This window comes from Rutidosis leptorrhynchoides, chromosome 10, assembly GCF_046630445.1.
Source record: "Rutidosis leptorrhynchoides isolate AG116_Rl617_1_P2 chromosome 10, CSIRO_AGI_Rlap_v1, whole genome shotgun sequence".
Lineage (NCBI taxonomy): Eukaryota > Viridiplantae > Streptophyta > Magnoliopsida > Asterales > Asteraceae > Rutidosis > Rutidosis leptorrhynchoides.
Window position 1 is genome coordinate 209,255,388 of NC_092342.1, and position 72,089 is coordinate 209,327,476.

Genomic DNA, 72,089 nt, shown 5'->3' on the forward strand with positions numbered 1-72,089 from the left:
TCGAAGAATGATGAGGGTGATGTATGTGATAATATGATCATGATTGAAATGATGATGATAATGAGTATAGTTGATGATGTCGTAGATGATGAGTATGATTTAGGAGATGATTAATGATGAAAAACGATGTCGAATATGGTGAGGTGCATAATGTTGAACGAGAAGATGATAACAAGTACATGAAGGATTGACGATGTACATGAAAATGATTCGGTTATGAATGATGGTGGACGTTGTTAAATGATGATGATAATTCGATTATGATTATGATTAGGTTAGGGTTAGTGTATGATAAAAATATTGATAATGATACATAAAATGGTGATGACGGTTTATATGATTATGATTAAGACTAGATTACGTTGATGATTAGGTTGATGATTAAGTGTGATGATGATGATGAGGTGATTAACGGGAATGATAAAAATGATAAAATAACATGGGTTAGATAAATGTTATGTACGAATTAAATCAGAAATGCAACAGACGGATCGTTGGTTAAGGATGATATGGGTTAGCGGGACGTCGCGGGTTCAAACCCGGGCTTGGGCATTTTTTTTAAAGGGCTACGTCTATGAGGTAGTTTACTTATTACGTATTACTTTTTATTATTATTATTATTATTATTATTATTATTATTATTATTATTATTATTATTATTAGTAAAAGTATTATTATTATTATCAATATCATTAACATGATTATTATCACAAATATTATTATTATTACTAATAACATATAATATTTTTAGTTATTTTAGTAGTATAATCATTATTATTAATATTAAAAGTATTTTCATTTTTATTAACAGTATTATTATTATTATTAGAATTATCATGATTTTTATCATAATTAGTATTATTTTATATAACAAATTATTGATTTACAAAATAATGCTATCTATATATATGTATATATGTAATAAAATAACTATATGTATAACTATTAATATAAAATATATATATATATATATATATATATATATATATATATATATATAAACTTTGAAATAATAAATAAATATTATCTATATAAGAGTATATTATTTACAACTACCTCAATACGTCTAATTATATATATTAAGATTATTTACATAAATATTTACATGTAACAAATTGTTGATTTTTGATATATATTAATCATATGTATATATAAAACTATATAAACATTAACTATATTAAATATATACAAATTAAATATATAAGATATATAATTTAGGATATAATATATAAATTTATTCGATTACTATTATATGTATTAATATACATATGAATGATATAGATTTGTGAATCCAAGGCCAACCTTGTACTTGTTCAAACGACGTCATATGTATCTTTACTACAAAATACAGTATAGTGAGTTTCATTTGCCTTTTTACCCTTTATATTTTTGGGCTGAGAATACATGCGTAATTTTTATAAATGTTTTACGAAATAGACACAAGTAATCGAAACTACATTATATGGTTGAATGATCGAAGCCGAATATGCCCCTTTTGCTTGGTAGCCTAAGAATTAGTAAACCGATCTACTAATTGACGCGAATCCTAAAGATAGATCTATTGGGCCTAACGAACCCCATCCATGGTTGCGGATGCTTTAGTACTTCGATGTTGTTTTATCATGTCCGATGGATGTCCCTGAATGATAGGGGATATTCTTATATGCATCTTGTTAATGTCAGTTACCAGGTGTTCAATCCATATGAATGATTTTTGTCTCTATGCATGGGACGTATATTTATGAGAAATGGAAATGAAAATCTTGTGGTCTATTAAAATGATGAAAATGATCGATTATGATAAACTAATAAACTCACCAACCTTTTGGTTGACACTTGAAAGCATGTTTATTCTCAGGTATGAAAGAAATCTTCCGCTGTGCATTTGTTCATTTTAGAGATATTACTTGGAGTCATTCATGACATATTTCAAAAGACGTTGCATTCGAGTCATTGATTTCATCAAGATTATTACTAAGTCAATTATAGTTGGATATATTATGAAATGGTATGCATGCCGTCAACTTTCGATGTAGTGAAAGTTTGTCTTTTAAAAACGAATGCAATGTTTGTAAAATGTATCATATAGAGGTAATGTACCTCGCGATGTAACCAAATGTAATGTATTCATCCAGATTGATTAGGATGGGTCGCTTCACCATTTGGCCGCCGGTTTTGGAGACCACCACCACCACCACCACACTATAAATACCAAGCTCATTTCTCCCATTTCACACTTGATCTCATTCACAGTTTACACACACTTGCTCTCTAATTCTCTCTTTAGTCTTTCTCAAACTAAAAATTGTAAGTTTAAATTTTCTTCTTCTTCTTCTTCTCTTCTTCGACATGACATCATCATTATCATTAAAGGATCAAGCTTTTTAGCTTCTTGATCTTGTTATATCTTGAAGATTCAAACTTTGATTTGAATCTTTCAAGAACATGAAAGATTCAATCTTTCTAGCTTTGAATCTTCATTACTTTGTTGGATCTAAGTTTTCTAGCTTATGATCCCTTTATTTTATTAAAAAGATCAAAACTTGTGTTTATAATCTTCATGAAACTTGAAGATCTAGCCTTTTGCTTTAAGGATCTTCAAGAACATTAAAGATCCAAGCTTTCTAGCTTAGGGTTTCATTACTTTGTTAAAGATCTTAGCTTTTTAGCTTATGGTCTCATTACTTTTACTAGATCTTAGCTTTCTAGCTTATGGTTTCATGAATCTTGTAAAGATCCAAGCTTTCTAGCTTAGGGTTTCTTAATATTTGAAGATCTAAGCTATTATTGCAGATCTCACTTACTTGGAACCTTTTTATGATTTTTATGGTGATAAAAATAAAGTCTTCATCATCTCATATGATGAAGATGCATAAACTTTTGTCAAAAGGACAAAGGTTGAAGCTTTATTGTGTTTATGCAATAAAGAGACAACCTTGATGTTCAAAACTTGTAGAATGTTAGTTTTTACTCTTAGTTGTGTGTTGATAGTTGAAACTTGATCAAAGTGATGCTAAAACATCAAAGAGTTGTACACTTGAAGCTTACACGTATCAAGGATGAGAACCATGATGAGCATCAAGCACCAAGAAACCCACCGGAGCACGTGTTTGCTGTTTTCTTGGTCTGATCAAACTCCTGGGACTTCTGTAAAATTAATTTTCAGATAGGTCAATTCGAGTAGATGACTTTTCGTTCAATACTCGCCTAAATCCGATATACAGTTTAGGATTTATAGCCTTCCGAAAATCACTACGCCTTTGTAACGACGTGCTAAAATTCTGACCTACTCGCGCTTGAACCATCGCCACGATCAAACGACATCGAGTTAGGGTCTGAAAATTGAACAGCGGTTAGAGGACCCACATATGGAGCCTTGGCCATTAACCACGCGTCTTTTCAATTTGTATAGATGTCGTAACATCTATCCAAATTCAACCTTTTGTTTCAATCTCTTTTCTTATTGAAAACTTACTTTAGCTTTTACGAATGATGATGATGATGATGATGATACTTAAGACTTAATTCATTCACTTTTAAACTTTTGGGGACAATATACTGACTTAGTGACCTTTGACTTAGGTTGACAACCTTTCAGACCGACTTACTACTTGCATACTTTTCATATCGACTTTTACTGCTTATTCACTATGAGTTATAGCTTCCCTTTTACTTTAACTATTTTTGGGACTAAGAATACATGCGCTTTTTATGTTTTACCTACTATACACGAGTACTTAAACTTTATATATGTGTGGGTGACATAACGGCATAAATATTCCCCTTAGCTCGGTAACGTTTAGTCATTGGTTTATGAACCGGTGAACGCGAATCTTAGATATAGATCCATAGGGTCTGACATCCCCACTCGGGCTAGTCGCGCTAGCATTCAACGGGTGTTTAATACTTCGTAAACAGATGCACTCGCCAAGTGTACTTTTAGGGGTAATATTACGTTAAGTTAGTTACCAGGTGCCCACGGATAAGCATATACTTTATCATACTAATTTTAAATGTTGATTTGAAGCACTGAAATCTCGTGGTCTACATTACAATACTGATTACAAACAAACTATAGCTCACCAACATTCGTGTTGACTTTTTAAGCATGTATTTCTCAGGTGCTTAGAATTTGTTGCTTCCGCTGTTAGACTTGCTGTATTTGTCTTGGTGCTATAGACTTGCTGTTACAGACTCGCTGTGTTAGACTTCCGCTGCATTGTTTAGAGATGTCTCAATCATGGAACTTTTACTTTGCATTCACAACTTATGTTACATTTGAACAATGGCTTTGTAATGACCTTTGTGTCACGTACTTATGTTAATGCTTTCTATTCGTAGAAGCACGTTATCTTTGTAAAACATTTGACGTTGGTAAAGACGTCACCTTTTCATGAATGCAAAACTTGTTTTAAAACAGCATGTAGTATTGTAGCGTGTAATAGACCTGTTGTTGATGATCCGTACAGGTTGATTTTGTACGAGGCGTCACAATTTAGGTATCTGAAAGGTACTGCTAAACGTGGTCTTTGGTATCCCAAAGACCAGGATTTCGAGCTAATTGGGTATTTAGATGTTGACTTTGCAGGGTGTAAGATAGATAGGAAAAGTACTACTGGTGGTTGCCAGTTACTGGGTGGTAGGCTAGTCAGCTGGACGAGCAAATAGCAACATACTATGTCCACATCCACTGCTGAGGCAGAATATGTTTCTGCTGGTAGTTATACTACTCAAGTGCTATGGATGCAAAGCCAGCTGAAGGACTATGGTGTTTATGATACAAAAACTCCAATCTACTGTGACAACATAAGTGCAATTGATATCACCAACAATCCTGTAATGCATTCTAGAACGAAGCACATTGACGTTCGATATCACTTCATAAGGGATAATGTTCAAAAAGGATATGTGGAGCTTCACTTTATTTCAACAGACCAGCAGTTAGCAGATCTTTTCACAAAGCCCTTAGATGAGAAACGTTTTAACTATCTCATCTCTGAGCTGAATATGCTTGAACTCTAAAATAAAAGACAACTTTGTTGGTGTGCTGGTTCTACAACATGTAGGGCAAACCAGTAAGTCACAAATTATTTCCTTACTGCCTACATGTCAAACAATCAGCACAACAAGGTCTTTTATGTCATGGTTATTCAAATGCTTGAAATAAAATAATAAATAGCTCATAACACTTAAATGATACCTTAAAACTGAAACTCATTTACTCCCAATGATTTAAAATTAAATTCATGACATATTAAATGTAACAAAGAATTTTTTTTTAAATACAAAATTTATTTTATGGTTTTTAACTTCTTTTTGAATTAAAAACTTCTGCATTTAATGCTTAATGGGAGGTATGAGTGTTCAAACTGATTAAACGTCATGTCAAAAGTCTGTGTCCCCTCAAAAACGTGTCAGTCTGTCACATCTGCCCAAGCGTATGCAGATGACAGTTGCCATTTTCTCTCTCCTGCACGTTTTCCACCAATCCGAAAGGTTAAATAAGGCAATCCATTTCACATAATAACCTTCGGTTATTAACTCTTTGATTTACCTTTCCAAAACACACTTTTCTCTCTAAATTCATAAATCTTCAAATCTTTCATACATTCATCTTCAACAATTTCATAAATAGAAGACCAAGAACAACAACATCCACAATCACCACCCATGGAGAACCAACCGGAGGAACAACAACAACAACAACAACAACAACAACAACAACAACAACAACAACAACAACAACAACAACAACAACAACAACAACAACAACAACAGCAGCAGTAACAACAACCAGAACAGCAACCTCCACCAGTCATAGAGGAACAGATTGTGCAAGGTCCACTTTTCAATCTTCACCCCAACCTTGTCAAGGCTGCTAATGCACCAGACCCTGCACTGATTCGCCTTTCTAGAGGAAATGCAGCACACGCTCTCTCTATTCCCAAGTCTAAAGCCAACATTGGCTATGAGGCTTTGATCGACTACAACAGGCTATACCCCTTGGCGAGATCCATCAACGAAGTTCCTTTTCATCTCTATCCAGCCTGTTTAGGGAGATTCTGGTATACTGCCACCATGGCCACCACTCAACAGAATACTCCTTGTATTCGTGGCATGGTGACTGAAACCCTAAACTGCTCGATCACTATTGATGCCATCCGTCGTGCCCTTCAATTACTCGGTGGTCCATTTGTTAATTCACCGACAAGCGATGATTTCAGGAGGGAAGTGCTGGAGACAATCGAATATGCTGGTCCAATTGCTCATACGCCGCTAAGGAAGAACATGCCACTGCTGTGGTATTACTTTTTCGGGCTGCTGACCCAGTATATAAGCCAAAATTCTGGTAGTTTCGATCAATGCTCAGACTTTGAGCTCAAAATTGGTCATAGTTTGCTGTTCAACATGAACATTGACTACGCAGCTGAGATCTACCTCAGGTTAAGGGACATGGTGCTAGCACCCAAACGAACACACTTAATCCCCTTTCCAAGGTTCTTGAGCCTAGTTTTTGAAAATGAGCTGGGTGAAGCTTACCAGCAGATTGCTGATGAATCATTTGACCTGCCTCTAAAGTAAGGGGGATGCCAAAGGATAAACCTACTGCTCCATATGCTGCTTTGACGCCAGCAATGCTTGAGTATCTTGCTGCTCAAGGTGGAGTTGCCCAAACGACTGCCTCTGGTGTTGCACCAGTTGAGGGGGAGGGACCTCAGCGCAAGCCAGCTGTTAAAAGGAAGAAGCCAGCTACCTCAACTAGTACAGCCACTGTCTGACATACTGGTAAAGAAGTAGTTGTATTAGAATCTAGTGCTCTCGGATAATAAAGAACAACCCTAGTCTTATATACTGACTACCCACTTCTAGTATTGGAATCCGTTTCTTATCTATTTCTTGGTAACAGGAAAATCCAAACGAGCTAAAGCTGGCTCCAAGCAAACTATAGGGGAGATTGCCCCAGTCTCAACTGCTGCTTCTAAAAAGAATCCTGCTATGGAACCTAGTGCGTCTCTAGACCAAACAGCAGAAATCTCTAACTTGATTAAAAATATTTTAACTGCTGACTTGAAAAATGAAAGTGGAGATAATGGCACAATCTTGGCTCCCAAGCTGACTGGTTTAAAATTAGTGTTAAGAAGAGTATCATCCCATACTCTTCTATCTAGGCACTTCCACATTTTTCAAAATTATCCTTCAAGAAATATCCTCTTCTGACAGTATAGCCAGCAGAGAACATAACTGACCCCCAAAGCAGACTTAAGCTGGCTCCTCATCGTGCTGAGTCAGCTCAGGCTACTGTACAGCCCAAATGTTACTTGGATCATGATAAGAGTCACACTCCTACATCATTACTAACCAGAACTCTTATACAATCTGGGTCAACATGTGTTTCCAATGAGTCAGCAGAGTCACAGTTGTACTTACAGACACCTTACTCTGTCTCAATCAAAGGGCTGACTAAATCACCAGTTTGTCTCCAGAGACTAATAACAGATGCAATTGTTGAGTCAAATTTATTTGGTTCTACAGTTGTTAACATAAAATGTTCTCTTATTTCAGTTCTTAGTAGGGTAGATGAACAAGCAGAGGGAGAGCAAGAAAAGGATGTTATTGTTTCTACTGATGAGCTCTCTATTTCTACTACTGGTGTTGGTGCTACTGATTTGTCTACTGGTGGTGCTGAAACTAGTGATGTTGCCTCTACTACTGATGGCTCTACTGGAGACATTGTGGCTACTGGGTCCACTGATCTTACTGTTAATGAGGAGCTAGCTACTGCTGATATCTCTGCTACTCCTCCTACTGTCTTCGGTATTGCTACTTTAACCACTGATTCTGAAGTGGTTGATGAAATGATAATGGAACCTGCTCCTTCACTTGAAAAAGTCATTGATAATATTATCAAGGAGGTTCTTGATTTTGATGTTGCTGGCACTACCATTATTACTCCTCCAACTGCTTCTACTGAGGAAATTACTACAGGTGGTGACCAGGGTAACGTGGTGCTTACTGATGAGCTTATCGCAGCAAATGCTGCCTATTCTGCACATGTAACTGGTTCTACTGAACCTACTTTGGAAGCTGGTACCTCTGCCACTTCAACCACTGATTCTACTCAGGCTTCTGTCTCTGCTGAGAAGAAACCTTATGTGTGCCAGGTACTAGATCCTGATGAAGTTGTTCCTAACTTTATCTACAGGGGAGCCACTATCACTCCCAAGATTGCCTTGCTGGTGAATCAGCTGACGATTGATCCTCAAAGTGCTTTGGTATCAGCCAGCAAACTACCTAGAGAGGAACTGGTTGAACTACTGTCTCAGCTTGATCGACCAGTAAGAGAAGAAGTATATGAGAGGCTGGCCACTCTACAACAAGTTAATGAGCAGCCATAATACCACTACTTTGGTATGGCTCCAGCTGCTTCTCCATGGCCTGGTACATGGAGGCCTCTCAAGTTCATCATAGATCATGTAACTAAGAAGTGTGTGATGCAAAATGTCCCTGATTCACCAGTACCTTCTGATTCTTCAGCTTCTTCCTCATCATCTTTTTCATCTGATGGTGATGCTGATAAAGGTGCTGGTAAGGGCGAGCCAGTCACTCATGATAATGTGACTGGTTCCAAAGACACACTAGTGGATCTCACTAATGATGCTAATAATGATGCTGACAAGGATACCAGTGGTTCTAAACCTACGGGTGAAGGTAAAAATGGTGGTGATCATGGTGATGAGTCAGATTCTGACCTTCCACCTCCACCACCCCACGGAGGTAATCCTATTGTTGCTGCTAGTGATCACCCCTCAACCAGTAGTTTTGATCCTACTGAGGTGGCTGTTATTTCCACTCTGGCTGTTTATCGTATAGTAGCCAGAATCACACCGGATCTACAAAGAACCATTCTCACTACTCTTGTCGATCGAATGACTGAAGCCATACGTAGAGCTGGGGATGTTACCACTTCTACTATTAAAGCCCAGATCAAACAAGTATGTGCTTTTGCAGATCTTGCGGTGGATGCCATTGTCCAACACCATGAAGAAGAGGAGGATCTCAAAAGGCGAATCATCTCTCACAATGAATATACTGAGCATATTTCCCATCTTCAAGCTGATCTTGATGCTACTAATAGAAGGATTCTCTTTCTTAATGATGAGAATAGGGTTTTAGAAGAGAGATTGGGTTCGCAGGAATAGAAAATGGCTACAATGGTTCCTGCCTCTGCTTATGTTCAAATGGTGGAGACGATGCAAGGAATGGCTGCCCTACAAGCTGATGTTAGGGCCACTGTTGATCAAATGGCCATGGGTGTTACAAGGAATGAAGTCCGAACTTCAAACCTATGTCTCAGGCGGTAATATGGTGTAGATCCCGGTGCCCATCTATCTCCTGCTGATGCTGACTGGAACAGCTTTGCTTATTCAGTTCCTGAATCAGATAGTGACCTTGATGCACAGGTCTCCCCTTCTCATCCTTCTGCCCTGCTGATGATAAAAAGGGGAAAAAGAAGTCTAAAAAGAGAAAATAATCTGAGGGGGAGCATGAGCATGAAAAGGCTCCAAAACAGCAAAGGAGGGATGGTGATGATGGTGGTGATGGTACTGGTCAAGGTTCTGGCACTAAGCCCAGCAATGCTCATACTGAAGTAGGTGTCCAGGCAGCTGGTGAATCTCAACCCAATGTGTCTGCCACATATGTGGATGATATTGGTTCTGGTAGTAAGCCCAGTGATGTGTCTGAACTGGCTATATATCACACCCCCAGTTAGGGCCTGGGTGAAATGTGACTTAATATCAAATAAACCAACATATTATAATACGAGAATAATACTATATGAATAAAACAAACTTTATTGAGTACGCAGCGGAAAATGAAATATCGTTACAATAATGGAAATTACAATAAAGTAATTGTTTCAAATGCAAGAACAATAAATGCGATATCTCTTGATCCTAAGTTTAAGTAGCATCACATAAGAAGTAAGTAAGTAAACTTGATCAATCAACACCTGAGATAAAACATGCTAAACTGTCAACCAAAAAGGTTGAGTGAAGTTCATAGGTTTAACAAAAATGTTTGACCGTTGTTTTAGATTACAAGATTTAGTTTATAAAGTTGATCTACCAGGAATCAAAAAGTTAAGCGAATTCGTGATATTTAGACTAAACGTTCAAAGTTTGCCCTAATGATAAGTTGTGTCTATACTTGTCGGTTTAATTTCATTATTAAGTAATACAATGACTTGGTCAAATGTATCGGGGACATTACTCCCGATAGGCCTACCCCCAATAATTAAGAATGCATTTAACGAGCAATTAAAAATATCACTGTATGGACTTAGTCGGACATAGCTGGGTATAGCATAGTTTAACAGTTGGTACTTGTGTCTATATTGTAAATAGTAAAAGTAGCATGTGTCTCACCCCAAATAAGTTAAATAAATTTGCAAGCAATAAAGAGTGGGGCTATGAATTCACCTTAGTAAGTCGGAGAGAGAGTTATTCCTCGGAATAGAAAGTTTGGATAAATGAGAAGAAAGTCAACCTAATGACATTTAAGAGTAGTTAAGTGTTTGCCCAAGTTTAAGCTTAAGTATGCAAGTGTAGTTTGCTTTACTAAGTTTTCATTCCTAGTAAGTTTCCACTTTTAGAATGTTTCCATTTTTAGTAGTTTCCACTTTTAGTAAGTTAGTGTCGAACACTAATGAGTTGTCCTTAATAAGTCTACCACCTATTAAGTATGAAGATAACTAGGTGTATGATTACTATAGTCGGTTTTGATATTGTGCATCATACCCAAACATCTATTCCACCGCCGAGTCACCAGAATGACCAACTGTTACCGGTTGGCCAAGGATTTCTTGACCAAAATCTAAGTTTGGAATTCATAATCCACAAGCGTCCCATAGTGGTACCAAGGATCACCCTAGACCTTAAGTAGCGTTGACGTTCGAGTAATCACACGTTATCGTGAATGACTATTGTAATCGTGTATTATACAATAAGTAGTATATTATAAGTATTAGTAATAGTGTAAGTGTTAAGTAGTAGTATAAGTAGTATTAGGGTTTTATTAATTAAGTAGGTTTAATTAATTAAAGTAGTATTTAATGATTAGGGTTTAATTAGTGTTTTAGGGTTTAGGTTTAATTAGGGTTTTAATATTTAATATGTATATATGTATATATGTCGTGTATATGTATATATATAGTACTTTCATTATATATATATATATATATATATATATATATATATATATATATATATATATGTGTGTGTGTGTGTATATATATGTATATATATATATATATATATATATATATATATATATATATATATATATATATATATGTGTATATATATATATATATATATGTATATATATATATATATGTATATATATATATATATATATATATATATATATATATATATATATAGTCGTGTATATATATGTATATATATATATATATTTTTATTAGTAAATATATATATGTGTAATGTGTATTTACTTTCTAAATGTAACTACCCTAAGACAATCTTAGTGAATCCTTAAGGTTTTTAAGATCTAAACAAAACTTTTTTTTTATATATATATGTAGGCCGTATGTATGTATATGTATATGCATATTTTATTTTATTTTTTACATAAACAATATATATGTTAAGATCATGCATGAATGTAATTATGAAAACATGAATTGAAAGTAAGATTTAAAAGTTTTGGATCTAGGGTTTTTACCTTGTTGAAGATTAACAAGAAAAAGATGATGATGACTTGAAGATGAAGATCAAAACCCTTGAATAACGAAGACCACCTTGAAGATCTTTGAAGAACGCGAAGAACCCGATGAACAAACTTGAAGATCACTTGAAGATTGCTTGAAGATGGTGGTGGTGATTTTCGGTTTCTTTGGCCGAAAATAAGAGGGAGAGAGATTTTTGAGAGAGAATTGTAGAATGATTTGGTACATAGAATGCATTAGCTTAGGCCTCTATTTATAGGAGTAATTAGAGAATTCTAGAATTAGGGTTTAGCAAGTAATACTTAGGGAATAAGTTAGGTTTAAATGAGGAGGTGATAGGGTTGCTTAGCCCGAAAATTTGGAGGGCAAAAGGGTAATTTTACCCTTTAAAAATTCGGCTAGGGCATACATGGGATGGTTTGGAACTTTTTCACTTTAGTCCTTGTACTTTATATTAGCTTAAATGGTTCCTTAATTATCTAAGTTTAACTATTTAAGTGTACAAGGTTTAAGGTTATTTATTTTGTTCACAAAAGTTTATTAGCTCATTATTTTTATCTTTTATTAACTTGTCGTTTATTACACAAAGTTAATTATTATATTTTATAATTCTTAACGCTTAACAATTTATTGATTAAAGTTAAATCATTAAGTTTAATTATATTGTTTGGCCATTTAATATTGGAAAAATATAGAATGGAAAAGTGAGGGTCGTTATAGTACGTCCCCGTTATTAGAAACTTCGTCCCAAAGTTTTAGGTAGGTTCCTCGTTTGCATCAGCAGTTGAGAAGAGATGGGGATATTTCCGTATCATGTGGTCTTTGCGTTCCCATGTATATTCGGGGCCTCTACGCGAATTCCAATGGACTTTAACGATAGGTATGTTGCTTTTACGCTTTTGTTTGACCTCTCCTTCCATGATTTCTATAGGTTCTTCAACGAAGTGCATTTGCTCATCAATGCGGATATCATCCAAAGGAATAACAAGTGTGTCATCAGCAAGACACCTTTTAAGATTCGAGACATGAAACACATCATGTACTTGGCTAAGTTCAGTTGGTAGTTCTAATCGGTAAGCCACGGGACTGACTCTTTGAGTGATCGTGAAAGGTCTAACATATCGTGAACTGAGTTTGCTTCGTTTACTGAAACGGACAACGACTTTCTAAGGGGATACTTTCAACATGACTTTATCTCCAACTTGGTATTCTATATCCTTTCGCTTCTTATCGGCATAGCTCTTTTGTCGGCTACGGGCAGTTTCTAGTCGTTGCTTAATCTGAACGATCTTTTCGGTAGTTTCGTGAATAATTTCAGGACCAGTTAAATGTCAGTCCTCGAGTTCATCCCAACACAAAGGGGATCTACATTTCCGGCCATATAAAGCTTCAAAAGGTGCAGCTTTAATGCTAGAGTGATAAATATTGTTGTAAGAAAATTCAACCAAAGGCAAGTGTCTATCCCAACCTTTGCCGAAATCGATTGCACAAGCACGTAGCATATCTTCCATGGTTTGAATAGTTCGTTCACTTTGACCATCAGTTTGCGGATGATAGGCTGTACTCATGTCGAGTTGAGTTCCAAGAGCGGATTATAAAGTTTTCCAGAATCTAGAAACGAATCGACCGTCGCGATCAGAAATAATCAAGATAGGAACTCCATTACGTGAGAAAATTTCTTTAATGTAAAGCTGTGATAATTTCTCCATCTTGTCAGTTTCCTTGATCGGTATAAAAGGTGCAGATTTAGTAAGACGATCAACTTTGACCAAAATAGTATTGAAGTCTTAGGCAACTTAGTAACGAAGTCCATAGTGATATATTCCCACTTCCACTGCGGAATATCGGGTTGTGTCAACAGACCAGAAGGCTTTTGATGTTCAGCCTTTACTTTCAATCAAGTGAGACACTTACTAACATAAGTAGCAATGTCAGCTTTCATGTTAGGCCGCCAGTAGAATTCCTTCACATCGTGATACATCTTATTGGAACCGGGATGAATAGAGTATCTAGTCTTATGTGCTTTATCCATGACTAGTTCACGAAGATTACCGAAGCGAAGGACCCAAATTCTGTTGCCAAAGTACCGTGTACCATTAGCTTTCACTTGGAGTTGGTTCTCGAAACCGATAGGTCCTTCACCTTCGATAAGGGTTGGTTTAATAGCTTCCAATTGAGCTTCACAGATTCGTGATATAAGATTCGATTTGATTTTCAGGTTTAAAGCACGAACACGTTTAACATCGTCTTTTCGACTAAGAGCATCGGCAACTACATTTGCCTTCCCGGGATGATATTTCAGCTCACAATGATAATCGTTCAATAACTCGAGCCATCGGCTTTGCCTCATATTCAGTGTTTCTGATCAAAGATGTGTCGAAGACTTTTATGGTTAGTGTACACCGTAAACTTGGTACCATATAGATAATGTCTCCATATCTTTAATGCAAATACCACGACACCTAACTCAAGGTCATGTGTGGTATAGTTCTCCTCATGTTTCTTCAACTGTCTAGATGCATAGGCAATAACCTTTTCACGTTGAATTAAAACACAACCAAAGCCTTACTTTGAGGCATCGCAGTAAACAACAAAATCGTCAGTACCTTCAGGTAAAGATAGAATCGGGGATGTGGTCAATTTCTCCTTCAGAATCTTGAAATCAGATTCCTGTTCTTCGGACCACTCAAACTTCTTCCCTTGTGAGTTAACTTCGTAAGTGGTTTAGCAAGAAGAGAAAAATCTTTTATGAATCTCCGATAATAACCGGCAAGTCCCAAAAATTGACGAATATGCTTCGCAGTCTTTGGTATCTCCCAGTTTTGAATAGCGGTAATCTTAGCTGGATCAACATGTATTCCGTTACTATCAACAACATGTCCAAGAAATTGTACGGTTTTAAGCCAAAACTCGCACTTTGAAAATTTAGCCTAGTGTTGTTCCTTTCGTAAGAGTTCAAGAATCATGCGCAGATGCTGCTCATGTTCTTTCTCACACTTTGAGTAGATCAAGATGTCATCAATGAACACAATGAAAAATTTGTCGAGATACGGCTTGAAGACACGATTCATAAGATCCATGAACACAGCAGGAGCATTAGTTAAGCCAAAAGGCATAACGCAAAATTCATAGTGCCCATAACGAGTACGAAAAGTAGTCTTAGGAATATCAGATTCCTTGACTTTGAGTTTGTGATAACCGGACCTCAAATCAATCTTTGAATAAACACTTGACGCTTGAAGTTGGTCGAATAGATCATCAATACGTGGCAACGGATAACGGTTCTTGATAGTAAGCTTGTTGAGTTTGCGGTAATCAATGCACATTCTCAACGTACCATCCTTCTTTTTAATGAATAGAATAGGAGCTCCCCATGGGGACGAGCTTGGACGAATGAAACCTTTATCCAATAGTTCTTGGAGTTGGTTTGAAAGTTCCTTCATTTCGGAAGGTGCTAATCAGTATGGTGCTTTAGCAATAGGAGCAGCACCAGGAGACAAATCAATTTGAAATTCGACTTGTCGAGGAGGTGAAAGACCAGGAAGATCTTCGGGAAACACGTCGGGAAAGTCTTTAACCACTTGTACGTCTTCAATACACTTCTCTTTCGATTCAATTATCTTAACGTAGGCTAGAATAGCTGGATAACCTTTCATAAGGTATTTATGGGTTTTAATACAGTAGATAATGTTGAGATTAGAACCACTCTTGTCGCCTTGAATGACTAGAGTCTCTCCATTTCCCAACGGAATGTTAACGGTTTTATCAAAACACAAGATTGTAGCATGTAATGGAAGTAACCAATCCATTCCAACTACGACATCAAAACTTTCGAGCTCGACCGGCAAAAGGTCTATCTTGAATTCTTTATTGGCTAAGATTAGGTTGCAGTTTTTATAGATTTTATCGACTTTCATAATCCTTCCATTAGCTAGTTCTACTAATTGTTTAGTTTCTAAGGTTTGAGGCTTTTCAGTAAATAGGGTACAAAATTCACTAGACACCTAACTTATGTCGGCACCCGTATCGAATAAAATAGTTGCGTAACAATTATTGACAAGATACGTACCCGTGATGACCTCATCCACTTCTCGGGCTTCAGCAGCAGTAATCACAAATGCACTACCCTTTGCAGCAGTAGCATTAGCTCCAGTAGCGGGAGTATCTTTCTTCTTAGGACAATTTGGGCTAATGTGTCCCTTTTCTCCACAAGTATAACAAGTAGGAGGAGCTTTGGCAGGAACAATAGCTTTATCCTTTGGAGGAGTCTTACACGTCTTAGCAACGTGTCACACTTTCTTACACAACGAACAAGTAGCAGTACACCACCCCGGGTGATGCCTTTCACAACGAATACAAAAAGGATAGGTACCCTTATAATTTGTCCTTGTACTATCTGAAGGCTTCTTACTAACATTCTGAGTCGAACCTTGAGATGGTTCAAACTTCCTTTTAACTTCATTACCCTTAGTATCAACCTGCTTATTAGCCGACGCTCTTCTTCTCTTGGCCAACATCAGATTTTGTGCCATGAGAATCACAGCATCAAGAGTAACCTTCTCGGCAGTAATAACATTCCCCTGAACATCCTCGGGGAGACCTTCAATATACCTTTCAATCCTTCTAGCTTCAGTAGGAAATATCTCGGGACACAAAGTAGAAAGCTCAAGAAAACGATTGGTATAGCTTTCTATGTCAGTACCCTTCACCTTGAGTTCCCAGAACTCAGCTTCAAGTTTTTAAACTTGACTCCTAGGACATAATTTATTAACCATCATGCTTTTGAGTTCATCCCATGGAATTGCATTAGCATTATCAATCCCCACGGACTTAGCATGAGCAGTCCACCAAGTCAAAGCATTGCCAGCTAATGAGCTAGTGGCATATTTGACCTGATCGTTATGCCCGCAGTTGCAAACACGGAAGATGGATTCTAGCTTCTCGAACCATCGAACTAGTTCGACAGCCTCTTCATTTCCCTTAAAAGAGGGAGGATGGCAGTTCGTAAAGTCCTTGTAAGAACAAGGTTTCGGTTGGGTGTTAGCATGATTTGCTTGAATGTTGCCTTGGGCAGCAGCAAGCAACTGTTGGAATTGCTCATTGGTCAACACGATGTTATTAACGGTAGGTGCAGCTGGATGAACCATGATGTCACTACATAGAAGTGAACATAAGTTTGATAAGGTGACAAGTTATAATTTTGAGCAATTACAAGTATGAATAAAATAAAGCATTGATATCACATGATATTAATAGAACACTTTATATTATTAGAACGAGGCATTAAATAAGCCTTTTTAATGCACGATTTGGAAATAGAAATAGTTTAAGGCATAGCCTTTACATAGATAAGAAATTAGAAAAATAAACTAGGAAATATTAAGATTGAAGTAATCTTCATATTTCTTCTTCTCATCCTCAACCTTCTTCATAAACTCGTCAACTTTCTCGTTCCTTGCCTTTTGCTTCTCATAGAGATACTTAAGGTTATCATAGAGGTTAGTAACACGGCTGTTGACTGCATTGTTATCGTACCCCTTTACAGCAAGCTGCTTATTGACTCGATTTCTTTCCATATCCATCTAGAAATCAACATCCTCCTTGAGATGAGCAAGTGATTGCTTTCCCCAGCGGGTGTTACGTTCTTCCTCATACTTCACCCACTTTATCTCTTTCTTTAACTCCGCATTTTCCTCTAAAAGTTTCTTGATCACTAGGTCTTTTTCATCCATGCGAGCCTCGATCCTTGCAACATAGCGAAGCAAACCATCTAAGTTCTTCTCGGTAGTTGTTCGTAGATTCATGATTTCACATATGGCGTTATGGTTATCATAAGAAGGAGATCGAGCTCTTTTCTTAGACGGGCCATCTTCGTTAAAATCAGCAAGGCGTTTCCCCTTGTCTTCAATTCTTGGGGTTGGGTAGTAGTCGGGAGACTTAGGTAAAGTATTCGGACTATAGTTTGGTGAGGGAGGACCACCAAGACCATAAGGTGGGATTTGGACTAGTCTCGAAGTTGAAGAGTGTCCAACACCTACTTTGGTGGTAGGGTTGAAGAGAGCCATTTATTCAGAGGGTTTGTAGAGAGTTGCTTTGTTTGATTTATTAACGCTTAAGCTTGACATCCTAACATTAGGAAAGAGACTTTGATTAGAATCTTTGAGTCAAGTTTAGTAAAGTATAAGTGTTAAGATTATAAGGCAATCCTAAGTGCTTTAAGTCTAAGGCAGGAAAGGTTATAGTTTCCTAGATTGCTAAGGCACCCTAGCTAGCAAGTAAGGCACACATAAAGATGCAATCCTGGTTCTCTATAATAGCCTGTTTATGCTCTGATACCAATCTATCACACCCCCAGTTAGGGCCTGGGTGAAATGTGACTTAATATCAAATAAACCAACATATTATAATACGAGAACAATACTATATGAATAAAACAAACTTTATTGAGTACGCAGCGGAAAATGAAATATCGTTACAATAATGGAAATTACAATGAAGTAATTGTTTCAAATGCAAAAATAATAAATGCGATATCTCTTGATCCTAAGTCCAAGTAGCATCACATAAGCAGTAAGTAAGTAAATTTGATCAATCAGCACCTGAGACAAAACATGCTAAAGTGTCAACCAAAAAGGTTGAGTGAAGTTCATAGGGTTAACAAAAATGTTTGACCGTTGTTTTAGATCACAAGATTTAGTTTATAAAGTTGATCTAGCAGGAATCAAAAAGTTAAGCGAATTCGTGATATTTAGACTAAACGTTCAAAGTTTGCCCCAATGACAAGTTATGTCTATACTTGTCGGTTTAATTTCATTATTAAGTAATACAATGACTTGGTCAAATGTATCGGGGACGTTACTCCCGATAGGCCTACCCCCAATAATTAAGAATGCATTTAACGAGCAATTAAAAATATCACTGTAGGGACTTAGTCGGACATAGCCGGGTATAGCATAGTTTAACAGTTCGTACTTGTGTCTAAATTGTAAATAGTAAAAGTAGCATGTGTCTCACCCCAAATAAGTTAAATAAATTTGCAAGCAATAAAGAGTGGGGCTATGAATTCACCTTAGTAAGTCGGAGAGAGAGTTAGTCCTCGGAATAGAAAGTTTGGATAAATGAGAAGAAAGTCAACCTAATGACATTTAAGAGTAGTTAAGTGTTTGCCCAAGTTTAAGCTTAAGTATGCAAGTGTAGTTTGTTTTACTAAGTTTTCATTCCTAGTAAGTTTCCACTTTTAGAATGTTTCCATTTTTAGTAGTTTCCACTTTTAGTAAGTTAGTGTCGAACACTAGTGAGTTGTCCTTAATAAGTCTACCACCTATTAAGTATGAAGATAACTAGGTGTATGATTACTATAGTCGGTTTTGACATGGTGCATCATACCCAAACATCTATTCCACCGCCGAGTCACCAGAATGACCAACTGTTACCGGTTGGCCCAGGATTTCTTGACCAAAATCTAAGTATGGCATTCGTAATCCACAAGCGTCCCATAGTGGTACCAAGGATCACCCTAGGCCTTAAGTAGCATTGACGTTTGAGTAATCACACGTTATCGTGAATGACTATTGTAATCGTGTATTATACTATAAGTAGTATATTATAAGTATTAGTAATAGTGTAAGTGTTAAGTAGTAGTAGTATAAGTAGTATTAGGGTTTTATTAATTAAGTAGGTTTAATCAATTAAAGTAGTATTTAATGATTAGGGTTTAATTAGTGTTTTAGGGTTTAGGTTTAATTAGGTTTTTAATATTTAATATTTAATATGTATATATGTATATATGTCGTGTATATGTATATATAGTACTTTTATTTTATATATATATATAGTCGTGTATATATATGTATATATATATATATATATATATATATATATATATATATTTTTGTTAGTAAATATATATATATATATATATGTAATGTGTATCTACTTTCCAAATATAAATACCCTAACACAATCTTAGTGAATCCTTAAGGTTTTTAAGATCTAAACAAAACTTTTTTTATATATATGTAGGCCGTATGTAAGTATATGTATATGCATATTTTATTTTTATTTTACATAAACAATATAGATGTTAAGATCATGCATGAATGTAATTATGAAAACATGAATTGAAAGTAACATTTAAAAGTTTTGGATCTAGGGTTTTTACCTTGTTGAAGATTAACAAGAAAAAGATGATGATGACTTGAAGTTGAAGATCAAAACCCTTGAATAATGAAGAACACCTTGAAGATCTTTGAAGAACGCGAAGAACACGATGAACAAACTTGAAGATCACTTGAAGATTGCTTGAAGATGGTGGTGGTGATTTTCGGTTTCTTTGGCCGAAAATAAGAGGGAGAGTGATTTTTGAGAGAGAATTGTAGAATGATTTGGTACAAAGAATGCATTAGCTTAGGCCTCTATTTATTGGAGTGATTAGAGAATTCTAGAATTAGGGTTTAGCAAGTAATACTTAGGGAACAAGTTAGGTTTAAATGAGGAGGTGATGGGGTTGCTTGGGCCAAAAATTTGGAGGGCAAAAGGGTAATTTTACCCTTTAAAAATTCGGCTAGGGCATACATGGGATGGTTTGGAACTTTTTCACTTTAGTCCTTGTACTTTAGATTAGCTTAAATGGTTCCTTAATTATCCAAGTTTAATTATTTAAGTGTACAAGGTTTAAGGTTATTTATTTTGTTCATAAAAGTTTATTAGCTCATTATTTTTATCTTTTATTAACTTTTCGTTTATTACACAAAGTTAAGTATTATATTTTTTAATTCTTAACGCTTAACAATTTATTGATTAAAGTTAAATCATTAAGTTTAATTATATTGTTTGGGCATTTAATATTGGAAAAATATAGAATGGAAAAGTGAGGGTCGTTATACTATAGCTGAATCTTTTGCTGTCTCTCAAACTATTGAACGAAAAATGAAAAGAAAACTAGAGAGGCATCAGAAGAGACAGCAGGAACTAGATGATGCTTTCAACGCTAAATTTGAGGCATATGCTGCTCTGAAATGACATAAAATTGAGCATATACGATCCCTCGATCCTGAAAAGCGTGAAATTCATGATGAACTTCTCAGCTTTGATGAACACAAAAGGGCTTCTTTGAAAAGAAATGCTAAGTTCATGGTAAAATATGATAGAAAGAAAGCAAAGTTGTATGCTGAGCAAGCAGACAGAATTAAGAAGATGACACCTGAAGAGATGCAAGATTACTTGGCTTCAACTGAGTCAGGAGGAGTTAGAGCTGATGTATTCATGATTTGGCTTGATGCTATATTAGAAACCAGCCAATCCTCTTGACCTGCATCTACTGCTCAGCCAGCTACACAATCACAGCCAGTAGATATCATCAACCCTGATGATGATGATAAACCAGCAGAAACTGATGTGTCTACTACTGAAGGGGAGCACTTAGCAATTGTTCCCTATCTACATCCACAAGAACCAGTATCAACACAAGAACCATCAGCTGAACCCATGCCTATCGATAAACAAAGGGTAAAATCTACTCCTAGGGACAACCAGCCCCTAAGGAAAGGACCCTTGTTTGAGGCAGCTGATGAAGATACTGTGGCAGTTGTGCCAGCTGATACTAATCAGTCAGCTGGTACTGAAGACACATCAAGGAGTGCTGTGATTGAAGACCCAGCCAGAAGTGTGCGGCTGGGTGTAACAAGTGATGAAGATCCAGCAAAGGTGGATGAGCTGGGTGTTAACAAAGATACTGATTCTGTTGATGCTGCTGATTTCACAGTCTGGGGTAGAGGGAGTTCAAAATTCATTCAATCACCTATTCCTTCCCTGACTCTTGCTTAATTTGACAGGACACTGGATGAACGTATTAACTTTTATTCAGTGGGTTCTTTTGGCATAGCAGAATCACATATGTATCCTCCATCTTCCCCAAAACATCATGATAAACACACTACTTGGGAAGATGATCCAGCTGCACAGGGTGAGCCAGACATAAGAAAGATGAATCCAGACGAAAGAGAGGCTTACAGACTAGAGATCGTTGTTCCAGAACTGCTTGAACAACGAGCAGCAGCTATACCTGAAAGGATACGCCACATCAGATTATTGCACCATCCACTTGATCAGCAATTCTACATCAATGCTTTGGAATTAGGCATTGAAGTTGGTGTTTATCTGTACAACAGTGGTCAAAGGCTACATATTGATGCTGAAAAAGCTCTCTTTTATGAGGCTCTGCAGCTGGAGATGGATCTAAAGCAATACTGTGATGCCATGACTACTGATGAAGGCAGACAGATGATTGCTACAGCAAAATCCCTCAACATCACTGTCAATGATTATCTATTAAGTGTTCAACTTGACAGGCAAAGAGGGAGTATGCTGATGATGAATATGCTGAGAGGCTGAGGCTTCAGGAAGAAGAAGCTAAGTTGTCTACTGACAGAAAATAAGAGGTTGAGTCCCTCAAATTAGCTAAAGCCATTGTTAAAGAATAGGACAATGCATTCAATGAACTAGAAGCTACTAAGAAAGCACCTGCTACTATCCCTATAGAAACTAAACGAACAATAGAATTATCTGATCATTACTATAGGAGAAAATATGGTGATGTACTAACCAGGAGATCAAATCCAAGCAAGATCATCAAGGTGCACAAAGGCACAAAAAGGGATTTCTCTGTCAGCAGGGAAGGTAATGTTCAGGAAAGAATAGACTACACTGATCTGAGAACCTTAGGGTTCACTGCAGTACTTTATTGGCAAAGGTAAAAGTGGTATCAAAGATACACTGAAACCTGAACTTCAAGAGCTGTTCAACAAAGCAGTAAAGTATGGGAATGCACCAGTAGTGAATGTAGATGAAGTTCTTTCTCAAAAGCGTAAAGGTAAGAAATCTACTGATGAAACCCTACACAGAAGAGATCTCATCATTCTACCTCCTCATATTCCAGTATTCGACCCTGCTGAAGTGCCTTACTTGTTTCCTGAAGCCTGGGCAGCCCTCAAAGTGAAAGAAGAAGAGCTGTCTGAAGATGAAAAAGATAAAGATAAAGACAGATAGCCTTCTAGTGATATAATTGTATCTTTTGTTATTTCATTTTTTATTATACTGTTTTGTAAATATCTGTATATACTCTACTGTAATGAAAGTGAAATGAGTTTATCTTCAAAATCATATCAATTTATAGGATATAGATAACTCAGCAAAAGATCTCAAAACAAATCAAAAAGGGACAAACTTACTGCCTATTTTTCATTAAGTCCCTTAGTGCTGGCTTTAGTATTTTCTCTTAATGTCATAGGTTTTGTCATCATCAAATAGGGGAAGATTGTTGAGTCTCCAAAATAATTAAGGATTTAATTATGACAAAACTGTAATTTATTTGCACTAAAATGTTATGTGCAGCCAGCACAAGTTTGTTCATGTATAAACAGCAGATATTGATGTGTCAAGTTTTTAGTTTGCTGCTTAGTCTATCAGCACAAGATAGACAGTAGTCTTCAATCAGCACATGATGTGTACCCAGCAATTCAAGAATATCAAGTGTCTCAACAATAAAGAACCAGCACAGCTGAAATGCAGCTTACTACACAAGACGGATATGCTCCATTACAAGTATAGTGGTTTCCTGAGTGGTTTACATCAATCGTACTATTCAACAGAAGTCAAAGACAATGTTGAACAGAAAAGGAAACGCGTCGGCGGCTGACAAGTGACCTTACAAGATCACGTGGGAATGCAGAAGTTTAACGCATGTGCAGACATGTGTTATACTTTGTCAATGCCTAGGGAACACAACATTCTATTTGTTTAAACAAATAGTGGTGCCAAACCGAATTGGGGTGTTCCTGCAAATAGCTACCAAAAGAGGAAAGAGGAGAGCACGCTCTCTGATGCAGTTGTCCCCACAAGTACAGACATTCTATGTACCAGTGGACAATGGAACAATTACACGGATAATATGACTACTATAAATTGTTATATCCACTATTGTAACAAATAGTGGTGTGGGTTTGTTTATTTAGAGTCCAAAAGTGTAATAGCTTAGAACACGCTCTGTAGCTATACTTAGGTAAATCTGTATCAACCAACTATCATTCCGCCAATGATAGTTGTAATTCTTTCTGATTTATTCAATAAAGAATAACCGTTGAAAATTTACCTTTGACTCTATTTAATTTACTTGCTTGAATACTAAATTGTGTTTAATTGTTAAGCGAAGAAAAAAAAATTGTATTCAACCTCCCCCCTACAATACTCCTGTTGTTTATCAAGGGACCAACACGTCTTACATTGATAAAATCGGTACCAAGTAGCCTTCTTCTCTACTATTTTCGCTCTTCAAGTCTCCAATTGGATTCATCAATTAACTCGAAAGTACGCGCGGAGACTTCTTTTGGGGAGGGACAAGTGAGCAAAAAATAACTTGGGTAAAATGGGAACAAATTTTATTATTTTATGACTCGGGAGGTCTAAACGTGGGTTCCTTAAAACTTAAAATTTTGACACTTTTAGTCAATAATGGTGGAGATTCCTCGCCTATAACAATGCCTTTTGGGTACGCATAATTAAAAGAATTTATGGTTATAACGGCGGGTTGGGTTGTTTTATACCAAACAATGATAAAAATCTCAAAAACAATTTCGGTAGAACATGGTTTGTAATCATAAATGTTGAACATACGCTAACTAAGTTAGGGTGTGACTTGACTAATTCGTTTGTTAAAGTAATAGGCAAAGGTTGCGAAACAAGTTTTTAGAAGATCACATGGTGTGGCGAAGTTGCATTGAAGGACATATACCCGAGATTGCTTCGTTTGGACTCTAATAATGTAAAATGGGAAGAGGATACAATAGCTACGTTTACCTGTAACTCGACAACGCCCCCAAAATGGAGAGCCACCTCTGAACTATCCTTAATAACTGAGCAAATTAAGTGAGTATCAACTTCTGAAAAAAATCAAGATGAGTGGCTTTGGAAATACAATAACAATGACAGCTTCCCCACGAGCTCATTAACCAACCTACTAAAAGATACCATCTCGCAAGCCAATGTACAGACCCTCAATCTTTGTGTGGAGGCAAAACAAAACTCCCGATTAGAAAGCAACTTAATAACCGAAGTATTTATTTGCATTCTACTAGGTGTCTAGTTTGCGATGAAGATTAGAATCCATTCATCATGTTTTGATCTCGTGTAAAACTACATCTGAAATTTGGGAAAAAGCGAAAAATGGTGGAATATTAACCAACTAAATATTTCAAGCGTGGAAGATTTATACAATGCCAAAACCAACGACCTTAGTACTAGTTTCGGTCTCTCCTTATGGAAAGTCATAATATCGACAACCGTATATAGTTTGGAAAACCCACAATGAACATGTATTTGGAAAAAGTAAAGCAAGTTGCGCAAAATTGTTGGCCGATATTCAATTAAAAAGTTTTGAATGGATCTCATGTCGTTGGAAGAAAAGTACTCTCGATTGGCTAAATTGGCTAACAAGTCCAAATATCTTTGAAGCAAATCCCCTAAACAAAGAAGGAATTGGTTGATTCAAGTTAGAATAAAATCAAAGATTCTCCTGCAATAATCGAGCGATGTTATTAGTAATGGTGTATCCTAGGGGATACACGCATAAAAACACCATTTCTATACAGAAAGATGGATCAAAAAGCATAAAAGATAATCAAATTTGGCGATTTTCAGTGTTTGCCGTCCAGCGTACAGCAGGCCGCCCAGCGTCAAACGTAAGCCCTGCAGGCAGCTTTTATGCTTAAGCTCTTTAACTCAGCGCATGAACGGCACGCAGCCATGTCAGCACATGCCACCAACCTTCGGATATTTCGTGTAACAGAACCACTCATTAATTGACACGTGTATCCAGAGAATTTCGGGCATTCTGCACCTATAAATAGACCCCCTGGGTCACCACCTTTCACATCTGAACTTCAGTCAGTGAGAAGTACACTTTTTCTCTCACACAGTTCTTTCTCACTCTAAACGCACATTAGTCGCTTAGCAGCAATACACTAGACGGATCAATTACAGATTGATCCCCAGATTGATTGAGGACACCCCACGGATCTCTCATCTATGTTCCGGATCTGCAGAGAATTATTTCTCGAGGGCAAACAACAATCAACATCATACTCCACAGGCTGAGCAGCTATTGTCTTGTAATGGTACCTTACAGCCGTTATACAGAAAATCGTACCAACAAATGGCACCATCTGTCTCAAAGACTGGCAAAAACACCAAGAGCATGAAGGCAACTGAAACAACCTCAACAAAAACAGCACTCGAACCAGTCGATGAAAACATCATTGAGAATATACCAGCCGATCAGCTAACTCTTGAAGAAACTTCAATGGAGGAAGAGGACCAATTACACACTGGTTCAACAGATGACCAAGTGCACGAAACCATACCACGATTGAGAAAACCATTGATGGGAAGTTCTAGTGGAGGAATGTGGAAAGCCAGGCGAGGATCGCAAAATGTTTCTTTTAAGAAGACATCTGATATGAATGTTAAGCACAACAGCAAAGGAAAGTCAATTTCAAAATCACAATGATGAAGGTTTTGTGGAAGATGATTGGAATTTTGGAGAAGAAGACGAGCAGTTCTTTATGACTGAGGAAATGGCAGGAAAGTTACTGAATGGAATTTTGACCAAGACAGCACCATCATGATATAAGCAGAAATTAGCACAACCAGCCATCCGCGCAACGGCTGTAGATAATTTGTTTGCTTTGATTACTGGAGATGAAGCTATCAAACTGCCAGCAATGGGAGAGTCAACACAGTGTTTTATCCCTCGAATTGCAGATTATCCATTACCAAGAAATTTGGGAATTCCATCTATCGGTGTTTATGATGGCACAACAAATCCAGAAGACTTTCTCACCATGTTTGAAGGTGTTATGAGATTATAGCATTGGAAGGATGAAACTGTGTGCTATATGTTTCCAATGGTACTGCAGAAAATGATGAGAGAGTGGTTTGCTAGTTTGCCACCAAGGAGTATTACCAGTTTTCTAGATTTAAGGCAAAATTTGTGATGCAATATCAAAGCTTGAGAAGGTATACGTTGTCACATCTTGATGCACATGAGATAATAATGCACCAGAATGAATCACTGAGTGATTTCATGAAGCGTTATACTATTGAGTGTCAAAAGATACCTGACATACCAGAATCTCAGCTTGTTTCAGGGTTTATATTTTGTCTTCATCAGCGACGTTTTGCACGATTGATTCACGCGTTGAGTTATGATGTACCAAAAACATTGCATCAGGCATTGGTTATTGCTCAGAAACACTTGAGAGTAGGAGAAATGGGATATTCAAGAGTAGATAATTATCAAAGAAACTTCAGGCAGCAAGGCGGAGAACGGAATAGGAATGACAATTATCAGAGACAACGTGGGTATGAGAATAATTATCAGAAGCATCAACACGGTTGGAGGGGGAATAATCATCCAAATGACAACTATCACTAGCGAAAGCCATTAGACAGGCATTCACTTATCATGGGTTTAACTAAAACTCCAAAAGAGATCTTGTTCACAGAACCGGTTAAGGAAACATTTCACCCTCCACCACCAATGGAAGAGCGTCAGGGACCACAGAGTGACAAGTGGTGTGATTTCCACGAAGCATATGGACACGATACTGATAACTGTAAATCATTGATGAGGGAAATTGTAACAACCCGACTTTTTCCGTTTACTTTCGTTACTTGTCCGTTAAGTATTTAACGGTGTTTACTTAGACTTGTGTGTTTAATAGAATTAAATACATGCTTATTAGAGAGATTCTTGAATTAATATGTTATATTAATTTATGAACTTATTTCGGATAGCGAAATAACTAGGAAACGTTACGATTAAGAAAATCGCCTAGAAGGCTTTTCAGCTTACGGAACTCAGAAAAACGACGAAATAATTATTTTCAATAATTATTGACTTTAAGAAAAACTTATTTAATTTATTATTTATTTAATGAATTAAATCCGGTGATTTTGTTTCAACGACTAGTTAACGTTCCGGAGACCCGGTACGGTTAACGGCACTCGAAACGTGTAACAACCCAACTTTTTCCGTTACTTTAGTTAACTGTCCGTTAGTTAGTTAATGGAACTTACGTGAATTTTTTTTTTTGTATTTAAAGAAATTAAATGCATACTTGATCCTTTGTGGATTACTTGAATTAATATGTTATATTAATTAGTGAACTTAATTCGGTTGACGAATTAAACTAGAAACGACACGATTAAAGTTAATCGCCTAGAAAACTTTTCAGTTAACGGAACTCAGAAAAACGATAGAATAATTATTGTTAATAATTATTGAACTTATGAAAGAAATTTAATTTATTATTTACTTAATGAATTAAACACGGTGCTTTTGTTTCAACGACTAGTTAACGTTCCGGAGATTCGGTACGGTTAATGGCACTCGAAACGAACCACGCGCGAATGAGCTTTTACAAAAAACGAGCCCGAGACCCGAGCCTGAGGCCACATGGCCATGACCTCATACCTCATCATCCTTGGTCCCATGATTAGTCCATGGTTGTTGACTATTGGTTTTTAGGCCCATGTTTGTTGACTTTTGATTTTTAGGCACTAAATAACTAGTTAGATAATCATCTCATTCCATCCTAACTATGAAAAATGCAGCTCATTCCTCCTCCCTCTCTTCTTCTTCACATCAAACACACCCACACACAAATCAACCATCAAACTTGCTTGTTTGCTCTTACTCGTTTGATCAATCTTGCTCCGATCGTCGTTCTCTACGCGTGTGTATCATTAATTTTGTGATCAAAGGTATAATTACATAAACCCTAATCTTTAAAATCTGATTTTTGTTAAAGTTTCATGGATTTTGTTGTCTATTGCTCAAGTCTTGATGTTTGATGAATACTAGATGCGATAAATTGCTCGTTTTGATTGATTAATGCGAAAACCGAATTGTTTATTGCATGTACAGTAAATTTTGACTTTTTAAATGTATGATATTATGTGATATTCATAATCCTTGCGAAAAACTATTGATTTTAGACTTTGGATTCGCTTGATTTCGTTTCCGGATGATCAAGTTATGTCCATTTGAAATTAATGTTGTGTTTTTGTTGTGTAATCCGAAATCTGGGTTTGATAGACCACGAATTGGCTTGTGAAATTAATACCACTGGATAGGTAATTTAAAAACACGCAATTTACACTAGGATATCATGTCATTTACTTATGTATAACCTGAGATATGCTCGATTTAGTGAAAAAGTGGATTTATACAGCACTTGCATGAAAACAGTCTTGTATGATAAAATGTGTTAACTTCTGTGTTTAAAGATTTGCATATTTGAAATTTACACAAAAATTACTTCACGTTTCATGTAGATATCATAGTCTAATTGTATCTAGATCTTCGGATAATCGCGTGCGAATGTGACTAGCGAAACTAGAATCGAATCTGTAAATTGCTCTCTGTTTTATACTCTGTTGATTGTGTTTATTGAATGAGCATGTAAGCTTCTGGAATATGATTTTTAACATGATATGTGACTTATTGTTAGTTTATGTCAATCTCTGAAACCTTATGCATTGGGCACAATAGGGCCATACTTTATGTAAATTCTGATTTGAGCTGAAAAACTGAATGTTCAACTTGCATGAATAAACTGTACAAATTAGCTAAACCAAAATTGATCAATTTTTGATATGTGTTAGTTTAACTTGTTTTTGAACTATGGCCACTGGTCTTGTATCGATTGCATGTTCCTAACTCCGGTTATAGCTAAAACCAAATCAGTGCGCGGTCAGAAACTGACTTGGTGAACCCCAAATGTACCCCTTCTGATTCCTGACTTTTAATTATCGTATGAGACCCTAGCTGGACTTTTTGGAATAGATTTTGAGTATACTTGTGATCTAGAGTTTTCCATGTTTACTTGAATTTTCTACTATGAGATAATATGCTAAGTTTGCTACATGTACATGAACTTTGTGCACAACGATAAACTGAAATTGTGAAATTGACCAATTATGATCTAAAACGTGTTTTTTGACTTAGGTTTGACATGTTGACCAACATTTGACATGAACCTACTGATGTTGACTTTATTTAACTACTTTGACCAGGTTTGACTTTCGGTTTGACTTCGGTTGACTTTGTTTGACTTGCATGAATTAGTTGACTATATGTTGACTTCTACTTTGAAACGCGTTGATTCGAGCAATAAGACAACTTATACTATGAAACCATATTTGTTTAGGACATATTTATTGACCAACCTAAATACATATACTTAGGTTGCATTACTCGGCTATAATCCGTACAAGTTAATTGTCCACTTTTCAATCCGAGCTTTATTCAAAGGTGAGTCTACAATCCCGCTTTTTACATGTTTTCAGGGATGAGAATACACGCTATTTTACTTACATTATCAAATGCTTTTTGTATTGACACGAGTACTATAACTGCATATTGAGTTTGTACACAAAGCCTCTAGCTTGAATACTTTAAATACCATCGGTGTAGGCACAATTTAGATGGACGGATCTGTTAGGTTGACAACCTCACCCGCTATAAAAACTGTGGTGCATTTATTTTGAACATAATACATTCGTACAAGTGTATAACATTTTTATGAGTTAAAGGCGGGTATAGTGGATTCTATACTCGGGTCATTGCTAGTATTCAGGTGCTCATAGATTATGCAAACGTTTCGCAACTTGGAGTTGTACTTGTAAAAATCTCGTAGTCAAGGAACTTAAACTATTTTCTGATAACTGTTTTTCAGATACTATACAACGTTATTTAAAACTGTGGTTTACGAACAAATGAGATAAAACTTGACATGGTATTGTCTACGAATATTTGAAACATGACATGGTATTGTCTACAAACGATTGAAACTTGACATGGTAGTGTCATCAAACTTTTGAAATGGGACACAAAGTTGTCTACAAACTTTTAACATTGAACCTTGGTGGTCTTCCACTAATAACCGTTTTCGAAATGTATTTCTTAAACATACTGTATTGTTTACGTAAAACCTGTAGATTCACTCAACATTGTTGTTGATCCGTTTTGCGTATTTTATTCTCAGGTATTAATTGCTTTCGCTGTAGAATATTGCTGTCACGTAGAAGTTAAGCCAAGCACTGGGACCAGAGTTAACATTTCATTAAAGGGATTTTTGACGGGGTGTTACAGTATGGTATCAGAGCTTTGGCTATAGGGAACTAGGATGCATTAGTGTGTCTAACTGTAGGGCGCATTAGTGAGTCTAGTCTATAGCCGTGTGTCTTGGACGACTTTTATGCACCATACTTGCACTGTATGTGTCACTATGCTACATGTAGGGCTACACAGTACATCACGTACATATACACCTTATACCCATATGATATGGACTTGAACTAAACACTATACTACGAATCGTATTCGTATACGCGACGCGAGATTTAACTGAATTAAGTCGACTACGCTATCTTGAACTTATGGAGCAATGTCAAATGGAAATGTGAGATAGCGTAATGTAATGACCGGGATTACATTACGGTAACTCATATAGAAGTTCCGGCATTGCAAAATAAGGAATTGGGAGCGAGTCAAGTACGTTACTTGGATAAATACCGTTTAGAACATAAACTGTTTAATTTCAAATATGAGTAGAAATTTACACTGTATGATTTAATTGTTATTATAACCTATAAGGAGCGTGTAATCACGTCACAATTCGTCACTACCCGACACTGTCCGTCACCCCTGATTTCGATTTGGCACTACGAAGATACTGCCTGGACATACTCATCATCTTATACCACTACTCCTTGCTATTTTTCGTTGCTTACTACTACTCAATGCTGCCTCTCACTACTAGTCGCGACCGATCACTACTTCTCACTGCTTATCATTTTTGATCCACCGACATCATACTACCATTATTGGAGTATAGACAAATCATATCTTATCATATCTATCCCAATAGACTTCGTCTAACACTTTTCCTAAATTTCCTCCGTAAAATACGGAAATCTTTTTGCTATATATACGTATATCGAGGAGACGAATATATCATTCAGTATTCAACACCCATTCATAACAAAAAACCTTTATCCAATCATATAATATGGATTTCTCACTTGATTCCTCGAACTCCTCGAGCTCCAATGGCAGCATAACCGGAACGAACGAACCAATTAGTCATCATCAATTCTGGATGAATTGGGGATGGGTTCGTAGTCGACTCAATCAATGGAGACAAGAAGAAAGTGATCCCTTCCACCAACCGAATTCACCTCTTGGTGAAGAACCTGAAGCACTTACCGGCGAACCAATCCGGAAAACCATTTTCACCCTCATTTCCAGGATATCCCGCCACGAATATCTAATATCCAGAATTCTAGATCTTATTCATCCACTTGTCCGAACCGCCAATCATCCCGGAATAGTAGAAGAAGTCTACGAGCTTCGTGCTCGAGTAGTGGCTCTGGAGAATATGGTGCGAAATCTAAGAGCATCAGCAGCATAACCAGTACCATCAACATCACCACCAACAGCATCAGCTTCACCAACAACAACATCCGCATCCCACACCTCAACATCACACTCGGTACTTCGGATATCAACATCATACGCCCCATAGATACCAAGGAATATTAGTAATTGTGAGTTAAGATGTATTGACTCATTCTTCCTGGAAAAAAAATATATATGTATACTTTATATATATATATATATATATATATATATATATATATATATATATATATATATGGTTTGGAACAATAATAAATCTTTTCGTACTAAGCTATTACGTGTGAATCTTAACTAGTATGTACTACTTGGTAAAATCATATCATTAATATGCTATGGTGTACATCTTTCGTTAATGACTTAACAATCATTAATCCTGCTTCAGCACAATAAACTCCATTTCATAATAAACTAAATGTATTATTCAAATACATGTTTGATTTTTCACTTCTATTTTCGATGTACTCGAAACTTTCTAGAAAACATTATTCGTGCCTTATAAATTTCACAAGAACTCCACGAGCATCAATATCGTATACCGAGGTATATCAATAAACAATGAACGATGAAGTATTGATTCATAACTTCATTAGCAAAATATTTCGCGACAATTATGAAATCTCTAAGGCTTTGGAGATTATCTTCAACCGTAAATCAAATGAGTTTAATATTATATTAACTCATTAAATCCATGATTACATCTGAAGAATATATACGAATATATATCTTCATAAAGATTGTAATTAAAAACCCTTCTGTACAAACTGTAAATTGTAAAAATATTTAACGGGTAGGTAAAACCCGAGAAATATTTATATCTCACATTAATATGTTACATTATACATTCTTCAAATTCTGATTCAATAATCAGTAACTATACTAATTACACTCACAAGATATGTGTATCCGTTCACTAAAGAACAACTACTACATATTCTGATTTTGACGTATCGGAATCTAAGTAAAGCTTTAGCAAGTGTTATCTTCCTAAAGATCACTACATTCATGAATTATATTCATTTATATTCTATGATGAATTATCACATCAAACCATCGAAATTATCATTCATTACTTTTGAAATCAACAACGCCTATTCGTCAACCATTAGATCCGTTAACGATTACAATCAGCGTTTAATCACCTAAAAATAAAATCTCTTGAAACCATCTCGGATTGATAACCAACGATTCAGATTCGTTAACCTTGAGAATGCTGACGACGCAGCAAAAGCTATAGATGGTCTTAATGGCCAAAAGTTTGATGATAAAGAATAACGTATTGAAAAATCTCAGATTTGGAACTGAAAAACGGATTGAGCTAACCATGAAGGAGACCAAGGACAAATACAAGGACCAAACCTTATATTCAAAGAATCCAGGTAATTCTGGATCCGATGATATCTTTAGAGAATATCTTGCTCCGAAGTCATGCTGAATTTCTAATGGAAGATGATGATTCACAGACCTTACAATCATCATGAACCATGTTACATAACTCTTTCATTCTATTTAACTACTAAACATATCAAGGAAATATATTTCTTGATGATTCGGTCTTTTCGAATATTCTAGTAATTTGACAAATCAAACCGTGCTATTACCTTTCCTTTCTACCTTGTATATTATGATCATTCGAAACTCCATACCTACGAATTCTGGACCATTACTTGCTTGATTTAAAGTCGAGAAGAGAAAACAAGGTGAAAACGGATACTATGACGATGAACAGCGAATGATTCTGCATCATCATTGGCTATTGATCCGTATTATTTGACCATGTATAGAAGAACAAGTTGAAGATCTTCTTGGATATAAAGCATGAGTCTTCGAAAAATAGGTCAGAATATAAAAGACAACAAACATGGAAGATCATAAACCATTTATATCAATAAGTATCGAAAAACAGAGGAGTGGTAGAATTAAAAATACTGTCACCCCTAGAGCATTATAGAAGAACAGAGATTCTTCTGGTGGTAGACTAAAAAGAAGAATGACTGTATACACAGTCAAAATAGTAACGAAAATCAAGAGCGGATGAAGCATCTTCACAAAATTTTCGAAAATAGAATCTTGAAAGTAAGAAGATTGAGGTTGAGAAAATAAGGCCGCAGAGATGATTAATTTATATCAGAACTTTTTACCATAGCAACGCGTCAGCCGATTAAGATAATCTTATTAAATCAAAAAGAAAAGGATTCTAATTTCCTTAATTACCGGGATTCAAATCTCACAGATTTCAAACGATTATATTCAAATCCCTTGAATTTAGGAGAATCAATAGTGATTACATCGAAAAGTCAAGGCGGACAACTATTACTTCAATACATCCATTAGTGACATATCCAGTCGTATTTTTACACGTAACCGAATCATTTCATTCATATTCTTGATGATAAGAAATTCTATACACTTAACTGGTATTCATTACGAAACCGAACGGACCTTAGAAGTCCATCCGTATAGAGATCTCGAAAGATTATTTAATCTTATCATATTATTTGACGAAACACTCGTATATGACCAAATTCTTTTATTTAAAAGAATCTATGAAGGCTTACGTCTGGAAAGACAAACTATTCAAGCCAAGTATAAACTTTATTTGCAAACTTCGTTATAGAATTCAAGCTCACGTTGAAACGTGGATTTCTAATGATACGAAAATATTTTATTTTCATCAATAACTACCATCATCCAAATTTTGGGACGAAATTTCAATAACGGTGAGGTAATGTAACAACCCAACTTTTTCCGTTACTTTAGTTAACTGTCCGTTAGTTAGTTAATGGAACTTACGTGAATTTTTTTTTTGTATTTAAAGAAATTAAATGCGTACTTGATCATTAGTGGATTACTTGAATTAATATGTTATATTAATTAGTGAACTTAATTCGGTTGACGAATTAAACTAGAAATGACACGATTAAAGTTAATCTCCTAGAAAACTTTTCAGTTAACGGAACTCAGAAAAACGATAGAATAATTATTGTTAATAATTATTGAACTTATGAAAGAAATTTAATTTATTATTTACTTAATAAATTAAACACGGTGCTTTTGTTTCAACGACTAGTTAACGTTCCGGAGATTCCGTACGATTAATGGCACTCGAAACGAACCACGCGCGAATGAGCTTTTACACAAAACGAGCCCGAGACCCGAGCCCGAGGCCACATGGCCATGACCTCATACCTCATCATCCTTGGTCCCATGATTAGTCCATGGTTGTTGACTATTGGTTTTTAGACCCATGTTTGTTGACTTTTGATTTTTAGGCACTAAATAACTAGTTAGATGATCATCTCATTCCATCCTAACTATGAAAAATGCAGCTCATTCCTCCTCCCTCTCTTCTTCTTCACATCAAACACACCCACACACAAATCAACCATCAAACTTGCTTGTTTGCTCTTACTCGTTTGATCAATCTTGCTCCGATCGTCGTTCTCTACGCGTGTGTATCATTAATTTTGTGATCAAAGGTATAATTACATAAACCCTAATCTTTAAAATCTGATTTTTGTTAAAGTTTCATGGATTAGGTTGTCTATTGCTCAAGTCTTGATGTTTGATGAATACTAGATGCGATAAATTGCTCGTTTTGATTGATTAATGCGAAAACCGAATTGTTTATTGCATGTACAGTAAATTTTGACTTTTTAAATGTATGATATTATGTGATATTCATAATCCTTGCGAAAAACTATTGATTTTAGGCTTTGGATTCGCTTGATTTCTTTTCCGGATGATCAAGTTATGTCCATTTGAAATTAATGTTGTGTTTTTGTTGTGTAATCCGAAATCTGGGTTTGATAGACCACGAATTGGCTTGTGAAATTAATACCACTGGATAGGTAATTTAAAAACACACAATTTACACTAGGATATCATGTCGTTTACTTATGTATAACCTGAGATATGCTCGATTTAGTGAAAAAGTGGATTTATACAGCACTTGCATGAAAACAGTCTTGTATGATAAAATGTGTTAACTTCTGTGTTTAAAGATTTGCATATTTGAAATTTACACAAAAATTACTTCACTTTTCATGTAGATATCATAGTCTAATTGTATCTAGATCTTCGGATAATCGCGTGCGAATGTGACTAGCGAAACTAGAATCGAATCTGTAAATTGCTCTCTGTTTTATACTCTGTTGATTGTGTTTATTGAATGAGCATGTAAGCTTATGGAATATGAATTTTAACATGATATGTGACTTATTGTTAGTTTATGTCAATCTCTGAAACCTTATGCATTGGGCACAATAGGGCCATACTTTATGTAAATTCTGATTTGAGCTGAAAAACTGAATGTTCAAATTGCATGAATAAACTGTACAAATTGGCTAATCCAAAATTGCTCGATTTTTGATATGTGTTATTTTAACTTGTTTGTAAACTATGGCCACTGGTCTTGTATTGATTGCATGTTCCTAACTCCGGTTATAGCTAAAACCAAATCAGTGCGCGGTCAGAAACTGACTTGGTGAACCCCAAATGTACCCCTTCTGATTCCTGACTTTTAATTATCGTATGAGACCCTAGCTGGACTTTTTGGAATCTATTTTGAGTATACTTGTGATCTGGAGTTTTCCATGTTTACTTGAATTTTCTACTATGAGATAATATGCTAAGTTTGCTACATGTACATGAACTTTGTGCACAACGATAAACTGAAATTGTGAAATTGACCAATTATGATCTAAAACGTGTTGTTTGACTTAGGTTTGACATGTTGACCAACATTTGACATGAACCTACTGATGTTGACTTTATTTAACTACTTTGACCAGGTTTGACTTTTGGTTTGACTTCGGTTGACTTTGTTTGACTTGCATGAATTAGTTGACTATATGTTGACTTCTACTTTGAAACGCGTTGATTCGAGCAATAAGACAACTTATACTATGAAACCATATTTGTTTATTACATATTTCTTGACCAACCTAAATACGTATACTTAGGTTGCATTACTCGGCTATAATCCGTACAAGTTAATTGTCCACTTTTCAATCCGATCTTTATTCAAAGGTGAGTCTACAGTCCCGCTTTTTACATGTTTTCAGGGATGAGAATACACGCTGTTTTACTTACATTATCAAATTCTTTTTGTATTGACACGAGTACTATATCTGCATATTGAGTTTGTACACAAAGCCTCTAGCTTGAATACTTTAAATACCATCGGTGTAGACACAATTTAGATGGACGGATCCGTTAGGTTGACAACCTCACCCGCTATAAAAACTGTGGTGCATTTATTTTGAACATAATACATTCGTACAAGTGTATAACATTTTTATGAGGTAAAGGCAGGTATAGTGGATTCTATACTCGGGTCATTGCTAGTATTCAGGTGCTCATAGATTATGCAAACGTTTCGCAACTTGGAGTTGTACCTGTAAAAATCTCGTAGTCAAGGAACTTAAACTATTTTCTATTTTTCAGATACTATGCAACGTTATTTAAAACTGTGGTTTACGAACAAATGAGATAAAACTTGACATGGTATTGTCTACGAATATTTGAAACTTGACATGGTATTGTCTACAAATGATTAAAACTTGACATGGTAGTGCCATCAAACTTTTGAATTGGGACACAAAGTTGTCTACAAACTTTTAACATTGAACCTTGGTCGTCTTCCACTAATAACCGTTTTCAAAATGTATTTCTTAAACATACTGTATAGTTTACCTAAAACCTGTAGATTCACTCATCATTGTTGTTGATCCGTTTTGTGTGTTTTATTCTCATGTATTAATTGCTTCCGCTGTAGAATATTGCTGTCATGTAGAAGTCAAGTCAAGCACTGGGACCAGAGTTAACATTTCGTTAAAGGGATTTTTGACAGGGTGTTACAAAACGGACCACGCGTGTACAAGCAATTAAGCAAAAACGAGCCCGAACACCCATTAAAGGGCCATTAGGCTGAACCCCCTCCCCATTCCCTTAGTGGACTTATGCTTGGCTTGTTGGGTCATTATTGTGGGATTTAGGGCCTAATGGGATATAAAAGGAAAAATTAGAGAAAGAACCCTCATTCCCCACAAGTGCTAGTCGACTTTTGCTCTCTTCCCCCCCCCCTTGGATGTCGATCACCACCACCCCACCATCATCACCAAAACTCAAAATTAGATCAAGTCTTAAACACGAACGTTGTTCTACGCATCATTCTCTACGCGATAGTATAAGCAATTTGATCGTTTGAGGTATAAACACTAACCCTAGTTTTTCTAAATCTAAATTTTGTTCAATTGCATGGTGTATTCGAGTCTAGTGCTGAATTAGTGATGTCTAGAGTTGTAATTTATCGTTTGATTGCTTGATTAACGTTGTTTGCATGGAAAACGAATTTATTTCTTGTAGATCTGATAAAATTGACATGATAAATGATCTTGTAATATGTTTAGATGGATAGATATCTAAAAGTTATTAATTTTAGACTCTGATTTTGCGTGATTTCGTTATCGTATGCTTAAGATATGCTTAATCAAAGATTTGACTAGGTTTTGTTCGTAATCCGAATTTTCTGAGTTGCATTCTTTGTGTTTTAGTTTATAAAATGTGTACTACTGTATTCCTTATGAAAATTTATGCAATTTGGACTTAATATTTGCGTTAAAAGGTTATGTAATGCTCCCGTTATGTCAAAACGGAGATTTGGTTCTTTAAGTGAGCTGAATCAGTTTTCAAAGTTACATAAAATTTGCTAGAATAAACTAGGGGTTGATTGAGACTTTTATCTTCTGGAATAAGTTAGTTTATATGTTACTTGACATGTTTCATTGGTATGAGAACTTGCGAAAATGTGAATTGCCATGAGATATATCCTCGTCTATGTGATATGTCTGTTTGATAAACAAAACTGTAAGGTCTGTAAAGATTGATTAAACTGTACGAATTGGCTAAAGATACGTCTTTGATTATTTTACCACTAATATTTTGGAATGTTTTGAGATGAATCCAATTGGACGTTCATCAAAATCTATTTTCTATATTTTCTGAGAAATATTTCAAAACTGATGCGCGTGCTGAAACTGATTTAGTAAACAGTAAATAGACCCCTTCTGACTTCTGACTTTTATATATCATATGAGGCTTTAGCTGGACTTTTTGGAATCAATTTTAAGTGTAGTTATGACATGGAGTTATTCATAATTTAATGATTTGTGTGCTATGAGCTATAGTTGAATCTTTCTACGGTGTACGTTTTTCGAAGGCATGCTTTAAACTGCGAATGTGCAATTTGCTTAACGATGACTTGTAAAGTGATACTTGACCTAGGTTTGACATGTTGACCATGTTTGCATGACCTACTGAGATGTTTGACTTTAGTTGACCACTTTGACCGAGTTGACTTTTGGTTTGACTTTGGTTGACTTTTGTTGACTTGCTTGGATTAGTTGACTTTTACTTGTTTGTTGAGTCAGTCTGAGCACTGGGACTTTGAGTACACTATGGGTTGATATAGTTTGACCTATAAGTGTATACTTAAGATGATTTACTTGTTTAGGTTGCGTTGTTTAGTCGAGATTGTTCAACAACCGTACGTTTTGCTAAGATATTTACAAGTGCTTTTGCTAAGGTGAGTCTACAGTCCCTACTACATTTTTGACAGGGATGAGATGCATGATTTTTACAAATGTTTTACATATTAGGCACAAGTAACTTAAACTTATGCATATGAGTTCAGATCAAAAATCCCTTAGCTTGATTATATTAGTTACTTTATGTAAGCTCGACTTATAGGGACTGTACCGTTAGGTTTGACAAATCTCACCGCAACATAACTGGTGCTTATTTTGTTGTTACTCGTACACTTGATTGGTGTATCGCTAAGATAGGGTAAACTGAAGACGTGTGGCTCGGCTATATGCAAAGGTTAAAGCTTTATAATCAAGTGCTCATGATAATGTATAATTTTCTTACGATGTTTTCCAGAAAATCTTGTGGCCCAACTTACGAAATGATTTACTAAACCTGTAGATTCACTCAACGTTTTCCGTTGATGTTTTGCATGTTTTATCTCAGGTTCATAAAGGTAGTGCTTCCGCTTAACAGAAGTTATTATGCTGTTTGCTGTTAGAACTGGACGGCGTCCAGCATATTTTATCATTTTCATTTCAAGAACAAATATTCGCATTTAAACTATTTTCTTTCGAGATGTTTTGGGTTCATTTACGTTAGTAATTTATGTCAAATATTTTCCAGTTACATTTTCTTTAATAAATGACTTGGTTATGTTAATTAATGCGAATACTTTTCGGAAACGTCTCATATAGAGGGCGTGACCGCTAAACTGTGGGACCGGAGTTAATATTCCATTAGTGGATTCTGACGGGGTATTACATTTGGTATCAGAGCAAATCGGTTACCTAGGACTAGGCTGCATTAGAGAGTCGAACGTTAGGACATCAATTGAGTCTAGACTGTAACCCTAGACTTGTTAAGTTACATGAACCCTAGTTAAATTAATTTCTATGATACTTGATTTCTATAATGACGTGATTACTCGATGAACTAACTTGGTGTTTTCTTTGAGTGCTAGATGACTTCTTCCAATCATATCATTCTTACCGACTCCGACACGGAATCCAAGGAAACCGTGCAAGCGCAAGGAAATACGATACTCGAGTTTGTGGATGATACCAAGTCGGAACCCGAGATGGAAACCGAGCATGAGGATGAGCCTAAAGGAAAGGAACCGGAAGAGGATCCCGAGGAAGACTCAGAACCCGAATCTGAATCTGAACCTGACTTACCTGATTCACCCCAATCACCTTTTGTTGATTCCGACTATGTTAACCCCTACGGACCGAGAGGCCACCGTAGGATACCTAAAGGACCTGCTCGAACTAATAATCCATTTTATAAGAGTTTTCGCTATCATAACCAGTCACTTGAGATGTGTCGCCGTTTTCATCCCTATGACGCTTCTACATCTACTTCTAAACCTAGTACCTCCACTGCTGCTGCTAATGACAACAACCCTAATGACCTCATGTTACGAGTCAAAAACTTGGAGAAGATGGTCGAGTATTTGTTGAAGGAGCTTCAAAAACGCAAATAGAGATCGCTTGTTTATACTTGTTCCACGATATTGAATAATATTTGAATATTATTGTTTATTATTTGATATTCGCACATACATTGCTAGATGTGGTTTTACTTATGTGGTTTTACTTATGACATGAGGGATATGTTACTTTCGTTGGTTATGCATGATTTATGAATGAGAAATTTTATTGCATTAAGTGTTGGATTTACTAACGATTGATCATGCTTAGTGTTGCTACTGCTATTGTTAATTAGTGATAAGGCTACTAGTGTACATTGTCCATACTACTGGTACTACTAAATGCTATGTATCGCTATTACTTATCACTAGTCCTACTAAAATCACTATGATTTAATATTATCTACTATGCATCATTTCCGTTGCAAGTATAATTTTTATATGTCGATTTTATTGACGCTAACCGAATGTGTTATCTTGACCAGAAAGATAATGCCTCCCAAACCAATTTTCCAAGCTGATGTTCATCGGTGGATCTCCGAAGGATTAACCGAGGTCGTGGCAGAACTCTGTAATGGAACCAACAGCAACAATGTGAACGCTACAAATCAGCGAAACCAGGATGCAACTAATACTCAAAACAATAGACAAGCAGGGTGTACGTACAAGACTTTCTTTAGTTGTGAACCACACTCGTTTAATGGCACCGAAGGTCCAGTTGGTTTGACTCGTTGGTTTGAGAAGCTTGAGTATGTTTTTCATATCAGCGATTGTAGAGATGCGGATAGAACGAAGTTTGCATCTTGTAAGCTATCTGATGGCGCTTTGACATGGTGGAATACTTATGCAAATTCCGTAGGTATGGATCAGGTTTTTGAGACTCCTTGGGAGGATTTGAAACGACGGATGATCGAAGAGTATTGTCCCTACAGTTAAACTGTTAAGATGGAGCGGGAACTCCAAAACTTGAAGCTAGTGGGCACTAATTTGGCCAGTTACAAAAAGAGATTCTTTGAGCTCGCTCTCATGTGTCCACATATGGTTACTCCCGAACGCCGCAAGATCACTCTGTATGCGAGAGGTTTGACCAAGAATATTCAAAGCGGTGTGACTACTTCGAAGCCAAGAACTATACAAAAGGCTGTTGAGATGGCTGGTGAGTTGATGGATCAAGTTGAACAGCGAGAGAAGACTCCTGCCTCAACTGAGTCTAAAACTTATGATAACAAGAGGAAATGGAACAATAATAATAACTCAGGGAAGAATTTCAATCAGCAGCCCTTTAAGAAACAAGATACTGCTAAGGGAAACACTGCAAGAAGAGTGGACATGTGGCTATCGAATGTAAAGCTGGTATGAATATATGTTATGGGTGCAGAAAAGAAGGTCACTTCCGGAAGGATTGCCCAACTGCTAGTAAGACTGCTGAACCTGCAAGAGGAAGGGCTTTCAACATTAACTCCAGTAAAGCTCGTGATGATCCTAATCTACTCATGGGTACGTTTCTTCTCGATAATCAACATGTTTATGTACTTTTCAATTCTGGAGCTGATAGAAGCTTTATGTCTAGAGATTTTTGCCATAATCTTAAGAATTCTGTATCGTAATTAGAAAACGTATACTCTATAGAGTTAGGGAATGGCAATCTAATGAGTGCTGATAAGGTTTACCATGATTGTACTTAACTTTGGCTGGAATGTCATTTAAGATAGATGTGATACCGATTAAGCTAGGAAGTTTCGACCTTGTGGTTGGAATGGATTGGTTAGCCGAGAATAGAGCTGACATTGTTTGTCATCAGAAAGCAATTCGCAGTCCTATTATTGAAGGTGAACCTCTAATGGTGTATGGAGAGCGAAGCAATACGCCGTTACATTTTATTAACTGTTTGAAGGCACAAAAACACATGAGAAAGGGTTGTCTGGTTATGCTGGTTCACGTGAGCAAAACTGAATCTGAAGGCAAGAAACTCGAAGATGTGCCCATTGTTAGAGAGTTTCCTGATGTGTTTCCAGATGAGTTACCCGGATTACCTCCGCATAGAGATGTAGCGTTCCAGATTGATTTAGTTCCCGGAGCAGCCCCAGTAGCGCGTGCACCGTATAGACTCGCACCATCAGAATTGCAAGAGTTGTCTAGTCAACTGCAAGAGCTTTTAGACAAAGGATTCATTCGACCGAGCTCGTCACCATGGGGAGCTCCACTACTGTTTGTGAAGAAGAAGGATGGATCTATGAGACTCTGTATTGATTACAAGGAGTTGAATAAGTTAACTATCAAGAATAGATATCCATTGCCGAGGATTGATGATTTGTTTGATCAATTACAAGGATCAGCATGTTACTCTAAGATTGATCTGAGGTCAGGTTACCATCAGATGAGAGTGAAAGAGGCAGATATACCAAAGACAGCGTTTAGGACACGCAACGGTCATCATGAATTTACTGTAATGCCGTTTGGATTGACAAACGCACCAGCTGTGTTCATTGATCTCATGAACCGTGTGTGTAAGCCATATCTAGACAAGTTTGTTATTTTGTTTATCGATGATATTCTGGTATACTCTAAGAATGAGAAGGAACATGAGCAACATCTCCATTTGTTACTAGAGATGCTCAGGACGGAGCAGTTGTAGGCGAAATTTTTGAAATGTGACTTTTGGCTTCAAGAAGTACAATTTTTGGGTCATATCATAGGTGTAAATGGTATCCAAGTTGATCCTGCGAAGATAGAGACGGTTAAGAAATGGGAGACTCCTAAGTAACCAACGTAGATACGACAATTCTTAGGTCTCGCCGGTTATTATAGAAGATTCATCGAGGGATTTTCTACTATCGCCTGACCATTAACAGCATTGACTCACAAGGGTAAGAAGTATGAATGGACAGAGTTGCATGAAGCTGCATTTCAGTTATTAAAAGAGAAATTAACGACTGCACTGATTTTGTCTTTACCCGAAGGAACCGAGGATTTTGTGGTTTACTGCGATGCTTCACGGCAAGGTTTTAGTTGCGTGTTGATGCAATGTAAGAAAGTGATTGCGCATGGATCACGACAATTGAAGATACATGAGTTGAATTACACGGATCACAAGAGTTTGCCACATATTTTATCATTTTCATTTTCATTTCAAGAACAGATATTCGCATTTAAACTATTTTCTTTCGAGATGTTTTGGGTTCATTTACGTTAGTCATTTATGTCAAATATTTTCCAGTTACATTTTCTTTAATAAATGACTTAGTTATGTTAATTAATGCGAATACTTTTCGGAAACGTCTCATATAGAGAGCGTGACCGCTAAACTGTGGGACCGGAGTTAATATTCCATTAGTGGATTCTGACGGGGTATTACAGAAATCATCGCAAAGATTAAAGCTGGGGAGTTAAACCATCTTTTACCAGGGAAAAACTACAGGAGAAATGATCCAAACAAACGTTTTGCTTGGCAAGGAAAAGTGCGTGACGATGGACGGCGTGATTGGAACAGAAGGGAAGAAAGAAATTATGAAAGGGATCCAACCCCTGAAATGCACATCAAAGTTATATGGAATGAGGTGGAGGAAAATGACACAGATGGAGAACGCAGGACGGAGAGGTGGATGTATGCTCCAATCATATTTCACACCATTCCTAATTGGTGTCTATCAGAGGAACCTGTAGTTTACAGCTGTAATTGCAAACAGAAACATCATTCGAATATTTACTGATACAGATAGTGAACCGGATATTTTATATTTGCATTGTTTCAACACGTATCCATTTAGCGTAAAGGATAGGCTTCGCTATACGAACTTGAAGATTGTTGGCATCACGGGAGAATCATTGAAGGCAGTTGGTAAAGTGAAGCTGGACGTAACATTGGGAATACACCCTTTAGTCCGAATAGAAATTGTGGACTTTACGGTTCTTGATGGAAGATAAAGATTCAATGCATTGTTTGGTAGGCGAACGCTTCACAAATTTGGAGCAATCACATCTACACCGCATGCAGAATTGCGATTCCCAATACCAAATGGTGTAGCAGTGATACACTCTGAATACATTGGACCGGCAAGGGAGAGATCAGTTGTTTATAAAGCTCAGGAATATTTTGTTCACGGAGGGACATCAAGGCAGTTGTTTAACAAAAACGATGTGAATGGGAATTTCAAACCGCCTAAAAAGTGGGAGCATTAAACGCACGATGCAACACGCTGCACGGAAGACATTATATTACCATCATTTGAGCAGAATAGCTTGTTGATTCGTACAGAACAGTTTATATACCATGTTTTTAAATTTTCCTCAATTCAGACAAAAGCAATGCAATATTTGTAGTTTTCTGATTGGGATTGGTCACCCCATAAGAAGATGTTGCACAAAATATTGTATATGCGGCAATGAAATATCAATAAAATTTTATCTTTTCTCACGTAAAGCGATACGCGTTACGAATGTAGAACATTGCAATCATACATACCCACATAAGGCAAGGCATTTTCATGCCCCCGACGGTAGAGGCTCTTGTGTCAACATTATAGATGCAAGGGATCGGCTAGCGTAAAGTATTTACTTCGCTAGAGGGCACCGAGGCAAAAATAAAGATCTCATAATGTCATGACATACAGAATGGTTTATCACAGAGGCATAAATCCATTTTTATTTTGAAAGCAGAAAAATTAAATACAAGTGTATTTTAAAAGCCGCAAAACACCTGAGCGCAACACGCTAAACGGAACATTACTTATTCTATAAACAGAATTTTTTCCAACAGATTTATTAGTTTTTATGACATATATATAGCATAAAAACATTATGATTGATTCATATTATACTTCAGAAGTTGTTTGAGAATTCTCAATATTCCTTTACAAAACAAATGCTCCAATGCAGAACGGAGAACGGATAAATAGTTTGGTATATTCTTTATACAACAATAACAAGATTATACACGTTTTGCTGAGCGAGGATAAAAACAGATATACAATTTTAATAACCTGTATACATCATACCATTTAAGTAGCTGTATGCCTTTGATTCATAAAGCGGTATTATATAATGATGCATTACGGAAAACAGATGACGGATGACAGATCAATACATGTACCATGTCAAAAATTAGTTCAAGCAAAAATCATTTCATATGATATGATATATGAAATCCAAGCTTTCTATAGCTTACAATGGTTAAACACATATAGCAAATATATATTAATCATGAAAAGCAACAGCAGAATATATACATATGATAAAGTATACAGAAGTTACATGTTGTTATTACAGATTAATTGGAAATGGGTACATCCAAATTGTCCTTTACATAGACATTCTCCCTGCTACAAACTTCTTCCAGCGTGACAATCTTCAGGGAAGACACCTCCTTCATGGCCACCTACAGCTTGGCATCAGTATCTGGTTTCATATGTTTTAAAATTGCAATTGGTAAGGGGTTAGGTTTCACAGGAAGAGCATTCAAAATTTCTACCATAGCATCTGAAAGGTCACTCTCTGTAGATGCCATCAGATATCTATGAAACGTTTAACCAACAAGAGGAGAACTCAACACCCTTTCCACAAGAGCAGGTAGACCAGCCTTTAAATCCACAAATTTCTTCTCAACATTAGCAGCGGAAGCAGTGTTTTCTTCCACCAATCGGTTCTTTTCCTCTAGCATTTTCTTCAATTCTTCATTCTCCTTCAGCGGCTTATCATTCTCCTCCATGAACTTTTCTTTCTCCACCCTCTCCAAAACACATTTTGTTTCCACCAGCTGCAACAAATCATCCTTCTTCTCGGCTACATCCGTTGCAGTTGTCAATTTTGAATTTGCATCTTGCAAATCACCTTCCAGTTTCTTTATTTTAGTGACATTGTGGGCAGCATTGGAAATAATCAATTTATGGGCCTCTTGCATTTTAAGGTAAGATATATACAAATATAATAAAACTACAATTAACAGTGAAATAGTGGTATTGAATTATACATATTATAACGGTTACCTTAAGAAATTCAACAAAGCTATCAGATTTATTGATGGGGTCTTCAAGAAAGGATTTCAAGCCAGCCAGGGGCACTACAGATGGTAGCTGAGAAGAGGATGAAGATTGGGTAGTACCAGTACCCTTTGAGATAAGGGCAGTGGAAAAAGGAGGAGTTTCAAAAGATTCATCATCTTGAGGTTCTTCATCATCATCATCACTGTCATCTTCAACATTAATGGCCTTATTGCTCTCATCATCTTTTCAAGCAGTAGTATAAACAACATCATCTTGAAGAATCAATCCTATAAAATGAAGAAATAAATAAATATACAGCAGAGCATCAATACAAATTGCCAATTTACTTACAAAGGTACAGATAAGATACATACTTCTCTTTTTCAGTTTTTCAGCAGCTTCACTCGCTGAACGCTTCCCCTCACGTTTAGAGCGCCTCGCAGACTTCTTGGCGCTGGACGGTTGAGGGGTAGTTTCGATAATCTGAACATCAGGAGACGGTTGAGCAATACCACCATCTCCACCCTCAGCAGGCCGCTCTGGGCTCTTCAGTCGTTGCTCTAGTTCAGCATCCTTGGCTTTATCAGCCTCAATTTCAGCAGGGGTCTTGGACCGTTCAGAAACAATTAAGGGATCTAGATTAGTTTTCTTAAATGTTCTGTAAACCTGCATCTCTTCTTCTGCAATCAGATAACATACAAACAAGCAGAAACATATATAAGAACATATATAACTCATGGTAACATAACAATGGGCAAAACATATCAATAAAGATGCCTACTACGGCCTTCCCAGTGCAGCACCGCCATATATCCAGCACGCCAATTATCACTCATTTTGCAGGGCACTAAAATGGCTTCATAATCATTGTATGACCTTTGTGGAAACTGAAAAGTCTTTAATGTTTCAAGAATCGAATTTTCATCCTCGGATAAAGTGATGGACTTGCTAACCCTATTGTTGTTTTTCTCCATCCAAGAACACATCCCAAGCATCCTGAATGAAATGTCCCGTTCTTATTGATTAAAAACGTTCCATATTAATTGATTTCGTTGCGAGGTTTTGACCTCTATATGAGACATTTTTCAAAGACTGCATTCATTTTTAAAACAAACCATAACCTTTATTTCATAAATAAAGGTTTAAAAAGCTTTACGTAGATTATCAAATAATGATAATCTAAAATATCATGTTTACATACGACCATTACATAATGGTTTACAATACAAATATGTTACATCGAAATCAGTTTCTTGAATGCAGTTTTTACACAATATCATATAAACATGGACTCCAAATCTTGTCCTTATTTTAGTATGCAACAGCGGAAGCTCCTATTATTCACCTGAGAATAAACATGCTTTAAACGTCAACAAAAATGTTGGTGAGTTATAGGTTTAACCTATATATATCAAATCGTAACAATAGACCACAAGATTTCATATTTCAATACACATCCCATACATAGAGATAAAAATCATTCATATGGTGAACACCTGGTAACCGACATCAACAAGATGCATATATAAGAATATCTCCATCATTCCGGGACACCCTTCGGATATGATATAAATTTCGAAGTACTAAAGCATCCGGTACTTTGGATGGGGTTTGTTAGGCCCAATAGATCTATCTTTAGGATTCGCGTCAATTAGGGTGTCTGTTCCCTAATTCTTAGATTACCAGACTTAATAAAAAGGGGCATATTCGATTTCGATAATTCAACCATAGAATGTAGTTTCACGTACTTGTATCTATTTTGTAAATCATTTATAAAACCTGCATGTATTCTCATCCCAAAAATATTAGATTTTAAAAGTGGGACAATAACTCACTTTCACAGATTTTTACTTCGTCGGGAAGTAAAACTTGGCCACTGGTTGATTCACGAACCTATAATAATATATACATATATATCAAAGTATGTTCAAAATATATTTACAACACTTTTAATATATTTTGATGTTTTAAGTTTATTAAGTCAGCTGTCCTCGTTAGTAACCTACAACTAGTAGTCCACAGTTAGATGTACAGAAATAAATCGATAAATATTATCTTGAATCAATCCACGACCCAGTGTATACGTATCTCAGTATTGATCACAACTCAAACTATATATATTTTGGAATCAACCTCAACCCTGTATAGCTAACTCCAACATTCACATATAGAGTGTCTATGGTTGTTCCGAAATATATATAGATGTGTCGACATGATAGGTCGAAACATTGTATACGTGTCTATGGTATCTCAAGATTACATAATATACAATACAAGTTGATTAAGTTATGGTTGGAATAGATTTGTTACCAATTTTCACGTAGCTAAAATGAGAAAAATTATCCAATCTTGTTTTACCCATAACTTCTTCATTTTAAATCCGTTTTGAGTGAATCAAATTGCTATGGTTTCATATTGAACTCTATTTTATGAATCTAAATAGAAAAAGTATAGGTTTATAGTCGGAAAAATAAGTTACAAGTCGTTTTTGTAAAGGTAGTCATTTCAGTCGAAAGAACGGCGTCTAGATGACCATTTTAGAAAACATACTTCCACTTTGAGTTTAACCATAATTTTTGGATATAGTTTCATGTTCATAATAAAACTCATTTTCCCAGAATAACAACTTTTAAATCAAAGTTTATCATAGTTTTTAATTAACTAACCCAAAACAGCCCGCGGTGTTACTACGACGGCGTAAATCCGGTTTTACGGTATTTTTCGTGTTTCTAGGTTTTAAATCATTAAGTTAGCATATCATATAGATAGAGAACATGTATTTAGTTGATTTTAAAAGTCAAGTTAGAAGGATTAACTTTTATTTGCGAACAAGTTTAGAATTAACTAAACTATGTTCTAGTGATTACAAGTTTAAACCTTCGAATAAGATAGCTTTATATGTATGAATCGAATGATGTTATGAACATCATTACTACCTCAAGTTCCTTGGATAAACCTACTGGAAATGAAAAAAATAGATCTAGCTTCAAAGGATCCTTGGATGGCTTGAAAGTTCTTGAAGCAGAATCATGACACGAAAACAATTTCAAGTAAGATTTCCACTCGAAATAAGATTGTTATAGTTATAGAAATTGAATTAAAGTTTGAATATGATTATTACCTTGTATTAGAAAGATAACCTACTGTAAGTAACAAAGGTTTCTTGATCTTGGATGATTACTTGGAATGGATTTAGAAAACTTGGAAGTAAACTTGCAATCTTGGAAGTATTCTTGATTTTATGAAACTAGAACTTTTGAAATTTATGAAGAACACTTAGAACTTGAAGATAGAACTTGAGAGAGATCAATTATATGAATAAAATTGAAGAATGAAAGTGTTTGTAGGTGTTTTTGGTCGTTGGTGTATGGATTAGATATAAAGGATATGTAATTTTGTTTTCATGTAAATAAGTCATGAATGATTACTCATATTTTTGTAATTTTATGAGATATTTCATGCTAGTTGCCAAATGATGGTTCCCACATGTGTTAGGTGACTCACATGGGCTGCTAAGATCTGATCATTGGAGTGTATATACCAATAGTACATACATCTAAAAGCTGTGTATTGTACGAGTATGAATACGGGTGCATACGAGTAGAATTATTGATGAAACTGAACGAGGATGTAATTGTAAGCATTTTTGTTAAGTAGAAGTATTTTGATAAGTGTCTTGAAGTCTTTCAAAAGTGTATGAATACATATTAAAACACTACATGTATATACATTTTAACTGAGTCGTTAAGTCATCGTTAGTCGTTACATGTAAATGTTGTTTTGAAACCTTTAGGTTAACGATCTTGTTGAATGTTGTTAACCCATTATTTATTATAACAAATGAGATGTTAAATTGTTATATTATCATGATATTATGATATATAATATATCTTAGTATGATATATATACAGTTAAATGTCGTTACAACGATAATCGTTACATATATGTCTCGTTTCTAAATCATTAAGTTAGTAGTCTGATTTTTACATATGTATTTCATTGTTAATACACTTAATAATATATTTACTTATCATTTAACATAATTAACCAAGTGTATCAATATCTTAATATGATTCATATGTACCTAGTAAGACGTTGTTATAACGATAATCGTTATATATATCGTTTTCGAGTTTCTTAAATTAATAGTCTCATTTTTATGTATATAACTCATTGTTAAAATACCTAATTAGATAAATACTTATAATAAAATCATGTTAACTATATATATAACCATATATATGTCGTCGTATAGTTTTTACAAGTTTTAACGTTCGTGAATCACCGGTCAACTTGGGTGGTCAATTGTCTATATGAAACCTATTTCAATTAATCAAGTCTTAACAAGTTTGATTGCTTAACATGTTGGAAACACTCAATCATGTAAATAAAAATTTCATTTAATATATATATAAACATGGAAAAGTTCGGGTCACTACAGTACCTACCCGTTAAATAAATTTCGTCCCGAAATTTTAAGCAGTTGGAGGTGTTGACGTATCTTCTGGAAATAAATGCGGGTATTTCTTCTTCATCTGATCTTCACACTCCCAGGTGACCTCGGGTCCTCTACGAGCATTCCATCGAACCTTAACAATCGGTATCTTGTTTTGTTTAAGTCTCTTAACCTCACGATCCATTATTTCGACGGGTTCTTCAATGAATTGAAGTTTTTCATTAATTTGGATTTCGTCCAACGGAATAGTGAGATCTTCTTTAGCAAAACATTTCTTCAAATTTGAGACGTGAAAAGTGTTATGTACAGCCACGAGTTGTTGAGGTAGCTCCAGTTGGTAAGCTACTGGTCCGACACGATCTATAATCTTGAATGGTCCAATGTACCTTGGATTTAGTTTCCCCCGTTTACCAAATCGAACAACGCCTTTCCAAGGTGAAACCTTAAGCATGACCATTTCTCCAATTTCAAACTCTATATCTTTTCTTTTACTGTCCGCGTTGCTCTTTTGTCGACTCTGGGTGGTTTTCAATCTTTGTTGAATTTGGATGATTTTCTCGGTAGTTTCTTGTATTATCTCCGGACCCGTAATCTGTCTATCCCCCACTTCACTCCAACAAATCGGAGACCTGCACTTTCTACCATAAAGTGCTTCAAACGGCGCCATCTCAATGCTTGAATGGTAGCTGTTGTTGTAGGAAAATTCTGCTAACGGTAGATGTCGATCCCAACTGTTTCCGAAATCAATAACACAAGCTCGTAGCATGTCTTCAAGCGTTTGTATCGTCCTTTCACTCTGCCCATCAGTTTGTGGATGATAGGCAGTACTCATGTCTAGACGAGTTCCCAATGCTTGCTGTAATGTCTGCCAGAATCTTGAAATAAATCTGCTATCGCTATCAGAGATAATAGAGATTGGTATTCCATGTCTGGAGACGACTTCCTTCAAATACAGTCGTGCTAACTTCTCCATCTTGTCATTTTCTCTTATTGGCGGGAAGTGTGCTGACTTGGTGAGACGATCAACTATTACCCAAATAGTATCATAACCACTTGCAGTCCTTGGCAATTTAGTAATGAAATCCATGGTAATGTTTTCCCATTTCCATTCCGAGATTTCAGGTTGTTGTAGTAGACCTGATGGTTTCTGATGTTCAGCTTTGACCTTAGAACACGTCAAACATTCTCCTACATATTTAGCAATATCGGCCTTCATACCTGGCCACCAAAAATGTTTGTTGAGATCCTTGTACATCTTCCTCATTCCAGGATATATTGAGTATCTGGTTTTATGAGCTTCTCTAAGTACCATTTCTCTCATATCTCCAAATTTTGGTACCCAAATTCTTTCAGCCCTATACCGGGTTCCGTCTTCCCGAATATTAAGATACTTCTCCGATCCTTTGGGTATTTCATCCTTTAAATTTCCCTCTTTTAAAACTCCTTGTTGCGCCTCCTTTATTTGAGTAGTAAGGTTAGTGTGAATCATTATATTCATAGATTTTACTCGAATGGATTCTCTGTCCTTTCTGCTCAAGGCGTCGGCTACCACATTTGCCTTCCCCGGGTGGTAATGAATCTCAAAGTCGTTATCATTCAACAATTCAATCCACCTACGCTGCCTCATATTCAATTGTTTCTGATTAAATATGTGTTGAAGACTTTTGTGGTCGGTATATATAATACTTTTGACCCCATATAAGTAGTGCCTCCAAGTCTTTAATGCAAAAACAACCCCGCCTAATTCGAAATCATGCGTCGTATAATTTTGCTCGTGAATTTGTCTAGACGCATAAGCAATCACCTTCGTCCGTTGCATTAATACACAACCGAGACCTTGCTTTGATGCGTCACAATAAATCACAAAATCATCATTCCCTTCAGGCAATGACAATATAGGTGCCGTAGTTAGCTTTTTCTTCAATAATTGAAACGCCTTCTCTTGTTCATCCTTCCATTCAAATTTCTTCCCTTTATGCGTTAATGCAGTCAAGGGTTTTGCTATTTTGGAGAAATCTTGGATGAATCTTCTGTAGTAACCAGCCAATCCTAAAAATTGACGTATATGCTTCGGAGTTTTTGGGGTTTCCCACTTTTCAACGGTTTCGATCTTTTCCGGGTCCACCTGGATACCTTCTTTGTTCACTATGTGACCGAGGAATTGAACTTCTTCCAACCAAAATGCACACTTTGAAAACTTAGCGTACAGTTTTTCTTTCCTTAATACTTCTAGCACTTTTCTCAAATGTTCTTCGTGCTCTTGATCATTCTTTGAGTAAATAAGTATGTCATCGATGAAAACAATGACAAACTTGTCAAGATATGGCACACACACTCAGTTCATAAGGTCCATGAACACAGCTGGTGCGTTAGTCAATCCAAACGGCATAACCATAAACTCGTAATGACCATAACGCGTCCTAAAAGCAGTTTTTGGAATATCATCCTCCTTTACTCGCATTTGATGATATCCAGAACATAAATCGATCTTTGAATAAACCGACAAGCCTTGTAGTTAATCAAATAAGTCGTCAATTCTCGGCAGTGGATAACGGTTTTTGATGGTAAGTTTGTTCAACTCTCTGTAGTCAATACACAACCTAAATGTACCATCCTTCTTCTTGAAAAACAAAACAGGAGCTCCCCATGGTGATGTGCTTGGTCGAATGAAACCACGTTCTAATAGTTCTTGCAGTTGGCTTTGCAGTTCTTTCATCTCGCTGGGTGCGAGTCTATAAGGAGCACGAGCTATTGGTGCACCTCCTGGTACAAGATCTATTTGAAATTCAACAGATCGATGTGGAGGTAGTCCCGGTAATTCTTTCGGAAATACATCGGGAAATTCTTTTGCGACGGGAACATCATTGATGCTCTTTTCTTCAGTTTGTACTTTCTCGACGTGTGCTAGAACAGCATAGCAACCTTTTCTTATTAGTTTTTGTGCCTTCAAATTACTAATAAGATGTAGCTTCATGTTGCCCTTTTCTCCGTACACCATTAAGGGTTCTCCTTCTTCTCGTACAATGCGAATTGCATTTTTATAACATACGATCTCTGCTTTCACCTTCTTCAGCCAGTCCATGCCAACTATTACATCAAAACTCCCTAACTCTACTGGTATCAAATCAATCTTAAATATTTCGCTACCCAGTTTAATTTCTCGATTCCGGCATATATTATCTGCTGAAATTAACTTACCGTTTGCTAATTCGAGTAAAAATTTACTATCCAACGGCGTCAATGGACAACTTAATTTAGCACAAAAATCTCTACTCATATAGCTTCTATCAGCACACGAATCAAATAAAACGTAAGCAGATTTATTGTTAATAAGAAACGTACCCGTAACAAGCTCCGGGTCTTCCTGTGCCTCTGCCGCATTAATATTGAAAACTCTTCCGCGGCCTTGTCCATTCGTGTTCTCCTGGTTCGAGCAATTTCTAATAATGTGGCCCGGTTTTCCACATTTATAACAAACTACATTGGCATAACTTGCTCCGACACTACTTGCTCCGCCATTACTCGTTCCGACACCATTTGTTCCTTTCGTTCTGTTAACCCCTGGTCCGTAGACCTCACACTTTGCCGCGCTATGACCATTTCTTTTTCACTTGTTGCAAAATTTGGTGCAGAACCCCGAGTGATACTTTTCACACCTTTGGCATAGCTGCTTCTGATTGTTGTTGTTGTTGTTGTTGCGGTTGTTATTGTTATTGGGATTATTGTTGTAGTTGCTGTTGTTGTTGTTGCTGCTGTTGTTGTTGTTGTTGTTGTTGTTGGGCCGTTTGTTGTAGTTGCGATTGATGTTGCGATTGTTGGGATAATTGTTGCGATTATTATTGTAATTGCTGTTGTTGTTGTATTGGTGATTCTTATCACCGTTTTCCTCCCACTTTCTTTTGACTTGCTTCACATTGGCCTCTTCAGCCGTCTGTTCTTTAATTCTTTTCTCAATCTGGTTCACTAGTTTGTGAGCCATTCTACATGCCTGTTGTATGGAGGCGGGCTCGTGTGAACTTATATCTTATTGGATTCTTTCCGCTAATCCTTTCACAAACGCGTCGATCTTCTCTTCCTCATCTTCGAACGCTCCCGGACATAATAGGCATAATTCTGTGAATCGTCTTTTGTACGTGGTAATATCAAATCCTTGGGTTCGTAACCCTCTAAGTTCTGTCTTGAGCTTATTGACCTCGGTTCTGGGATGGTACTTCTCGTTCATTAAGTGCTTGAATGCTGACCACGGTAGTGTGTAAGCATCATCTTGTCCCACTTGCTCTAGATAGGTATTTCACCATGTTAACGCAGAACCTGTGAAGGTATGCGTAGCGTACTTCACTTTTTCCTCTTCAGTACACTTACTTATGGCAAACATCGATTCGACCTTCTCGGTCCACCGTTTCAATCCGATCGGTCCTTCGGTTCCATCAAATTCCAAAGGTTTGCAGGCAGTGAATTCTTTGTAGGTGCATCCTACACGATTTCCTGTACTGCTAGATCCAAGGTTATTGTTGGTATGTAGCGCAGCCTGTACTGCGGCTATGTTTGAAGCTAGAAAAGTACGGAATTCCTCTTCATTCATATTCACGGTGTGTCGAGTAGTCGGTGTCATTTCCTTCAAAATAGTCAAATGAAACAAGTTAATCATACAGAATATTAAGAGTAGTTAATAGTATTTCGTAGCATAATATGAACTCATTTATAAAAGCTTTTTCTTCATATTAGCGTTTTATAAGTTTAAATTCGGGTAGTACCTACCAGTTAAGTTCATACTTAGTAGCTAATATACAATTCAACTACTACAATTCTATATGAAAAACTGATTATAATAATATTTCGCGTTCAAACTTTTATACAATATTTTACAAACTTACAATACCGCTTATTTTACATAAAGCATGAAATATAGCACACAATAACTTTGATACAAGATAGTTGTGAAGAAAATTCTAGCTAGTACACAAGTCGTTCAGCAAAGGCAATAAAGACACGTAATTTATACATCCAGAAACAAGTCATGCATTCTGATTTTACTAGGACTACTTCCCATCCTTGGTCTTGTGGAACATAACCGTTATGGCCATTGATAAGACAGCGTGTTGTAACGTCGTCAAAGGGACGAGGGTTACGTAATGACTAACAGTCTCGTAATAACCTAAAAACCTCATTTCTTACCCCAATTACCGACTCCGTCACTTGTGGGAACGTTTTGTTTAATAGCTGTAGCCCGATGTTCTTTTTCTCACTTTGGTGAGAAGTGAACATTACTAACCCGTAAGCATAGCATGCTTCTTTATGTTGCATGTTAGCCACTTTTTCTAAATCACGAAGTCCTATATTCGGATATATTGAGTCAAAATAATTTCTTAACCCGTTGCGTAAAATAGCATTTGGGTTCCCCGCAATATATGCGTCAAAGTAAACACATCGTAACTTATGGATTTCCCAATGTGATATCCCCCATCTTTCGAACGAAATCCTTTTATAAACCAAGGAATTCTTGGAACGTTCTTCGAATGTCTTACAAACTGATCTCGCCTTAAATAGTTGTGCCGAGGAATTCTGACCGACTCTAGACAAGATTTCATCAATCATGTCTCCGGGTAGGTCTCTTAAAATATTGAGTTGTCTATCCATTTTGTGTTTTTAAACTGTAAAATAGACAAGAGTTAGATTCATAAAAAATGCTTATTAATACAAGCAATTTTTACATATATCATAAAGCATAAGCACACTATATTACATATATTACACCACACGAATACAACTATCTTATTCCGACTCGCTCGTTTCTTCTTCTTCGGTTTTGGTTCGTTTTGCCAAGTTTCTAGGGATATATGATGTTCCCCTAATACTAGCTGTCGTTTTCCACAACGGTTTAAAAAAACCTGGTGGTTTAGAGGTTCCCGGGTCATTGTTACAACTTAAGGACTTCGGGGGTTGACGATACATATAAAGTTCATCGGGGTTGGAATTAGATTTCTCTATTTTTATGCCCTTTCCCTAATTATTTTCTTTTGCCTTTTTAAATTCAGTTGGGGTAATTTCTATAACATCATCGGAATTCTCGTCGGAATCCCATTCATCGGAGAATTGGTAATCCTCCCAATATTTTGCTTCCTTGGCGGAAACACCATTGACCATAATTAATCTTGGTTGGTTGGTTGAGGATTTTCTTTTACTTAACGGTTTTATTATTTCCCCCACCGGTTCTATTTCCTCCTCCGGTTCCTCCTCTTCCGGTTCTGATTCTTCTTCCGGTTCTGATTCTTCTTCTGGTTCTTCTTCAGGAACTTGTGAATCAGTCCAATATATATTTGACTCTTCGTTATTATTAGGTGAGTCAATGGGATTTGTGCTAGAGGTAGACATCTATCACACAATATCAAACATGTTAAGAGATTAATATATCACATAATATATACATGTTAATAATATATAGTTTCCAACAAAAATGTTAAGCAATCATTTTTAAAGAAAACACGGTCGAAGTCCAGACTCACTAATGCAACCTAACAAACTCGATAAGACACACTAATGCAAATTTTCTGGTTCTCTAAGACCAACGCTCTGATACCAACTGAAATGTCTCGTTATTATTGATTAAAAACGTTCCATATTAATTGATTTCGTTGCGATGTTTTGACCTCTATATGAGACATTTTTCAAAGACTGCATTCATTTTTAAAACAAACCATAACCTTTATTTCATAAATAAAGGTTTAAAAAGCTTTACGTAGATTATCAAATAATGATAATCTAAAATATCCTGTTTACACACGACCATTACATAATGGTTTACAATACAAATATGTTACATCGAAATCAGTTTCTTGAATGCAGTTTTTACACAATATCATACAAACATGGACTCCAAATCTTGTCCTTATTTTAGTATGCAACAGCGGAAGCTCTTAGTATTCACCTGAGAATAAACATGCTTTAAACGTCAACAAAAATGTTGGTGAGTTATAGGTTTAACCTATATATATCAAATCGTAACAATAGACCACAAGATTTCATATTTCAATACACATCCCATACATAGAGATAAAAATCATTCACATGGTGAACACCTGGTAACCGACATTAACAAGATGCATATATAAGAATATCCCCATCATTCCAGGACACCCTTCGGATATGATATAAATTTCGAAGTACTAAAGTATCCGGTACTTTGGATGGGATTTGTTAGGCCCAATAGATCTATCTTTAGGATTCGCATCAATTAGGGTGTCTGTTCCCTAATTCTTAGATTACCAGACTTAATAAAAAGGGGCATATTCGATTTCGATAATTCAACCATAGAATGTAGTTTCATGTACTTGTGTCTATTTTGTAAATCATTTATAAAACCTGCATGTATTCTCATCCCAAAAATATTAGATTTTAAAAGTGGGACTATAACTCACTTTCACAGATTTTTACTTCGTCGGGAAGTAAAACTTGACCACTGGTTGATTCACGAACCTATAATAATATATACATATATATTAAAGTATGTTCAAAATATATTTACAACACTTTTAATATATTTTGATGTTTTAAGTTTATTAAGTCAGCTGTCCTCGTTAGTAACCTACAACTAGTAGTCCACAGTTAGATGTACAGAAATAAATCGATAAATATTTTCTTGAATCAATCCACGACCCAGTGTATACGTATCTCAGTATTGATCACAACTCAAACTATATATATTTTGGAATCAACCTCAACCCTGTATAGCTAACTCCAACATTCACATATAGAGTGTCTATGGTTGTTCCGAAATATATACAGATGTGTCGACATGATAGGTCGAAACATTGTATACGTGTCTATGGTATCTCAAGATTACATAATATACAATACAAGTTGATTAAGTTATGGTTGGAATAGATTTGTTACCAATTTTCACGTAGCTAAAATGAGAAAAATTATCCAATCTTGTTTTACCCATAACTTCTTCATTTTAGATCCGTTTTGAGTGAATCAAATTGCTATGGTTTCATATTGAACTCTATTTTATGAATATAAACAGAAAAAGTATATGTTTATAGTCAGAAAAATAAGTTACAAGTCGTTTTTGTAAAGGTAGTCATTTCAGTCGAAAGAACGACGTCTAGATGACCATTTTAGAAAACATACTTCCACTTTGAGTTTAACCATAATTTTTGGATATAGTTTCATGTTCATAATAAAAATCATTTTCCCAGAATAACAACTTTTAAATCAAAGTTTATCATAGTTTTTAATTAACTAACCCAAAACAGCCCGCGGTGTTACTACGACGGCGTAAATCCGGTTTTACGGTGTTTTTCGTGTTTCCAGATTTTAAATCATTAAGTTAGCATATCATATAGATATAGAACATGTGTTTAGTTGATTTTAAAAGTCAAGTTAGAAGGATTAACTTTTATTTGCGAACAAGTTTAGAATTAACTAAACTATGTTCTAGTGATTACAAGTTTAAACCTTCGAATAAGATAGCTTTATATGAATGAATCGAATGATGTTATGAACATCATTACTACCTCAAGTTCCTTGGATAAACCTACTGGAAATGAAAAAAATAGATCTAGCTTCAAAGGATCCTTGGATGGCTTGAAAGTTCTTGAAGCAGAATCATGACACGAAAACAATTTCAAGTAAGATTTCCACTCGAAATAAGATTGTTATAGTTATAGAAATTGAATTAAAGTTTGAATATGATTATTACCTTGTATTAGAAAGATAACCTACTGTAAGTAACAAAGGTTTCTTGATCTTGGATGATTACTTGGAATGGATTTAGAAAACTTGGAAGTAAACTTGCAATCTTGGAAGTATTCTTGATTTTATGAAACTAGAACTTTTGGAATTTATGAAGAACACTTAGAACTTGAAGATAGAACTTGAGAGAGATCAATTATATGAAGAAAATTGAAGAATGAAAGTGTTTGTATGTGTTTTTGGTCGTTGGTGTATGGATTAGATATAAAGGATATGTAATTTTGTTTTCATGTAAATAAGTCATGAATGATTACTCATATTTTTGTAATTTTATGAGATATTTCATGCTAGTTGCCAAATGATGGTTCCCACATGTGTTAGGTGACTCACATGGGCTGCTAAGTGCTGATCATTAGAGTGTATATACCAATAGTACATACATCTAAAAGTTGTGTATTGTACGAGTACGAATACGGGTGCATACGAGTAGAATTGTTGATGAAACTGAACGAGGATGTAATTGTAAGTATTTTTGTTAAGTAGAAGTATTTTGATAAGTGTCTTGAAGTCTTTCAAAAGTGTATGAATATATATTAAAACACTACATGTATATACATTTTAACTGAGTCGTTAAGTCATCGTTAGTCGTTACATGTAAATGTTGTTTTGAAGCCTTTAGGTTAACGATCTTGTTGAATGTTGTTAACCCATTGTTTATTATAACAAATGAGATGTTAAATTGTTATATTATCATGATATTATGATATATAATATATCTTAGTATGATATATATACAGTTAAATGTCGTTACAACGATAATCGTTACATATATGTCTCGTTTCTAAATCATTAAGTTAGTAGTCATATTTTTACATATGTATTTCATTGTTAATACACTTAATAATATATTTACTTATCATTTAACATAATTAATCAAGTGTATTAATATCTTAATATGATTCATATGTACCTAGTAAGACGTTGTTATAACGATAATCGTTATATATCGTTTTCGAGTTTCTTAAATTAATAGTCTCATTTTTATGTATATAACTCATTGTTAAAATACCTAATGAGATAAATACTTATAATAAAATCATGTTAACTATATATATAACCATATATATGTCGTCGTATACTTTTTACAAGTTTTAACGTTCGTGAATCACCGGTCAACTTGGGTGGTCAATTGTCTATATGAAACCTATTTCAATTAATCAAGTCTTAACAAGTTTGATTGCTTAATATGTTGGAAACACTCAATCATGTAAATAACAATTTCATTTAATATATATATATATATAAACATGGAAAAGTTCGGGTCACTACACTGAACAACCCTTTCATTGACAAAGAAATAGGGATCTTTTCAATTTTTTAAGGAAGTTTCCTTCACCCAGTAAAAGCCTTATTTGGCTTACAGTCAAATGTATACCAGCATCTGCTAACTAATCTAGTTCTAAACAATTCATGAAAAATATTTACATTTGGGACTTCTCCTACAGCATTACAGTACATTTCAAAAAGAATAATTTTTTGTAATCCTAATGGATGAATTTGACTAAGACCTATTCCATAATGGGCAAGAATCTGTTGAAGAAAAGAAGAGAGAGGAATACGGAGGTTTCCTACAGTTAATTGAAGCTTATTGAGAGTAATCATCTTCTTAGGAGGTTTATTCACCCTATCGCTAGGCGAGGGAACAATAGGATTTAACAATCTAAGAATTATGTGCTTTCTACATAATTGTTCTATGTCGGCTTCAGTTATACTGGAAGGGATGGTGCTAACATCACGGTTATCTCTTTGGGAAGAAGTGCTGCTGGATTCAGCCATGGTAGTATGAAAAATAAAAATTCAAGCAGAAGAGAAAGATGAGTGATCACTGACCTTGCACTTAACAGATCGCTAAAATGAATAATTGCAGTTATCTTCACAGCAAATAATCAGTTTTCGGAAAAGGAAAAAGGAAAAGGGAACGGGCTATTTATAGTCAAGTATATTGATAATGAAGGGATAAGATTGGGACACGTGTATGGGCCAGATCAATTGGACAACAATTGAAATTTTGAAAATAAATCAAAAAGATTTTGAGGGCAATTTCATAATTAAAATGTGACATCAGAGCAGGAAAGCAGACGGCTGCAGCAGTTTTGTGTCTTCAAGGAAAAAGGCATCTTTTATTTTTAGTTTAATGACTTTATTTTTTGCAAAAATAAAGACATTAAACTGGGGGGACTTAATGGTGTATCCTAGGAGATAGACGCATAAAAACACCATTTCTATACAGAAATATGGATCAAAAAGCATAAAAGATAATAAAATTTGGCGATTTTCAGTGTTTGCCGCCCAGCGTACAGCAGACCGCCCAGCATCAAGCGTAAGCCCTGCAGGTAGCTTTTATGCTTAAGCCCTTTAACTCAGCGCGTGAACGGCACGCAGCCACGTCAGCACACGCCACCGAGCTTTCGGATATTTCGTGTAACAGAACCACTCATTAATTGACACGTGTATCCCGAGAATTTCGGGCATTCTGCTCCTATAAATAGACCCCCTGGGTCACCACATTTCACATCTGAACTTCAGTCAGAGAGAAGTACACTTTCTCTCTCACACAGTTCTTTCTCACTCTAAACGCACATTAGCCGCTTAGTAGCAATACGCTAGACGGATCAATTACAGATTGATCCCCAGATTGATTGAGGCCACCCCACGGATCTCTCATCCGTGTTTCGGGTCTGCAGAGATTATTTCTCGAGGGCAAACAACAATCAACATCATACTCCACACGCTGAGCAGCTATTGTCTTGTACTGGTACCTTACAGCCGCTATACGAAAAATCGTACCAACAATTAGCTTTACATTCCGTTTTAATAATGTTGTTTTCTCATACCCTGGTGAATGTATAAATATAGTTCTCTGATGTAAATAATTTTTATTAATAAAATAATAAAATGTTGTTTGATTATTTTTAAAAAACAATTCTACAACTTTGTTCATTAATTTAATTGTGTGTTTATCTTGTTCATATATTATATATATATCAATATCATTTGAAACCATCAATTTACTATTTACTCCATTATTTTATTAGTAAAGAGTATTTTCTTTTTTTTACGTGCTAGTTTGGATCATAACCGTCCTCGACTATTTCATACGGGTTTATGTGACGTTTGTGTGCCTTTATATATATATATATATATATATATATATATATATATATATCAATTGAAACCTTCAATTGATATATATATATATATATATATATATATATATATATATATATATATATATATATATATCAATTGAAACCATCAATTTATATATATATATATATATATATATATATATATATATATATATATATATCAATTGAAACCATCAATTGATATATATATATATATATATATATATATATATATATATATATATATATATATCAATTGAAACCATCAATTTACTATTCACTCCATTATTTTATTAGTAAAGAGTATTTTCGTCATTTTTACGTGCTAGTCTAGATCATAACCATCCTCGACTATTTCATACGGGTTGATGTGATGTTTGTGTGCCATTATGAATAATTTTATGACGATGTTATTACCTTAATATACTAAATCACACCCCATTTTTAGTTGTTTAGGGTGTGTTTAAGCTTGTAAATGACAATTTATATTATAATAATTATTAGTTAAAGTATGGTGGATTGTTTTGGTTGAACTACACATACAATTTTTTCTAGGTTTGAATTTTTTCCGTTTTTAATATAAACCACACCACATTTTTGATCGTTTGGGTGTGTTTAAGCTTACAAACGACAATTCATATTGTAATAATTAATAGTTAAAGGATGGTGGGTTGTTTGGGTTGAACTACACATACAACTTTTTCTAGGTTTAATATTTTTCCTTTTTTGAAGTGATGTTAAATTTTATTTTATTTGTAAAATTTAAATTTATATAAAAACATTTTATTTTATATTTCCTAACGATACCATTATTATATGTTATTAACTTAGTATTTTTGTTTAATAATTATTCTTTTATTTAAACATTTTAAACTACATAATGTAAGTTTGGAAGAAGTTTCTTTATTATTGTGATGTTTTATTCTGGGTGAAGAAATGATCTCTCTTTATTCTAAAATAAGGGAATCATTGTCTACATCTTACTTCCTTCATACCCCACTTTTGTGAAATTGAGTTTTACTGTTGTTTATTGTTGTTTGTTATCTAATGTAAGTTTGATTGGTTACATTATTAAAATTAAATTATGTAGATTTGGTAGGTTTAACTGATTTTTACTTTATTTTATTAAGAACCGTACATGTAATTTTTTTTAAAGGAAAACATATAATTATGTATGACGTTAACTATCACATCCGGAATAACGTTTACGCGAGTAAAACGAAGCTTGCCGCACCAACGCTCGTCATGACTACACTCTAGTTTATACCCATAGGGCCCTCAAATATCATGTTGGCCTCATACACGGTCATATGAAATATGAAATCTTAATATAGGAAGCTTCATTCATAAAAATTGGCATTAAATGACTAAAAAACAATTTTGAAATTTGAGGCAATTTTACAATATTTTCTCGAATGATAGGTTTATTTTATGGATTGATCAAGTCTTTATTGACTGTAATTATGCAATCAACCGATAAAGAAAGTATATGCCGTATCTCCTAATATATAGCGAATGAAAAACAAAGTATGAAAACACGCGGTATCTCCTAATCGCAATTGGAAAAAAAAAAATCAAAGTGATGATGTGCCTATTATCATAGTCTCTTCGCTCATGAACTAAAACTTATCAAATTACCCTTAATGGGTTTTCTTTTGTGGGCTTGGTCTCCTTCTTCCTCTATGTGATATGATGGTATGCTAATAAGTTCAACATTACATGTATTAGTATGTCATATTGAGCTAGGGAACTTGATGACGTGCTAATTTTCATGGACTAGTATCAGTGGCGGATCACCAAAGTCTTTTGACGTTGACAAAGAAACCTTCCACAAAGTTCATATTTGAAAACCGACATAAAGTATCATTAAAACGTTAATAAATTTGTCAATTTACATTGATAAACAACATAATAACTTAATACGACTAACTTTAACAAGTTATCTTGTAGTATTGTTTATGTTTATAGTTTTGAAGGAGATTAGTTCTCACTTTAATAAATCGCATTAAATTAGTTAATAAATAGACTAATTTCATGGTTAAAATGTGTTTTTCCAACAAATATTATGAATGTTATAAAAAACAATATAAGTAGCACTACACACCGAATTAAAGTTTAAAAAAACGGATTGTAGAAGAGTTAGTAATCCTTTGAATCTAATAATTTGCTTAAAATCTAACGGACCAATAAGAGTGCAACATGTGACGCGACAATCACATGTGATTGAATAAAATAAAAAATTTCAAATTTTTTTTAATATAAAAAAGAAAGATATTTTTAAATTTTTTTTAAAAAAACATTTTTTTGAAAAGAATTCTTAATTTTTTTTTTTAAATTTATTATGTCAAATCCAATCACATTTGATTGTAAAACTCAATCACATATGATTGTAAAACACAATCACATATGATTGTAAAACACAATCACTTGTGATTCTGCATGTCAAATCCAATCACACGTGATTGAAAAAAAAAATCAAATATTTTTTTAAAAAAAAATTCAACTGGAAAGAAACTTTAATTCGGTGATTTGATCAAGTATGTTAGCGTTTCGTGATCATATCTTCAAAATTTCAGACTTTAATTCGGTGATTTGATCAAGTTTTGATCAAAAACTTGGCGTTTAAAGGTTTTTGCACAAACTTACTGAAATTCGTCATTTTACTAAAAAATTTCAATCACATGTGATTGGATTTGACATGCTGAATCACATGTGATTGGGTTTTACAATCACATGTGATTAGCATGCAGAATCACATGTGATTTACTGCATGTCAAATTCAATCACATGTGATTGGAAAAAAAAATAAAAAAAAAAAAATTTTCGAAAAAATTTAGAAAAAAAAAAATTTAATTTTTTTTTTCAATTACATGTGATTATCGCGTCACGTGTCGTACTCTGATTGATCTCTTTGCTCTCAACTTAAAAGTTGGTTTCATTTGAATATTCTTCGAATGCAGAATTACGGATTAGGAAGTGAACACTTTAATTTAAAGTTTAGAAAAACTGAATGCAAAATTACGGAGTAGAAAGTGAACAATATAATTTGATTTTTTCTAAATTAATATAAAGATAATATGAGTTAGCGGATTTAAAATGTCAATATGTATATTCGCAAGCGCATTTTCTAAAAAGTACATTAAACTTTCTTAAAACTAGTATTATATTTGGGATTATATATCGGGAGGCCACCCAAGTTTATCGTTTTGTGTTTTTAGGCCACCCATATTTAAAAATGATTTTGTATGCCACCCAAATTTATCTTTTCGTGTTTACAGGTCACCTATATTCAAAAATGATTTTGTAGGTAAAAGGTAATCCAAGTTTGTGTGTTCTTCCATAGATACTAAATCTGGCTAAAATCTCATTATAAAAATTTAGAAAATAACAAAAATAACCAAGTTTTTCTTAAATAACATTATTTATATGACGATTAGTTCATATCAAATACACGAGTATTTATGTTTTATTATAATATTTCACAAACAGTTTTAGTCAAATTTGATATATATGTAACAACATACCATGACTGGTCTTGAGAATTTAGATACCCAGTGCGAACATCTCAAAAATATGCCCCCTGCCCTCTCAAAATATATTAATAACACAACAAAAATATTTAGTGGTTTGAAACCTAGTCAAGCTAGGCGGTTCATCCCCACGACGATTTTCATTTAACAAATACAATTCAAATACACATGTTCGGAACTACAAATCACCTAAAATGATGTATACGTGCATTTTTTTATGCAAAAACTTCAATCAATTTATCATAAGGGTTAAGGCTACTCAAGGGTCATATACTTTTTATTTTGTCCCGATGTAGGCCATATACTCACAAAAATACTAATGTAGGTCATATACTTTCAAATAGTGTATCGATGTAAACAAAAGGTAACCTGTTACCGGCTAAACAGGTCACCTTTTGTTTACATCGATACACTTTTTGAAAGTATGTGACCTACATTAGTATTTTTTGAGGTATATAGGTTACATTGGAACAAAAAAAATATACTTTTTTTAAGCTTAATCTACAAAATCGATTTATCAGGTCAACAAGTTAAGTCGGTTTACATTAACACATATTTTTAAAGTTTATTGCCTATAATAGTATTTTTTTTTTTTTTTTTTTTTTTTTTGGTATATGGCCTACATCGGGACAAAATAGAAAGTATATGACCCATGAGTAGCCTTAACCCAATCCAAATATTCATATCTGATATTATAGTTGTGGTGAAATCTTTATCAGCTGTAGTTGACGATTTGGAGTGTTTATAGATCTCTAATTGTGGTGGTATCTCATCATGCATATTTTAACCATAGGAGTAATATGTCTGTTCAACGCGTAAAGTGAGGTTTAAGGATCTTAGAACAAGGCTCTCCGGTCCGGCTACCATGAATAACCCTGGCCGACATGATGATGTCGGCGGGGTGGCCAAATGATTAAGTCCACCTTTAATGACGATCGTCGATTAGAAGGCCCCAAATAAGGTCGTAGGTGCTAGTTAATCAAGAAACTAACCTGTTAACCTTGAGAAGATGCTAGATGATGTTGTTACGTAAGGTGTATACTAGGAGATGACTATGTAACGTGATGATGCTTAGAATGATAGTTAGGGTTTGTATATATAGGCAAACCCTAATTCTAGAACCATCCGAGATAATGGCAATCCTTTCCATAACAAACTCCACCGAATCACGGATGTAATTATGGAAAAGATATTTACTTGATAGCCAAGTAATCGCTGTACCGGGAACAAAGACATTCGATACGAATCCGCATAATGCACATAAGCAGACGCATACGCACACTAGTGGGTGCCCGCATACATATGGGGTGCACATGCGGGTTGCGGTATCATTATGTCCCCCCAGTTTGATGTTATATGGCGCAAGACATATGATATCAAACTATTAAGCGAAACAAACAAGAAAACGGCTAGCGTTTAATCTTCCGTGTGCGTTTCGAGGTCATTTAATGCATGTCACTGTCACAGAAGCCCATTCGGCTGACAAGACGTAAAGTGACAGTTGGCAGGCGCGTGTCAGCCACGCGCTCATAGGTAACCATACCCAACGGACATCCACGCGCGTACATAAAATGCTACCCGTTGATTGCGTTACACGTATACAGCCACGATCACACCATTCCACCCCATGACTCCCAATCTTCACTTTAAATAGCCCCAAATAACACACATTTCCACTTTCCTGCTTCAAACTTCCCCAATACGCTGCTATTTTCAATTCCGATCAAATCCTAAATACTCCGGCCACCGTCTAAAGGTTAGTTATTCTCCAATCACTCTTATAGAAAATGACTAAGGCTAACGAGACATATGTAGATAGTGTTATATCGATTATAGAGCAGAAACACATTGATTACTTAGTTAAACAATATCCACCATTAGCAAAGTACAATCCGGTGCCACCCATGTCTAATCAGCGTGCTCACGAGCCACCGGAGAAGAAGGTGGCCATCTACGAATATGCGTTCAAGCATGGCAACTTTAGGGTTCCCCCCTCCGACTTCTTCCAAGGCGTAGATCACTTCAGAGTTGGATTAGGGCAACTACACCCTTATGCCATAGGTAAAATAGTACTGTTTGAGATGTGGTGCGTCGCACTCAACAAGGTACCGTTGGTTAAAGTTTTCTGTCATCTATACCGCTTAGCCAATCACCACAAATCCTGGTTCACCTTCTTCGCCCGACAAAATTTCGCCAAAACCCCAAAGTCGAACGCGGGTAACTGGAAAGAAACTTTCTTTTACATTGACCAAACTGTAGTTGGTACCAATTTTCTACAAACCCTTATATGGTGCGAGAAGGTAGAGAAGGATGTGAACAAAACCCCGGTCCTTGATGACGAGGAAACAAAGCTATTGGCGTAGTACGCTAATGCACAGCTGGTGCACCGGTCATACGGGAACGTGATGTTGCGGTTAGGGAAGATATCCGCACACTGGCCATGGGAAGATGTGCCTCCAGCCATAGTCGGACCGGATGGAAAGGGTAGGAATAGTATAATCACGTACTAACATAACAGTTTGCTATTTATATGTGCTAACGCATGCGTGCATGTTTGCAGAGATGAAGATGAAGAAAGTACTGACTGCGGAGGAGATCGCGGGCATCTCCTTCCGCAAGCAGAATGTGAACTAGCAGTTGGAGCAGGAGAAAACTGGCGAGAATGCACCTGCTACCTCCGGTAATAAGCGCAAGGCCGCCGAAGCCTCCCAACCCCAACAGAAGAAGAAACTCACTCCCAAACAGAGGGAGGACAGGTGGAACGACAACTTCGTTCCCGTCGAACCCCGTTCTGCGGATCTACCTCCCCCACCCTCTGGTAAGCGTTCCCCCGCGCGCATACCGCATACTTAAGTTTGCATTTATTTAACCATTTACTAATACGCAGAGCACGTTGAGGAGACGCATCAAACCCCACCGCGGGTCAATCCAGAGCTCGAAGCCACCGCCGAGTCAAAGGACAAGACGATACACCTGGACTCAGAGTCTACACCAACCCCGCCACACGGTAGCTTCCGATTGGCGAACCTGGCGCAGCTCACCCAGTCATCGGAGGAAAACGCCGCAGAGCAATCCGCCTTCCTCCAACAAATCTTCCCGGATGAGTTCCACAACCAACTAGCCGCACTGCCCTTTAATCAGGTGCTCAACGCCTTCATCCAAAATGGCCTTGTCTTTTTCTGCATGTTTGCGGATCAAGCCCGCCATTCCACTAACTTGTATCAAGTGGCCATGCGGAAAGAAACAGAGCTGGGACTGCTGCAAGCGGGTGTCGACCAAGTCAAAAAAGACAGGGATGCCGCAGAGGAGGCGCGCAAAGCGGCGGAGGTGACTGCGGCGGAAAAAAAACTGCCCTGATTGAAAGAAAGAAAGAAAAACCACGAGCTGGTTGGTGCGGTTGACCAAGCTAAGGGGGAGATTGAGCGTCTGCGGGTGGAGCTGGAAAGGGTGAATAGGGAGAAGGATGACGCGGTGACTTGCTGCGAACTGGCAGAGGCGGACTTAACAAAGCTTCGCACCGCCCTTCCTACCATTGCGCAGAAGGTGATGGATTCCGGGCCCGTATCTGACAAGTTTAACGCCTATGTTGATGCGGTGAAGGACCACGAAATCAACAAGGCAGTGTTGGAGGTGATCCAAGCTTGCGGTCTGACACCGCCGTACCCTGACATCGTACAAAAGAAGCTAAAGGAGGGTACGGCTGCGGTGCTAATGGAGGCGGAAGAAGCCATCACAGCCATCCCAATCCCCCTGATCAATGCTTTTGTTGCGGACCTGAATATGTCGGTTGACGGGTTCCTCAAGGAGGATTATTAGTGTTAGCTTGTAATCGTTTGCGCCGTAAGTCCTATGTTCAGGCAGGCAATTTGAAACAGATGTCATGTAATATCTTAATTTTGTATATATGATACTATTTTGTGCATGCGTTGTGTATTAATTATATATATATCGCGAATCAAAACAAATAATGGACCGCATGCCTATGCACATGGTTAACCAAAACTCATGCGCATACGCAGGTACTGCGTAAAATAAACTAATATTTTAGTAATTTTACCTCTTAACAATTTAGACTCAAAAGCTACTGCGTTATTGCTTTGTCATGTGCTAGAGGTGCACTTTAGCTGTATGATAAGCAACACAACTAAAAACAAACCAATGCTTTTATACTTTGAGTTCCTCAAGCAAACCAATGCGAGAGTAATTACGCACAAGCAAACCAATGCTTGTAGTTTGAAGTCGACTTGGAAGCCATCTAGTCTGTGTGGCGCTTGGCTAGGGGAAAACCAATTCCCTTCGCCTGCCGTTGATGTCTAGCCTTGTAACCAAACAGGCTTCTGCCGCACGGGGGCTAGAGGACACCCCTTAAGTAGGCAGGAACCGCATACAAAAAAGAAAACAATAAACAACAAAAGTATGCGTGAGTAAATATTTAGTTGGCATTAATCATGATTACAACCGGGACACATCCAAACGGACGGAAAATACATAGAAAAAATAATGTGCTAAAATAAATAGGAGTGATCAGGTCCATCCAGCTACATATAACATTTTTTCAACAATGTCACGTGCCAAGTGCGTTTCACAGGTTTTTCATCTAATGTCTCGAGATGGTATGCCCCGGTGTTGCTTGCTTTTGCTACCCTATACGGACCTTCCCAGTATCCTCCGCATGACTTGCGTCATTCTGACGCCAAACTAAGTCCCCGCACTTATAAGAGTGCGAACGCACACGCTGATTGTAGTACTTTGCAATTTTCTGCTTGTTATTGGCTTCGTTTACCGCCGCAGAGAGTCTGCGTTCTTCAAGCAGATTAAGATTTTCCCGCAAAGCTTCTGAGTTATTTTGTTCGTCAAAATTCTGTATGCGGAACGTTGGTACCCCAACTTCTGCTGGCACAACAGCTTCTGATCCATAGACCAAACTGAACGGAGTCTC